The 72,089-nt window shown below is 37.0% G+C and overlaps 1 long non-coding RNA gene across 1 annotated transcript; it reads right to left on the bottom strand.

The window, feature by feature from the left end:
- Positions 1-2,715: 2,715 nt before the first annotated feature.
- LOC148132819 (uncharacterized) lies at positions 2,716-48,621 on the bottom strand. The gene is made up of 3 exons (XR_015749538.1): positions 48,493-48,621; positions 27,208-27,396; positions 2,716-2,758 (listed from the first exon to the last, which is right to left on the bottom strand). It is a non-coding gene; the product is annotated as an uncharacterized LOC148132819 (long non-coding RNA).
- Positions 48,622-72,089: the final 23,468 nt, after the last annotated feature.

Raw genomic sequence — 72,089 nt, forward strand, 5'->3', positions numbered from 1 at the left:
TCAAAGGTTTTTCTTCACAAATATCCGTATGCTAAAGCAAAGACTGGCCAGATCTGGCCCAGTAGCTGTTTTTTGTACATCCATTGAGCTACAAATGGATGGGCGGGAAGCAGGAGATTGACAGATCTGAGCTTCAGCCAAGCTTTCAGAATGAAAGATGTAGCCAAGGTGCTGTGTGATGATGATTGTCAACTCTGGGCAGCTCACAGCAGTCATAAAGTTACAAATTGCAAAACCATAAAATCACAAAACTAAAATTATTATAAACCCTATTTTGTGCATGAATGTAATTTGCAAGGAGTGAGAATTTGGAAGATGGCTCTGATTTGAGATTCAATTTCCTTAGAAAGAGATCATTGGTTGATATTAATTTATTTGCATATGCACATGCAGATGCCATATAGGGGGGAATGATGGGAAGTGCTGCCAGATGCTTTCTGGGAATGTGGATGTGTATCTTTTTCCATCAGGCAACTCTTAGGACATAGCTGGGGTGTCTCCAACCAGACCACACTCCTTTTACAGGGCGAGGTTCCCATTAGAAACCTACATCTTGAAATCAGAAGTCTTGAGCTTCTTCCATCATAAAGGGTGAATCAGGCCAATCTCAAATCTACAGTATGTACCATCAAATGACTATATTTTTTTCAGGCAAAGAAGGTAAAAAACTTCACAAATTAAATCTACCATTATTGAAAGCATAGGTGAAACATGGAGGAAGACTAATCATTGGGCCAATTCAAATTCTTAAATGTATAAAGCAGGGGTCCCCAACCTCTGGGCCACAGCTGTTCGCAACTGGGTCGCAGAAATGGCAGTTGAGTTGCACAAGCAGTAGGTGCAGGCAAACCATCTCTTCTCCCCACCAGTCTGCAAACTCTGAACTCTGGTATAAAGGCTGAGAGAGGGTGCTACATCATTTTATTATATGCTTTCTGACACTGCAAAGCCCTTGTTGCTATTTTCCAGTTATGCAGTACTAAACATTTGCAGACAAATGCCTAAAGAACTATATTCAGAGAATTTATAGATTGTCTTATCAGTGTATAGTAAATTTGGAAATATGCATGGTCTCAATCTGTATCTTAAAAATATTTCAGAGTAACTCTGGGTCTTTATAATTATCTGTTGATTGTATCTTAAGAAGTAAAAACATCTTAGGTTTATGGCTTTTATCTCCTTGTAATCAGTTTCTGGGAGTATTGAGTGGCACTGCTCTCTACTGATTGTTAACATTGATTACAGTTTAAAGGAGCTATGTTTGTCTTGTTTTTCAAGATTGGCAACGTGACCTACATAAATAACAACCAGAGCTATATCAGTATACCTGATGGAGTGTCAGATTAAGACTAAAGAAACCTGAATATAGACCTCTACTTGGCCATAACATTTCCTGAATTATTTTATATCAATCAATTGGCCATACCCAGTATACCCATTACAATAAATACAAGCTACAATAAATAATATTGAATTTTGTTTTGATATCACACAATATATAGAGCCAGTCATGATTTAAAGGCTAGTGTGTCAATTGAAACTATCCAGTTGTGGCTTACCCAACCAGCTATTGCTTATTGAAAAGTGTGAATCATATTACCATGTCTGTGTTTAACCTGTTTAGGATTACTATAGTACTATAGTTCCATAGATGACATGAGGTTAGCATGTAGGAACTATTGATAAATATTTTATGAATACTTAATTTACATTTTGTTCTTCTAAATTTAATTTGATTGTATACAGTAGAAAATTAAAGGATTGAATTGCAAAACAAACATGATGGTGGATGAATGGGAAAAACCAAGAAAGTTGTGGTTGGATAAGCTAATGAAATCTTCAAAAAAGGAGAGGTGAGAAGGTCAAAGATCAAAAGGGAATGTAGAAAGAAATGTATAGACACGAAAGAAGCAAATATAAATGAATATATGAAAGATATGTGAAAAAATAGAGCAAACTCTTTAACTGCTCTTCCCTTTTTTATTTCACACCTTTAATTTCTTCTAGTTACTTACTCCTTTTCTTTTTCCAATCTGTTCTCTTGTAGTTTTGGATTATTACTCCTTTTTGCATTTTACATTGATTACTATGAAAGAGAGTAGTGTGACAGATACGTGTCATGGAAAAAATTATACATAATGATGTTTTTGACTTTCAAGATTCTATTCTGCATACTCTTTACATTAACCCAGATTCTACCCTGACTCATTACTTTTGCTCCATTTTCCATTCTAGAAAATAAATAATTTGACCAAAATGATAAATGTAGGCTCATAAATGAAACATTTACAGCTACATATTGCATTTAGATTTGACACTTAGCCAGAGTTCTCTTCTAATTTATACTATCATCAACCTATTAACTTATTTGTACTCTTATCAACTTATTTCTGATTGAAAGCATTGCAATGTTGTATTTTTGTAGTTGGACTGTCTTCAATTATGAAGGGCAGGTTTATTTAATGGTGTTTTTTAGAAAGTACAACTGGCTGGATTCACACAAACTATTACATTGTAACCACAGAATATATAAATCATAAAGAAAGCATATGGCTTGATAAAGTAATTTTATTAATAGCATTAATAATAATAAAATAATATTGACAAAATCACCATCAGGGAATTTCAATTGGTAACTTTACTTGGAACAAGTAGTGATGTACATTTTAGTGATACAATGTCTGCCTATCCCAGGTTCTTGGGAAGGATTTGATAGGTAGATAAAAATGCCAAATCCAGTCTGAACATCTGGCTGACTCTGCAATGAAACATAATAATATTGTTATGTTAATCTCATTGTTAACTCATGAGTCTGTAAAAAAACAGCTTCAAGTGGATAGGTAGATAAAAATGCCAAATCCAATCTAAACACCTGACTGACTGCAATCAGTGAAAGCATTAGCTGCAGTTCAGCTAATCTTGTCAGGGAAGTTTAAGAGAATAGAAATCTTGTAAAGGCCACAGTAAGAAGGAAAATTATACAATCAACCAAAGAGTTTTAAAAGTCCTGGGAGTTGGAGTTAAGCAGGAGTTAAACTCGACAAGGCTCAGAAAGAAAAAAATGACAAAAATAAAATATTCGGTAGTATTGTTTTCCTTGAGATAAAAATTTTATCCTGAATAGTCACGATAAAGCAACAATACCTTAAACACAGTTATTTAAATAAGCTGCATACGTAGAGAAGGTACCATTATTACAGGGAAGTGGGTGACATATATAGATACATTTAATAAATTATTATTTGAGATTTAATCTTCAATTCGATTCACAGTCTGAAACTGGAAAAAAATTAGCAGTTCAAGTCCTAACCAAAGACCTAAGAGGTGTTAAGGTAACATAGGAGAATATAGGCAGTTCTGAGTAAGATGGTTTTTTGCAAAGTCAGAATATTCAGGTCCGATAAGTTCAAAATTTCCATGTATCTAGGCAGCCCTCTAGGTATTGCTCCAAGGGCTCCTATTACCATTGGTTTTTGACTCCACAATCACTCAATTTCAATTTGCAGATTGCGGTATTTCGTTATTTTTTCCTAGTTGTTTCTTTTTAATTTGTGTATCATCTGGTATTGCAATATCAACGAACCATTTTTCTTTTCCACAATAGCGATGCCAGGTGTGTTGTGGGCCAGATATCTGTCTGTCTGGATTAGAAAGTCCCACAAGATCTTGACCTGTTCATTTTCAAGAACTTGGTCATTTTGGTGTTCCCAGTAATTTTTGCTGCAATTCAAACCCAAACTTCTAGCAAAGCTTCCATATATGATTTTGGCAACTTGATCATGACATTGTAGATAATCAGTTTCTGAGATTTTGCTGCAGCCACTGGTAAGGTGATCCACTGTTTCATCTTTCTCGTTGCTGTTGTTACTGACATGTTGAATTTTTGCTTTCATGGAATTGGTCTATAGGGTTTGTTCTTGGGCAGCCAAAATTAAGCCTTCGGTTTCTTTCTTCAGCTGATCTCAACCATCTTTTTATCTACCATTCCTTCAATGTCCTTAAGGTACTGACTGTGCATATGCTTCTTTTTCCAGTTAGAAACTCGATGTTCAATTGTTTCCTTTTGTTACTCTGTTTTCAATCTCACTGCATCATCATCATCATCGTCGTCATCATTATTATTGATCATCGCACAGTCAGCCAGATGTTCATACTGGGTTTAGCAATTTTGTCTACCTATCGAGTCTTTACCAAAGACCTGGGATAGGCAGATATTATTGCAGGATGGAAACTGTTCCAAGTAAAGCTGCCTTCTGCAATTGACTGGTGGTGAATTTGTCAATGTCAATGATGTTCAAGTGGTGCTCCAGTTGTTCTGGGATTGTGCCCAAGGTGCTTATTACTATAGGTACTACTCTTGCTTGCCTTTACCACAGTCATTCTATTTCTATTTGTAGGTTTTTGTATTTTGTTATCTTCTCCAATTCTTTCTCTTCTCTTCTGCTGTCTCCAGACTCTGCCACATCCACTATCCAGACTTTTTTGTCATTATTATTGTTGTTGTTGTTGCTGTTGTTGTTGTTGTTGATGATGCAGAAATCTGGATAGCCACTCTTTGCTGTTATATTGCAGTTGTCTGAATTTTCGCAGATCAGATATGGTTATTCACAGGAGAAAGATAACCTATTTTTTTAAACTGAACTCAAGGACAGTCAGTTACATTTCATTTATTTATGATTATTTACACAAAATTATTTGCCTAAAGTGTGTGCAATTAACTTATTTGCAGTCTATGTTTGTGCAGAATTTCAGCCAGTGTAGATGTACAATATTTATTTCTGCCCCTTTTCCCACCCCAAGAAGATTAAAACAGATCCAGAATCAAATTAAGATCTATAGTTCTGAAATTTGACCACACAATCCTTTCAAAAATTGGCTTTTGTTCTCCTCCCTGGCCCATTTTGCTAAGAGGGATTGCCATTGATTGCATTTTCACCTTTTGTAAATGCATACAAAGATACATTTGTTTAATATTATAGCACAAGTGAGTCTTCCTAAAGTGTAAATCAAGGACACAGGTGCTCCTCCTGAAACATAATAGAAATATTACCACAGGTAGTTTGTGATGAATCATCATGGAAGGCAGATTTGAAATTTATTTACGAGAGTAAATCTTAACGATGACACAATGCAGAAGAATCTTTCTATGCCACTGGCACTATCCCTGTCACTGCCAGCATTCAGTCCGGTAAATAAGTTCCAAGCCTTCTGCCTCTCGTGATGATTTACAGCATGTTATCACTGTGAATCAGAAAGAATGATAACTCCCTTGATTTACTCTTCTAGAAACATATAGCTGATCACTTCTGCTGCTACTTCAGTTATGTTTCACTGCGTATAGAAGTATCAATGAGTGGGGAAATCTTTCTCTTCCATTAAGCCAGGGGTCTTCAAACTTGACAGCTTTAAGACTTGTGGACTTCAACTCAAAGAATTCCTCCTCCAGTCATATTAGCTCAGGAATTCTGGGAGTTGAAGTCCACAAGTCTTAAACTTGCCAAGTTTGAAGACCTTTGCATTAAGCCATCTCATCACAGGAGAAAGCACTAGCAATGCTTCCATCCTATGGTGAGAAGCAGCCAGCTACTGCTCTGATTGTCAGCTGTTCCCATAGCAGTTGGTACCAAGAATAGCTCACCAAGCAGACAACCTTGGTCAGAAAAAGGATCACAGAAATAGAATAGTCACTAGTGTCCAAAATTACAAAACAAGAAAAAAAGAAAAAAAAGCTTTACTTAGAAACATTAAGCAATGTTACAGCTCAACAAAGTGCTTGAAATTCGATTGAGATTGACAAAGTGAAGAAGAGAAAGTGAATTGTGCAGGTATCCTTGACTAACAATCAAAATTGAGCCCAGAATTTTAATCATACATTGTTGTGGTCACACCTCAAGTCATGTGACTGTCTTTATGAAGTGAACAACATGTTATAAGTACGAATCCAGTTTATCGAATGGATGTCTTTTTGCTGGAAAATGACAAAAAAAAATCACAATGCTGCAAGAATTGTAAATGCTGTGCAGGAGCTATCACAAATACACAGCAGCTTAAAACAAGGTTGACTGCATTTCAAAACCTCTGTTCTGCCTTAGCAATGAAAACAGGATACGGTTCTGCCTGCACTGAGATCCCAATGGAAGAAAGAGACAGGGTGGGGAAATAGTTCCTTTGGTGCCAGTTGCAGACAACCACAGATCTCCTGCACTCAGAAGACAGCACTCCTAAAGCCATGGAAAGGGGCTAATGTACCCAGTGAGGGCAGAAGGCATTTGAGACACATGTGCAGTGGTCTATCAGAAGCAGAATGGGACAACTCACCATGGCTGACTAGCCGTGGGACAATTCAACTATTTAATTTAATTATTTAAAATCATTTTAATTTTTGTTGTTCACATTTCATTTTCTCCCTTCGTTGACATCCTTTCTTTAATGATTCTATCCCACTGTTTCTTCAATATTAGTGTAACTCTTGTCCTGTGGCATGTTGGCCGTGGTGAGTTGTAGTAGACCAGGGTTCCCCAAACTTGGCAACTTTAAGACTTGAGGACTTCAACACCCAGAATTCTCCAGCCAGCTATGCTTGGAGATCTCTGTACTAGACCCTATCAGAAAACCACTGAACCTTCCCCCTTGGCTTTGGTGCTGCAATGCCTAAAATGCAGGAGGTTTAGGCAGCAGCTCCTTGAGACCTGGTAGCCAGCACCCCTGTGGTAGAGCTGTTTTGACCTTACAATGGAGGTGTGGGCTGTTCTACTACTTTTGCCTTTTTCTCTTCAACTACTCTATATGGGAAAATGGGTCTTCTGAATCCTAGAAATCTCCATCTTTCTTCCTTCTTTCCTCCTCTTCTGCTGTTATTGTCATTTGGCAAGGCCAAGGAATAGTGAATTTTCCTGTTGCCAAAATGTGAACATCCCTAACAATCCCTGATGATCAACCAGACCAGAGGGGTCAGCCCACAGTAGCTTAGTGTCATAGCAAGCCCTGTTTCTCAACTTACGTTAGGATGATTCACTGCTCCATACATCTGGTTCAATTGAAACTAAAAGCACCATTTCTGATGTAAAGCAAAAGATGAGTAGGAGCTGCCTCTGTGGTGAGCTGAGGGATCTGTGTGTGCATAGGTTCAACAAACGGTCAGTGAACATGCAGATGAATCTTGTTTGCAGTGTACAGTTAGTGATAGAGGTTGCTTATATGTCTATTGCTAAGGAGAGGCTTTCAACAGCTTCTTTCTGTTGCAAGCAAAGAAAAAACCGCATTGCACAAGCCACTTTGAGGAACTAGATTCTCAGTTTCAGCTGTGCAATCTTTTACTCATACCATAACCACTGATCTTATTATGGGAAGATAATGTGCATGCCTTCATTTTTAGCTATTGAAATATAAAATAGGCAATTATCATCTAGGAACCTCACAAGATGTAACATGGGTAGGCATATATTTCCTTTTATGTGTCTATTCTGTTCTCTTATAAGAAAGGATGGTGATGTAACTTCTGTAGGAACACAGAAGCAGAACAACTGCATTCTATGCTGTCCCTTCTCTCACTCAGTTATCCAAACACTTTTCTTTGTAGTCATCCTCGGGTATCAGAGCAAGACCTACACTGCCCATATCAGGGAAAGAGACATTAATTTATAAGAAAGATCAAGGGCCCTCTTCCAAATATTGATTTCATGCTACATTTATATCACACTTTTCTGCCAGCTCAATCTCCCCCCGCCCTCTGTTTTATTATTTTGTTAATATTTTTATTAATTATTTTATTCAATGTATATGGCTGCCCATCGTAACAAGATGACCCTGGACAACTAACAATTATTAAAAACAACAAATCAACATCAAAACAAACACAGAGCTGGCAGCCAAGATAAACAACCAGCAACTCTTAGTACAATGAGCTCTAGCTGAGATTCTGACCCTCATGTCTGGGAACATAGCCATGTTTCTAAGTCCTGATGAAAGTCCAACATGATTGGGAGCCAATCTAATCTCCAGGGCACAATATTCTACAGGGCAGGCACTATGAAAGAAAAGGCTCTTTTTCTGGGTACTGCCAGATAGGATATTTTAATCAAGGGTTGTCCAACCTTGGCAACTTTAAGACTTGTGGGTTTCAACTTCCAGATTTCCCCAGAACTGGAGAATTCTGGGCATTGAAGTCCACAGCTCATAAAGTAACAAAACTTGAACCACCCTGTTTTAATCAATGAGACCCACAGCATGTCTCTTTTGCTGGAGCTAATGGGCTGGTAGCAGTGATGGTATTCAGCAGGTTCTGACCAGTTCTGGAGAACCGGTAGCAGAAATTTTGAGTAGTTTGGAGAACCAGCAAATACTACCCCTGACTGGAGATTTTACAGTAACTTTCCCCTGCCACGCCCACCAAGCCACGCCCACAGAACCGGTAGTAAAAAAAAATTGAATCCCACTACTGGCTGGTAGCCACCATTAGGGAGACGTGGCCTTGCAAATAACTCCCCGCCCGACCCCATATTATGCAAGGTTATTATTATTTATAGTAATCATTAACGCCTTGAACCAGAAGCACCCTGGCAACCATTGCAACTTGCAGAACAGAGATATAACACACACTGATGGAGAAACACATGTAACTGAATCAGCTACAGCTTCTGGAAGAACTACAAGCTTGTGACCACATTGTATTCATCCACCATCAACCTGTAGTCTTGCTAGATATGTGAAATAGAAGAGACAACATTTTGCCCTTGGAAATAATAATTCTCCTTTGCAGAATTTGGGTTAAAAATGAGTTGATATTTCTGATACAATTAATAAAACTAAGACTTTACAAATACTGTACAGCTTCCTCCAATACAGGAAAGACTTTGCAAATACTGTACAGTTTCCTCCCCCAATACACTCCTCCAATACACTCCAATCAAATCTAAGAGGAGCCATGGACATTTGAACCAGGGCCAGCTAATGTCTTCATCATAAGCAAACAAAAAGGACTGAATAGGATGGGAGTCTCACTAGCATCCTCCTATCTTATGTTTATCCAGGCATGCACTTTTCAAAAGCATAAATTGGAATCCAGCAGAGAAGTTTCTATCCTTATTTCCTGCTGTGGCAAGCAATCTTCCTGGAAGTTTTGTGAATTACATTTGATAATTATTCATAGCCAGCAGTTTCCTGCCTGTCATTATCTCTTTCCAGTTTCCACATTGGAATACTTTCAGCTAAGTTTCACCCCCTTCCCCAAACTGAAGCATCGGGGCAAATGGAGTTTACCTCCAGAGCGAGGCTGCTAATTCCCATGCATGGTGCACTATCATTCCTGATGCAGCAGTTCATTCCTGTCATCGCTTAGCGCTGAAATGGAAAACAGAAAACTAAGCCAGTCACTTGTACAAATAAGGTCTTGGCTCCCAATCAGCAGCAGTTCCACAAAAGAAAAGAAACTGAACTGCCAGGGCATAGGATCGTTTGTGTAACTAAAGGAGGCAGTGACCTTGGGAAGGAAAACAAAGAACAAGACCAAGAAGGTAAGTGAACGCCCAAAAGTGCCAAAGAAAGTTACGCTTTTCAAAAAAAAAAAAAAAGCCATCCCAATGAAAAAAATGGCAGGGACCCCCATCCAGAGTTTGCCATACAAGCTGAGAAACAAACTCCCCGCCCTTCACTACTCAGAGCTTAACAACAGATAGTCCTCGATTTGCAACAGTTCATTTCGTGTTCGTTCAAAGTAACAATGGCGCTGGGGGAAAAAAGACTTATGACCATTGTTTTCACACTTATGACCGTTGCACCATCCTCATGGTCACATGACTTACATTCAGATGCTTGAGGAGTGGTTCGTATTTTTGATGGTTGCAATGTCCTGGGGTCATGCGATCAACTTTTGTGACCTTCGGACAAGCAAAGTCAATGGGAAAGTTGAATTCACTTAACAACCATTTTACTAATTTAACAACTGCAGTGACTCATTTGACAAAGATGACAAGTCATAAAATGGGGCAAAACTTACTTAACACTGTCAGCTTTGGAAGCCGTATTGAGATTCGATGCTCCCAAGCTGACACCGTTGGGTCTGTGAAAGTGGGAGGGAGGAATTCATGTGAGTATATCTAGTTAGACAAAATAAAAATTCTTTTGTTTGGTTCATATGGTCTAGCAATCCCTTTCCTCTTCAGTGGATCAAAATACCAACATCATTTATGAAAATCTGGGAATCAAATCAGAAAGAAATTCTGGCTGTTTGGACAGGGAACTTGGATACATTTTACTGACTTCAAAACACCCGTGAATGAGAACATTTGGCCCTATTTATCTATATATCACCCTTAAAGACAATCACAGATTTTTCCAGGCAGGAATTCTTGTGACAGTGGCTCAATCCAAAAAAATTCTTGAAGCAAGCACAGAAGTCAACTTCAATCGGTTTATTATATGTCTGCATACGGAGAGACCGAAGCACACACCACCTTTTCTGCAAGGAGCTTAACCTAGTGGATGTGACCTTACAAATCACCCTGTGAGGTGAGCTACATTATTTGACTTTGGGGTTCTACCCTAGTAGCTCAATATAACTTAGGACCTGTCAGTTTTTTATGGGCCAATGGATAAAACATTTGCTTCAGAGGGTTCCATGTTCACAAATTAATTATAGGGGAATATCAACAATCAGAATACACTCATTTATTAGAGCCTTTCATTTTCATCTTTTTCTCCCCTGATCTAATGGGTACTGTCATGCCCCTGTCGGAATCTGATTCTAAGGGGGAGGCCGAGCAGCTGACAGGGAGTGGGAGTGTGGCTCCGTTGGCTATGGAAGAAACTGGGGAAGGGCACAGTCCAGCTGGGCAGAAAAGGGGAGAGGTAGAGCAAGGCAGAGGAAATTCAGAGGATGATCCAGGCCCACCTCCTCTTCATCCTAGGGTATGCAGGGAGGAACAGAGAAGGGAGCAAGATGAGTTTCATGGCTTACGGGGAGGAAAGGGTCCTGATTCCCTTCATTAGCTGCAGCTGGAAACAGAGTGTTTAAAAAGGGAGTTTATGCACAGCAACTTGTTGGAAACAAATCATGTATTATCTTGTTTTGTTGAGGCTTATCTGGGTTCCTGGTGTCTTCCCAACTGTGTGTGTTTTCTTGGCCTTTGAAGTCTGCAATTCCTTATCCTGCCCTGTCCAGTTAATTGCTGCAGCATGGTTTGTGTGGATTTTTATTTACAGTTTATATGTACTTTGTTTTTGGACTGAATTTCCTCCACTTAAAGACTGTTCTTGGGAGAGTTTTTTTCTCCAGCTGAAGGTAACTGGACATTGGGGGCAAAGTTGAAGGTATTAAAGGAACTTTTCTTACTTATGTGACTGTGTTGCCTTTGTGTCACACCTGGGTCATCACAGGTACTTTCTCACAGGTAGCACTGGGTTGCAATGTTTATTTTCTCAGATTCTAGATGCCCACATAAACTGAGGCTGGAAGCTTACAATGTGCTTTGTAGCACATCAACCTCCAATAAAACTGTAAGAATTATTATTATTATTACATCAGGTCTGGGCAATCTTCAGACTACATGAAATTAGCTCTTCATTTTCTACTCTTGCTTTCCAAAGTATGGAATGCTGCTGGGGTTTATGAGTTATCAAGGTTGGGTGATACCACGGGGGGGGGGGGGGATATCCCATCTTTTAAAGGGCAGTTTTCCCACCTGTGGTCCCCCCTTGGCACTCAAGTCTCACCTGTGGCTCCTTGCGGCTACTTGCATGCAACAGTGGCCACAACCTCGCCAATGGCTTCATCAAGTCAGCTAAACCTGGTAAAGATAATCAATGGGGTTTTAATCCTTGGTGTGATAGGGAGTTGTCTACCCCACCATACAAAGACAGACTTCAGCAGATTGAGGAGATGAGATCCTTGGATCAGTGGTGGGATTCACATTTTTTTACTACCGGTTCTGTGGGTATGGCTTGGTGGGTGTGGCAGGGGAAGGATACTGTAAAATCTCCAGTCAGAGGTGGTATTTGCCGGTTCTCCGAACTACTCAAAATTTCCGCTACCTGTTCTCCAGAACTGGTCAGAACCTGCTGTTACCACCTCTGCCTTGGATGGTACAGTGGTTAAGAAGGCAGTCTCTGCAAGCACAAAAAGACATAGAAGATGTCTTGGTCATCCACTGTGCTTAGTCATATCTCTAGTCATCTTGACTATTTTCTACTAGAGGATCCAGATGGGCCATGGGAAGAAAAAGTGAAGCTGACAGTGTGCAAATCTCACTCAAGTCCAAGTCATGACAATAGTCTAGGCACTATCAGGTACTGTTGAGGTATTCCTTGACAATGATAGAGGAGCAATTAAATCATGTTGCCAAATGTCAGTAAGTCAATGATACAATTTAGTATTGCTTTGATGAAAGTAATATTTCTAAAAATAAATATAGATGGTTTCTTTAAGATTTAGCATACTCAAGAGAAACTTCAATCATCCCCTAAACATTTTTCTCACTTCAAATCCCAGTGCCCATTTACATGGTGTCTCTGTTTAATAAGTTACTATCCTATTAATTAGGTATCATCCTGTTGAAAGAATTATCCTTCTGGGTTCAATTCCAAGTGGGGAAAAAGACAGTGGAAACATGGAGGCTGCTTGGGAAGATGGTTTAATAGTGGACAGGGCCACATGGCTTGGAGCTCCAAAGCAATGATCACATGCTTCAAGATGAAGGAAAAGATCAAGAAGGCCTGATATGCTAAGAGTGCCTGGGTTTTATAACCTTTGTTGGGATTTGAATTGGAGCTTGTATTATGATTGGTTGTCAGACTCCCATGGGGCCATGCAGGGGCAACTCTGTAGGCTGTCCTGAGTTCCAGGCTTGGTTGAGCCTTGCTGGATGATGATGAACTGAAATGGCTCTTGGAGATCTTTGTTATGTAAAGTATTCTGGCCCAGGCCTTAATGGCCCACCCTTTAACAAAGGTGGAGGTGAGCTTCTGCTTCTGAGGTGTTTCTGCTCTTGAGTTTCTATTCTTTTTAGGGGAAATATTCTGCCTTTTTAATATTTCCTAGGATATTTCAATTTTCTAGGAGAGGGGCGGGTGCTAACTTCCTACAATCCTATCCATTGCAGTCATTTACTCCAAAATAATTTTGGTTGCTCATTCTTATAAATAGATGATATTGATAGATAGACTTCTTTTGGAGTAGCATAAGCTTTACAGATATACAGGTGAAACTTGAAAAATTAGAATATCATGCAAACGTTCATTTATTTCAGTAATGCAACTTAAAAGGTGAAACTAATATATGAGATAGACTCATTACATGCAAAGCAAGATAGTTCAAGCCATGATTTGTCATAATTGAGATTATGGCTTACAGATCATGAAAACCCCAAATTCACAATCTCAGAAAATTAGAATATTACATGCAATCAATACAACAAGGATTGTACATAGAACAATATCGGACCTCTGAAAAGTATAAGCATGCATATGTACTCAGTACTTGGTTTGAGCCCCTTTTGCAACAATTACTGCCTCAATGCGGCGTGGCATGGAAGCTATCAGCCTGTGGCACTGCTGAGTTGTTATGGAAGATCAGGATGCTTCAATAGCCACCTTCAGCTCTTCTGCATTGTTTGGTCTCATGTCTCTCATCTTTCTCTTGGCAATGCCCCCTAGATTCTCTATGGGGTTCAGGTCAGGCAAGTTTGCTGGCCAATCAAGCACAGTAATCCCATGGTCATTGAACCAGGTTTTGGTGCTTTTGGCAGTGTAGGCAGGTGCCAAGTCCTGCTGGAAAATGAAGTCAGCATCCCCATAAAGCTCGTCTGCGGAAGGAAGCATGAAGTGCTCCAAAATCTCCTGGTAGATGGCTGTGTTGACCCTGGACTTAATGAAGCACAGTGGACCAACACCAGCAGATGACATGGCTCCCCATATCAACAGACTGTGGAAACTACCCACTGGATTTCAAGCATCTTGCAGTGTGTGCCTCTCCATTCTTCTTCCAGACTCCGGGTCCTTGGTTGCCAAATGAGATGCAAAAGTTGCTCTCATCAGAAAAGAGGACTTTGGACCAACAGACCAGGTCTGTTTTTCTTTAGCCCAGGTAAGATGCTTCTGACGTTGTTTCTTGTTCAGGAGCAGCTTGACAAGAGGAATATGACATTTGAAGCCCATGTCCAGGATTCGTCTGTGAGTGGTGGCTCTTGATGTACTGACTCCAGCCTCAGTCCACTCCTTGTGAAAGTTCCCAACACTTTTGAATGGTTCCTGACAATCCTCTCCAGGCTGCAGTCATCCCTGCTGCTTGTGCACCTTTTTCTTCTACACTTTTTCCTTCCACATAATTTTTTATTAATGTGCTTTGATACAGCACTTTGGGAACATCCAATTTCTTTTGCAATTACCTTTTGAGGCTCTCCCTCCTTATGGAGGGTATCTGTTGTGGCTCCGGGCTTGGATTCAGCTCCTGTGGCTGATATGAGTTCAAGTGAGTATAAAAGGACACAGCTGGGCTGGTAAAATTTGCCAGGAACAAAGTGACTTATTGCATGAAGACTATAAGCAGAAGCTCTGAGGCTTGAGATTTTTTGCCAGGACTGGTTTGGCAGAGCAAAGATTGTTGCTGTGGATTGTAATTTATGACAGCCGTTATCTTGTGAGACTTCTTTCTGTTTGATTTACTTTTGAAACGGCTGCTTTCTGTTTTGCTCGCTTGAATTTTGAAGGGGAGTCATAACAGTATCAATGATGGTTTTCTGTACAACTGTCAGGTCAGCAGTCTTTCCCATGATTGTGATTCCTACTGAACCAGACTGAGAGACCATTTAAAGGCTCAGGAACCTTTTGCAGGTGTTATGGCTTAATTAGCTGATTAGAGTGGGACACTTTGAGCCTAGAATATTGAACCTTTTCACAATATTCTAATTTTCTGAGATTGTGGATTTGGGGTTTTCATGATCTGTAAGCCATAATCATCACAATTATGACACATCACGGCTTGAACTATCTTGCTTTGCATGTAATGAGTCTATCTCATATATTAGGTTCACCTTTTAAGTTGCATTACTGAACTAAATGAACTTTTGCACGATATTCTAATTTTTTGAGTTTCACCTGTATTTTGTCAAAACTGGTATATTTCTGGTAAATCAAAAACCAGCATTATATATTATAAGAAGAGAGTTAGATTAGAAGGTGGAAGAAAGGAAAACCCATATGTCTGATTTCAACATGAGGCCATATTAACCATAAATCAACATATGAATATTATAAAATTCATTGTATTTGAAATAAAATATAAATAAATGCAATAGCCTTACTTTGTAGTTTATTGCCATTTAGAACAACATATTAGACAGCTAAGTTTTTCTTTATTTGTATATGGCACATTTTGTTCTGTTACAAAATAAATATATTTTAAAGTTCTGGTCTTAAGTGCCAGTCTGACTTTATTTTGGCTCTGAAGTTCAGCAGTGATGGGGCCTGGTTAACAGGGAAGGGATGGGAGGCACCCAGGGAATTCAAGGACTGTAGATTAGACGAGAGATATAAACCACATCCCAGAGGAAGATGATGTCAAACTACTTCCCAACTGTTGTCAGATGACTGCATGGAGGAGTACATGTCATCATCAGACAATGAGGTGATACGACTTGAGGGCATTGTTATCTTATTTACAATGAATCAAATAAAACTAAAACATCTTCTAGACTCTAGAAGATAGAAAAAGCTGTTCTGCCAGCCCAATTATTATCACCAGCAGTAGAAATCCATTACCAATAATAATCATATTTGCTCTCTTCATAAACAGATTCTGGCCAGCGAGGACTGTTTTTACATTTGTGATCAACATGCAAATTGGTGGGAATTGTTTTATCATAAATCTAAAGATTTCTTTAATAATTAAAATAACCTATTAACCTTTTGAGAACTTCACCTTAAGACAGCAATCCAGGGAGCAGCTTTTGTTCTTTCTTCTCTTGATTACTGTACAATAATTGTTTGAAGATCTTTACATAATACATTTTATTTCTGAACCCTAGAGAGAAATCACTAAACATATCAAGGCTTGTGTGTCATTTCCCATAAATGGCTTTTCAAAGCAAGCCTCCAGGGTCAGTAAGTTTCCACTGAAAGATCACAGAGGAATTCCAGAATTTAACAGCCTTTTCTTATGCTAATAATTTGAGGCTGGTTCTTGCTGGCATGTACTTCTCCCTAAGGCACACATTAAATTGCACTTCTTCTACAGGGAGCCAGAACATTCATAAAAAGACTTTCTGCATGGAATAACTATTTCACTGAATAAATACTGTAAGGTAACAATAGATAAAATTGCCATCAATCATATATGTATTTCCTAAGACAAATTTCAGAAACCTATCCTGAGCATTGTGGGACACTGCGAAAACTACTTACTTCATGGATCTTAAGCAAATTCAGTAAATAAACCACTATTGCTATTTCTGATTGTCCCCATATAACTTTTAGTAACTGTAAGTCCATAGCAGCCTGTTTGGAGTATTTTAGATATCCACCAGTTAAACTGATAAAAAGCCAGCCATCAGAGGATATATGCAGATTCAATTCTGTTGGTGCACTGGAGCTTTTGTAAAGCTCTTGTAAAGCTCTGATAATTATCTCATAAAGTTATGTCAGTATGTGATGCTTTTTGCTTCTTGTTTGCTACAGGTTAGCCTGCATTACGGGCAGTATATTAATACTGTGTTCTGTTCCAGATGTAAGTTCATTTTATTATTTCCTGTTCTTATTCAAAGTAGGAAAACGTAGAAGCTGTTCTCCATTTAGTCATTCTGTTTACTTTTTGCTCAGAAAAGAACTAAGAGTCTTAGAAACTTATGCAAAACACCTAGGAAGATTTTAAAAGAGAACTCAGCCTCTGTTGACAGCAGAACTGATACAATCCTTATATTTAACAAGTATAACATTATAACTAAACTATTACAATCAAAGTATCGTTGTTGATAAGCAATGTTCTATAATAAGCAACATTTTATAGCAACAGTTAGACATAAAAGAGTATTATAAATCAAAGGATCAACTTTTGCAACGAAGCCCTACACCATCTCTTCATTTCCTCCAGCATCGATGTTTTTATCTTAAATCCAGAATTAAAAACCCAATAATGAAATCTTGGAATATTTTTCAAACAAATCATATGCTGTATTCTGCAGGCTTAAACCTTTCAAGATTAATGAGCTTATTATCATCAATATAATGGGATGAACCCTCTGCAATGGGTTCCTTTTCCTAACCTACACATTGCCAGTTATATACAACATCATTTTCCTGTAACATTTTGCAGCTGTTCAGAATACAAGTGAATGGTCACAAATGGAATGCTATAAACCAGAGCATGCAAAGCAGATATTTTCATCCTCTTGGACATTCTGTCTTCAACCTTGAGATCAAAGTAAGACGTAAAACAACAGCAGAATGAGAAATCAATTTAAAGGGCACACAGGAACATAAGCAGACTTATTATTTATTGGTATTCAGAGGCATGTGGCCTCTAAATGTGGGGGTAATATGCACTATCCATCACAATTTGTAATTGTTGTTAGAAATATGCTTTATGAATTTGTCCAATTCCCTTCTAAATCTGCTTAAATTAATTATCATGCATATTATGGTAAATTCCACACTTTAACTATCTGTAAGGGAAAGACTTTCTTTTATGCCTTGAATCTGAATCTTCCATCATTTAACTTTATGGGATGAATTTAGATTCTAATATGGAAAGAGGAGGATGGAAACATCTATCTCTCAGTCCTCCTGTTATTGTTTTTTCCTCTAAACCAGATAGCCAAAAATATGGTAACTTTATTTTTAGAAGTCTTTGGGCACCATGATAATTTTGGTTCCCATTTCTTCCTTGATCTCCTTGATGTGGAAAAAACCCTGATTTATACATGCCATTCAGAAGTTAATCAATCCACGGATGTGTATGGAGGTGTTATAATATTGATCATATTTATCACCTTTCCAGAAATCCTTGAATTAGATTTTTGTGGTGGTCACACATTGTGGAATATTTCTTTCTGGTAATTTACCACTCTCTGTCAAAATAAACACTACCAGTACAAGTTGAGCGAAGTTAAATTTGCTGCAACTTTAGATCAGCATATATTTAAGACAATTATATAAATTGCATTTAAAGAAACTGTAGACTTTAAAAGTTGTGTTAGATGCATATAACAGAGAAAGTGATATAAAAATATGTGCGTAAGGATAGCTAAACAAAAATGTATGTAAATTGAGCAATAACAATCCTGGTTTCTTTGGTCTTAGGAGGAAAGTAATAGTATACAAGTAATATTTTTTCTCAATTAAAATGTTGACATTATCTAGTTTGTAGAGGTATAAACATATATTAATTTTGTCTGTTTTAAAATCTACTTGTGTTTAGTTTAAACACAAGAGTAGTGGCATGAGGGACAGTTCAACTCCCCTTGTTCAGCAATTTTTCCTCACTAAATGGCTCCTATCTACTTCCCCTTTTCATTGTGAAACAGCTCAGTTCTTTTTTTCTCCTCTTTCTTTAATTAGAATAACACTATTTTTTAAAAAAATCTTTCTGATGATATGTAATATGTAGTTTGACCCATAACCTCATGTTATATGTAAAGTCTCTACTTGTAACTCGGTGACCTCTACTGGGTTATTGAGTAATTGCAAGACTTTTTAGACAATTTCCCCCAATCAAGATGCAACATGAGGAGCAAGACTCTTTTAATTTTGATGTATAAGATTCAGATACTGTATAGCTTAGGTTTTAAGCTGGAAAACTCTGCCTTTTCCTAAGAGCCCAGTGAAGAGTAGTTGGATGCAGTTTCACAAGGCCTACTGTCTAAGCCTGTGCAAAACATTCAAATGTTTTTGAATATATATTCTGCCGAAACATTGCTACAACTTTAAAAGCACAACTACAATGATGTGGGAAAATACCCGAACAAAGCTGAATGCCATACATGTAAGTACCCGTGAAAACTTAAGAAAACAAATATATGTATGTATGTATGTATGTATGTATGTATGTATGTATGTATGTATATATGTATATGAATGATATTCAGCTTTTTTTGGGTATTTTCCCACGTCATTATAGTTGTGCTTTTAAATAATGACGTGGGAAAATACCCGAACAAAGCTGAATACCATACATGTAAGTACCCACGAAAACTTAACTAAACATACATACATACATACATACATATATACATATATACATATATACATATATATACATATATATACATATATATACATATATGTATATATATATGCTGAAATGCTCTTTGAAACCCTAATGCATCCATGTCCTTAGAAGGTTGTGTGTATGAGTCAAATAAATAAGAAGATGGTAATCTTCTTACTATCATCTCTAATTATGGTTTTGTGGCAGGTAAAAAATGACAATGATTACTATTATACACGTTCAATTTGTATTTTGTGGACTGATCCCAAAAAACCCCTGTGCTTGCAGGAAAATATTAGGAAGGGGTGGGGGGAATTGCATTTTGTCTAAGATAGCATCTTAGTGAGTAAGATACTAATAACATACAATACAATAAACATAATCAAAAACTGATTAATTCCCTCAAAAGGGGCCTAGCAACAAAAAAAGTACTGACTCTTCTTTTGAAATAAAAACTAATGAGGATGGACAACAGCTAAGGCACATAATTTGGGAACAACACAAGAGTAGGACTTTATGCGTGATTCATAATCAACCTAAGTGATATCAAGGCCTTCCGTATGGGACATGCAGTCAACCTGTCATTGCGCTGGCAATAATAGCCCTTTATCACATACATTTGTACTGATTCTTTTGGGGGAGGATTTACATTTTTTAAAAAAATTATGGCTGCCACTCCATTGTTATCTCAACATATCTCCCTCAGGAAACAATATTATCCAGAGAAATTTTTTTTAAAAAAATGTTTGTATCATCTATTACTATTTTTTTTATTAAAGTAATATCTATAAAATATTATACAATTTACTTTGACAGGATAAGCTGAAATTGTAATATAATAGAGTATCTTTCTTTTCATATTTAATTTTATACACCTATAATTTCTTCTCTTGTTCAGTTTTAAAGAATCAATTACATTTGTGTTTGCTTCAGTCCCTTGGGCATTTTAATTGCTTGTTTCTGAACACGTTCTAACTCTACAGTAGTCGCCAAAATTGTGGAAACCTTTGGTTAAAGTGTCTCCTTATGTATTTTATGCTACCACTACCTGTACAGGGAGATTGTACACTATTCTTCCTGAGATGCAGCAATACTAAATGTATATATCACTTATTTATAAAAAGTTAGTGCAATATTGATGGATTTATGTTCATTTTTTTCTATTAAGAAAAAAATATGAACTTTATCAATATGAAATTTACTGCTATCAACATTTGCGTATTAAGATTATCCACTATTCGGTGATCCTCTTCATTCTTTAACATTGTTCAGTTGTTCAGACTCCATTAATCTATACAGGAAATTATAACTCTTCTCTTCAGTGTATATCACTTATATTTCCTTGTATTGTATTGAATTTGACCTTCTCATGCTAAGTTTGAAAATATGTTTTTGCTGTGCCTTGCTATGGGAATGTACTAAAGGTAGGCAAGCATAGGTAGCAATTGTATGCACAAAAAGGCAATCATTCCACTTTTTGCTTATGAAAACGTTATATCTGAATTCAAAACATAATTATGTGCTCTTTCATTGCAATCTTTTAAAAATGTTGAACTATCCATTTAAAAAATGCATCTGACCTCCTTTATTTAAAAGGTAAGATCTTTCTCTGTAATATGCTGAATTAGCCTCTATGTATCTATCTATATATGTATATATCTATCTGCAGAAGTATATTTTTTTTGAAGAACACAAGACATGGAAGCTTCAGACTGCTAGTGGAAGTAGAGAAAGAGTTTGGTGAGAGGATTTCGACAGACACTAAAAATATCTCCTTGAGGGTATTATTCTGTGGGAATAATATGGGTAATTGGTCCAATCTGTCTTATAACAACAACAAAAAAATACATTTTCACTTGGAAAGTTACTTGTGTTTTTATAAGTCGTAGTTTGTTACTAGGTCATTTTTTTCATAATTTGTGATCTTTAGTTAATAGTTTTTATTGAATAAATTCAAGAAGAACATCCTGTGCTCACATGAATGGAGTTTGTGTTTCTTTTTATATGTTTTAACTACGTTGAAAAATAACCACATATGTGTAAAATACATTGGATAATATAATAAGCCTTTTGTTACATATTCTTCCTGTCTGCATATGATTTTTAGTTTGAACACTTTAATGGCTGTCATAACTATTTATTACGCTCCACCCAATAGTCAAAGTCCTCCAGTTAGATTGCAAAATTACTTCAAAATGTTACACAGAAGATCTATAAAACAATAAAAACAGAAAAGTAAATTAATAAATAGCACTAGAAGATATTATAAAACTATCTAAAGACTTTATCGAATGATAAACTCTTTAAAATTAAAATCTAATTTAAAAAAACCTGTCTGAGAGATAAGAAATGTCTCAGCCTAGAAGGAAAAAAAATAGTGAAGATGCCATGTGGGTCCCTTGGGGAAAGATGTTTCATAAAAATCAGTCCCTGAAAGTTTAGATCAGGCTTGTCCAACCCGCGGCCCACGGGCCGCATGCGGCCCAGGTCGCCTCATAATGCGGCCCAGTGCCCACCCCAACCTTCTGGCAAGAGCCAGTGAGGAGGAGGAGGAGAGACAGGTGCGAGGCGGGGCAAGGCGAGCGCCACGCCAAACAGCAACAGAAAAGGCGGGCGCCGCCTTTGCTGCTTCTGCCCCTGCCCCGCCGCCGCTTCTGCCCCCACCGCCGCCCACCCCACCCCGCCGCCGCCGCTTCTGCCCCTGCCGCCGGCGCCGCTTCTGCCCCCACTGCCGCCGCCACCGCTGCTGCCTTCTGCCCCGCCGCCGCCCGCTTCTGCCCCCGCCGCGCCGCCGCTGCCCTGCTGCCGCTGCCACCGCTGCCGCCGCTTCTGCCGCTGCCACTGCCGCTCTCGCCGCCGCCACCGCTTCTGCCCCCGCCGCCACCCACCGCCGCCGCTGCCCCCCACCCGCAAAATTTGGCGGAAAATTAATAAAAAATAAATAATTTTTAATAAATAATTAATAATAAATAATAAAAATAATTTATAATTTATTATATAATTTTATAATATAATTATTTTATAATAATTTATTATATGTGCGGCCCAAACGAAATTTTCATCTTCTAATGTGGCCCAGGGAAGGTGAAAGGTTGGACACCCCTGGTTTAGATAATGTTTTTTTTAACTCTGAAAAGATTTTTTTAGCAGAAGTTATATTGCTTTTTCTTATATATGTGAAATTTTTCATCAATTTACTTAAAACAGAATTTAATGTCCCCATTTTTTTTTAATGGTGCTTACATTAACTAGTTTCCAATTTTAATGTTTAGTAATGTCATGGCTGAATTTTAAGAGAAGTCTTATTCTTGGTCACACTCTTCAATTCAACTGGTGCTTTAGTTGCTTTTCTGCTTCTGATCTATTTTTTATTATATGTCTTAATAATTGATGTGCATCTCAAAGCATTTTTTTAGTATTCAATGCTATTATTTTTGCATTTCTCTTACATACTTTTATGTTTGTATTTGTCTTCTTTGTACAATGCTTCTTAATTCCACTGTATCTAAAGGAAGCTTTCATTTCCATCATGGCTGCATTGCCACAGTTTGTTAACTACACTCTTTGTCTTTGTTAAATCATTTCTGATCTGCAGCATATAATCTAGATTCTAGATGAAGGCATGTTATTGTGGTTTTGAGTTGACATCAAGCATTCTTGGGATATTTCATCTCCTTTACATTCCCTTTCAAATTTCCTTTTACCAGTCCATTTGTATTTTAAAAGTTTTTTTTTCCCAAAGCCCAGTTATCCTTGAAAATTTACTTAATTTACAGTAAATTAAATTTGATAGCATTCAGTTGGATGTTTCCTGTTATTCAACAGCACTTCCATCTAACATAGGTTTCCGCTAGTTCAATAAAACCAGAAGCTCAATCAAGCAAAGAACTATAATTTCCTCAAAAAAGAAATGTGTACACACACACACACAGAATATGTATGTGTGTATGTATGTATGTATGTATGTATGTATGTATGTATGTATGTAGCAGAATTTTATTAGCTTCTGTAGATCTGCAGCCTGACTTTAGCATTTTTAGTGCACTTTTTAAACCTGGAAAGTGAATATATGTATAAGGAGATAGTTGAAGTGATCCTGCCCTGTTGTTAAATGTGCATGAATTTGCTTACTATTTTACTATCAAAGAGATTTGGGACTGAGATACTTTATCAGAAATTTCCATATGAGAAGACAATTATTTTAAAAATACACATACATAACTGAGCAGGACATATTGGTTCTATATACAGTATTTCATATAACACAAAACTAATCCCAAATAATGCACCTATTATTCAGTGTGGTTTCATCCATGCTGAGAGCATCACCCTTCCTTGGGTGAAAATATGCATCCATATATCAGCATCTTTGAAATATTTCCTTCTTACATATTGGAAAAATAAACATTGATTTTCTTGGATCTACTTTTGCTGACAGCAAGTCCTACGGAATACACCAGGGTGGGCAACTATGGCAACATTATGACCTGTGGACTTCAATTCCTAGAATTCCTGTACCAGCCATGGCATATATTCTCCCATGCAAACCTAATTGTGAAAAAAGCTTTTTCTTTTCTGTCTTCTCTCTTTGCTTTCAAATTGTATATATGCAAGTATTAGCTGTCATATTTGCTTGAGAGAGGTATTTCATTCTGAAGTCTAAAAATACAGCCAGTAATAAATAATGAATTTCTACAGCCATTAGTGCTACTTTCAATCTAATGTATTTTCAGTCACATCTAAGGTGCTAACAAGGAGGTATTGTAGTGATTTTTTAATGAAAACCTCGCATAGAAATGAATAATATCCTCTAGCTAAGCAAGGCAATTAGGTGCCTATTATTCTGTTATACTTACTGATTTGTTAGACATAAAATTATTCTGTACCTCTGAAAGTCTTTTTAAAACAGCCCAATTATAAACCTTTTAACGGAAGGCAACAAATAACTCAATGTAAGAGTGATTCAACTTTTCCAAATCCTCCCTCACATCCTAGGCTGGTAATTTGCAGAGGTATGTTCTACTTTGAGAAGGGCTGATTCAAGAGATTATCAATCAAAAACATTTTTTTTTCTAGGAAAGTATTTTCAATTTGGCACCAACTCATTATGGGAATAATAAATTGTGTGCATGTTCCACTAGAAGATATCTGCCTGTACCACTAGATTGGATAGAATGGGCATGTTTCAGGTCCCTTCTCTAAAATATTGTCATTGGGTGAGACCTAGGCAATGTGCCTTCTTCACAGATGCTCCCACCCTCACCATCAAATCCAACAACTGTTTCATTTTTAACCTTCCAGAAGGTCCTGGAGGCCTTCGTCCCCACAAAATCCTAGACTAGGGTGAGGCTCTAAGCTACTAAATACAAATACTGAACAGAGGAGTAGTTTGATGTTGCTTTTATTGTTCTTTTTGCACTCCGCCCACAGTTATGTACTTATTATAGATAGTCATATAAGTCTTTCCAGAGGAGGATGGAAGAAGAGAGGCAAAACCCATCTGTAAAGCAGGAAGAGAAAGAACCACAACCATAGCAACAGTCAGGAAGGAAACATCTGAGCCCACGAACGGAATGGGGGCATGTTAAGATTTAGCACAAAAAATATTAAATGTTTGAAAAGGTTTGTTTTTTTTTCAATTTCCCCCCCAAATTTTTAGAAGCTGCAGATGAATAAAGCCCTACATGGCATAGGACCAGGCCATTTGTGGGAATGCCTGTCCCCCATTTCTTCTACTCATTTGACTAGACCTAGTAAAGAAGGCATGCTCTGAATCATACATCAAACAATATCATCTTGTTGGACCCTGGAGTTATGCCTTCTACATAAAGAGAAGAAGAATATTAAAAGAAAATAAGCCACGTGAAATGGAAGGCTTTTGTGGATTCTGCTTACTTGTGAACTCTCTCTCTCTCTTTCCCTCCCCTCCCCTCACACACACAAAGACACATATGCACCTACACACAACAACTGCCCAACCTGTTAATGACCATTTGTTTGGAAAGTTACATGGATCACTCCTCCAATCTCCAATAAAGATTTGATTGCTTTTTCCCCTTATCCTGGACCTTTATGGTTTTTTTCCCAGCCAAAAGCTGAACTCTACTAGATCAGCAAGATAGAGTTCTGTAACTGAAAATCCAATTTCTACCTTCTAGAGTTGTTATTATTATCAGTCCAATCTAAATTACAAATCTTAGTATTTCCTAGTGGTCTCCCATCCAAATCTATGAGAACCAATCCTCTTGAGATCAACCAACGCTGACTATGTCCTCTTATCCATGCAGTATAATGTTCTACATTCAACAAAACCTGTGTGGGATGAATCATAAACCACCCAACTAGGGCATGGAAATCTCTGTTCACGTTACCACAAAATTAAAATCAATGATTTTGGGACAATTACTCTCTTGCAGATGAACATATTTCCCAGAGCTGTTTGGTTTAGAAAAGTGTCATATCATCCCAAACCTTTCTTTGATTATAAGTGCATTATAAATATACCTAATAATTATTCACCCCTTTTTATTTGCAGTGCAGCAAGAAAAGAAACTACATAAAAATATAACATATACGAACCTTTGCTAAGTCATTTTACTAATGCAACTATATTTACTTTTGTGCATTTCTGCAGTTTTGTGCATTTCTTCATAAGAAAATGCCACTGAATTCTTAGTAAGCATATTTAGGGTGATAATCTTCACATAGAAAATGAAATTAGGAGTATTTAGTGAGGCCAGAAAAAATCCGGATACAACACATTCAATACAGGAAACCAGCTAGTCATGTCTTTTTGCAAAATATGCCATTTTCTTCTTTCCTCCAAATTTCTGTCCCTTCCCCCATCAGCCAATCCTTCAAGTCCAATGAGCAAGTTTTGCCATTATTCAAATAGTTTATGTGGCTCCTCATTCTTAAGAGGCCTTTTTCTGTAAGTGTCAGGACTTTCCTAAATATGTTTGCTCTTTCTATTGGACTGCAAAAATAGCACTATTTTTAATACCAAAGCATCTTCGAATACCATAAGTTTACAATTCTTATTTGATTTGGACTCATAATGCTTAATTGAGCATTATGAATAAACTGAATAAGGTGCATGAAATAAACTTGCAATTAACCTAAGTGTTTGAGATGTTTCTAATTTTATTAGTGCTAAACTTAGAGAAGAATAATTATTTTAAAATGTACAATTGTTGCATTTAGGTAGACAAAACATTTTCTTCAAATGAGAACTTGTGAAGGGGCTGGGATTATCTCATATCTGCTGATAAGAATAAGCAGTGCAAATGACTATAGATATTTGGGCAACAAAGCCTGGATCTTTTGACATGAAGGCATGGAAGAAGTTCATTGTCTGATGAATTTTTGTAAGATCTAAGCAGGACTTTCTCTTTTCTTTTTTTCCTCTAATTATCTTTTCCCTTTGCCTCATCTCCATCCAGTTTTTCACACACTCGTTTGCTTTTCTTTCTCAGGGAGTGACCCCCATCTCCATTAGAAGGAGAGTTGTGTTGGGTCTGTCATATATTCCTTTTGAAGGAGACATAGTTAGTGTATACGAAAGAAAATGTCTGGTATATGGAGATGTAATTTTATAAGTAATTGATTCATTGCAATTATTGTATGTATGTGGGTATCTATCATTTATCTCACATTTAGTGGATTGGGTTCTAGAAGTGGTTTTAACTTGAGTTGGCAACCCAAGATTGACAAGATGGGGAACTGAGCATGGCACAGGAGTTTCATATGTGGTTTTAATTATCTGTCTACCAGGTGAGGGTCATTTAACTTTCCTGAATATAAAAGCTAGGGTACAACGAGGTAACTGGCTGATATACACATTCATCAATAAAAGCTTAGCAATTCACAACACACTTGGCCTGCAAACCTGCTCTGTTCTTGTCAGTTCTAAACATTCATTTATTTCAGACAGTGTTAATGCTTGCAAAGCTTATCTTACATTGCAGAATCCAATCTTACACATGTTTATGCTGAAGTGAAAACAGTCCTATTACCATTCTCAGGCATTGTCCGAATGCCAGATGCTCTCCATGTAAATTCCCAGAAAACTGCATTACTTCAATATTCTTGCAATGACGTATATTTCTAACAATATGCATTTAGAAAAAGATAGGACAATATTCATATAGATTTGTCAACAGCTGGTGGCCATGTTAGTTAACCCATGGTCATAGGCAGGACATCTGAAAGAAACAAAGAAAGTGGGGGGAAAAAAAGGCCAATGTAAGCATGCATAGTGAGAGGTGAAGACAGGATGGAGTCCTGGTCCTTAGCTTTCAGACACTGATGAGCCATGAACAAGTGCAAAGCAGTGATAGAAAAACTCTTCCTTCCTTCCTTCGACTTGATATGGACAAGGTTGTGAAGCAAAGGGCTCACCCATCCCTCTCAACAATGGACTTAGGAAAGTATTTGCATATACTAATGTATATCTAGAGTTATAAAGTTAAAAAAATAACATAAAGAGAATGGGGGTGATGACAGCAACAATACATACTCATGGGGTCTCCGATTTCAAGAATCCTTTTTTTTGCCAAATACCAGTCTCTGCTGCCAATTTATACAAATTCCCCAATAATCAGTGAAACTGTCTAATCAGAAAATTATTGCTAAGAAAAACTGGGCCTGTTTATGACAAGGACTCTAGGGACAAGTCTCACCCTTTAGAAACTATCTTTTTTATTATTGTTTTGCTAGTCATTTGCACCAATTTCACATTCCTTTTTGATGATACAACTGCAATTCATCAGCAAAAAACAGCAGAATCAACTAATCCATTGGGGAAAAACATTTTTCCCATTTTCATATTAGTAAGTAATAATTACAGGATTTCTTATGCTACAGAAGTAGCCTCAGGTGTTCTCTTGGGCAGTGAGGCCCAAAGCAAAGGACAGAAGAAAAGAAACCCAGTACATTATTGGGCAGCTAAGCCTAAAGGCAGGTCTGGAACTCAACCAAAGTCACAGGCAGGAATGTGGATCCAAAGTCTGTCCTAGACTCAAACTAGTAGAAGTCTAATACTGTAATGCAGGAAGGTCTCAGTTTACAGAATAGGTACCAAACACAAAACAATAACTCTTATTTCAGCACTAGGTTATTGCAAAGTGAAAGATTATATTCCAGTTTGCAATGTCCAATGCAGACTCAACTCAGCTAATTAGACAGTTCATTTATAAATAAACAATTGCTCTCAAGCAAATCCATTAGTCTTCTCTTTGGATAAGCATATCTCCATTGAGCAGCTCCCGGGCTTTGTCTTCATACGCTTCTATACACTCAGGAGCTTGTATAGCTAATCATTTATTTGGTCTACATCAGAGTCTGAGACCAGATGCTTAGGCTTCTGAGAAGAGGCTTCTATTAGCCAGCCTTGGGCAGATTCTATCCTCAGATATTCCTGTATCTGAGCTTCATCCATTGGGGATTAATCCACCGTGGATTTTCCCAAAGGTGCTTTTTCAAAAAGCAACTGAACTTTCACATGTTTTCCCCTTGAAGACGTTTTGCTTTTTATCCAAGAATCTTCTGATGGCCGTTCTGGACAGAGAGGACTGCTGATTTGAAAGAGGGGGTCAAAGAGGCCATCTATGTTAAAATTGAACAGCCCTCTCTCAAAAGTGAGGGAAGGATACGACACCACCCATCTCCTGTTTACAACACAAAGTTATTTCAGCAGTTCTAAGAAGGTTCTGCACCCATTTGCACTATTCAGGTGATCCCAGGGCACAGATAACCCTCCAGGTGGCTTCAATGACTCTGAGAGTGCTAACAACCAGATTGACTGCAAGGAATATAAATCTTCCATTCTCCACCATTCAATCAGAACTGAAGAAGCTTCCTGGATGAGAAGTGAAACTTATAGGGAAACAAACAAGAAAGTCCAGTTGCCTTTTGAAAAATAACTTTTGGGAAAACCATGGATGACTGAGAATCTCCATGGACATTTGTGACAGGGATTTGTGTCTTGAGGTTAATGGCTAATTGGGAACATCTTGGGGGAGAGGGTTAAAAAAAAGTCAAACTGTCAACTGCAACTACAGGATCAAAGCTCTGTCACCTCCTAACATGCAGTGTGATACTTTTGACCCCCTCCCTCCCCACCTCTACCATAGATGCCCATTTGGCTAACTAAAAGGTTGGCACTTGTTGACTTTGGCCTCTGCCCTGGTAAGTCCTTATAAAACCCTTTGCTGTTCTTTATAATAATTCAGCTCTCTTTACAAAGCTTTGAAGACAAGTGAAAAAAAAATAAAGATAGGTAGGATGACAGTTGGTGAAGCTGTACTTATAACTGCACTTCTCAGTTCAAGCTTTGTCTCCTCAGCCCACTCCGAATGGCACACAGATACTAGCTGTCCTTACTAAAGTCTATAAACAGCCACAGTTCCGCCCGTTTCTACCAATCCTCATTCTTTTTCTTCCACAGCAAGCATGCATTTGGTATGGAGGAAGCTGGATAAGTGTTAGTACAGTTCCATTACAAATTACAACTTTTTCCTACACTCAAGCAATCGGGCACGTGTTGTATGTGAAGGTAGACAGCTTAAGAACAAAATGGTTCACAGTCTATCAGCAAGTTTGCTTCCCTCGAGGATTCAATTGCCTGACTATTATTTCCTGATATTGTGCTTACGTTTCTGGTTCTAGAAATGGGTTTTTTTTTCTTTTTTCTCTCACTTCCTTTATTGAAAGAAGGACAGGCACTTGGGGAAGCAGTTTGCTGATTTTCTCTCATCTGCAAGAGAACATTTAGCTAAAGGGATTTTCATTTATGGCTCTTTTTCTGAGACCAGCCTTATCTTTTCCTAAACCTTCTAAGCAAAATTCCTCCTAGAAAGCACTTTCAGCTTTTCTGTGGCATTAAGAAAGTCCAGTTGAAATGAATATCTAAAACAAGTCTCATACAGACCCAGATTACTAAAGTTTCTAAATTCATACTAAGTGCAACATCAGATTCTCCAGCATTCTTATCCGCTGTATGCATACAACACAATCCTATGATATACATCGTTTCTCAACCTTGGGAACTTTAAGATGTCTGAACTTCACTCCCAGAATTCCCCACCATAGACTGGCTAGGGAATAGTGGGAATTGAAATGCACACATCTTAAAGTTCCCAAGGTTGAGAAATACTAGACATACAAAGATTTTTTTTTTCCACAACCTGTTGCCTTCTCTGAGAATTTTTGAAAGCATGGCTCCTGCTAATATATCTGGAGAATACTAGTGTGAGAAAGACTACTATTAACTAATCACATGAAGCTGTATTTATAACTGCACTTCTCAATTCAAAGCTTGTCCCATCAGACCCTGTGAAAGACACACACATACTGTCATGAACCTAAATTATCTCTTCAGCGAGGAATGACTTCAACATCTGGGGCTGAGGCTGTCTGTCTTAAAAAGAACTGGATAATGGAGGACCTACCAGGAGATACATGTATGTCAAAGAAAGCAATATGGAGCACAGAGTGTTTTAATCAACAGTCCTTTTATACAAATGCTGATATTGCATGCATGTTGAAAAGGGTGGAACTTACATCAAAATACTATACTCCCTTCACCATCTCGTCAATTTTGTCTTTCTCTTCCCATTGATGCAACTGGACCTGACAATTGTTAATACAGGAACTGACCATTGTTAATACACTCATGTATTGAAGAGAGAGATTGAAGAGAGCTTAACAGATAACAGATAATCAGAGTTGGAAGGGACCTTGTAAGTCATCTAGTCCAACCCCCTGCCCAAACGGGAGACCCTACACCATTTCTGACAAATGGCAGTCCAATCTCTTCTTGAAAGTCTCAAGTGATGGCGCTCCCACAACTTCCAAGGGCAAGATTGGTTAATTGTTCTCACTGTCAGAAAGTTTCTCCTTATTTCCAGGTTAAATCTCTCCTTGTTCAGTTTCCATCCATTATTCCTTGTCTGGCCTACAGGTGCTTTGGAAAATAGCTTGACCCCTTCCTCCCTGTGGCAGCCCCTCAAATATTGGAAGACTGTTATCATGTCTCCCCCGGTCCTTCTCTTTACTAGACTAGCCAAGCCCAGTTCCTGCAACCGTTCATTGTATGTTTTAGCCTCCAGTCCCCTAATCATCCTGGGTGCTCTTCTCTGTACTTTTTCTAGAGTCTCAACCTCTTTTTTATAATGTGGTGAGCAAAACTGGATGCAGTACTCTAGGTGTGGTCTTACTAAGGCTTTATAGAGTGGTATTAGTACCTCACTTGATCTTGATTGTATCCCTCGGTTAATACAATTTAGGATTGCATTAGCTTTTTTAGCTGCTGCTGCACACTGCTGGCTGGTTGTCCACTAAGATCCCTCTCACAGTTACTGCTATTGAGCCTGGTTTCACCCAGTCTATATGTGTACTTTTGGTTTTTCTTGCCTAAGTGTAGGACTTTACTTTTCTCTACATTGAATTGCATTTTGTTAGATATGGCCCAGTGTTCTAGTCTGTCAAGAGCCATCTGGATCTTGAGCCTATCTTCTTGGGTGTTAGCTATTCCTGCCAGCTTAGTATCAACTGCAAATTTGGTAAGTTCCCCTTCTATTCCCTCATCTAAGTTGTTAATGAAGATATTGAAGAGTACTGGGCCTAAGACTGAATCTTGTGGCACCCCACTGCTTACTTCCCTCCATGTAAACTTAGACCCATTAAGGACTACTCGTTGAGTATGGTTTGCCAGCCAGTTGTGAGTCCATCTATTCCACAAAAAGGACATCTATTTTTTCGGCTTGATTGGGTGGCCTATAATATACACCTATGGCCATGTCATTCTTTTTTTCTTTTATATTGACCCATATGCATTCTAGGAGGTTTTCATCTTTGGTTTCATGCATTTCTGTAGCAATTTTGTGGTCCTTTACATACAGTGCAACTCCACCTCCTCTTTTATGGGGTCTGTTTTTTTTTAAATAGTTTGTATCCTTCTACCAGTATGTTCCAGTCATGGGTTTCATCCCACCAAGTTTCTGTTATTCCAACTATATCATATTTACCTTCATGTATTCTTAGTTTGAGTTCACCCTGTTTGTTCCCCAGACTTTGTGCATTTGTATATAGCACTTGAGATCTTTATGTCTGACACAGTGTTTACTGTCTCCATAACCTGTGTTGTGCATGCCTGCCCCTACTTTCTTGCTACCTGTTTGATTAATGCACTTGGTATGGCACTCACTATTAAATACTTGGTTTTGGTTGGCATCAAGGTTGATAATCTTACCTGCACAAACATCTATTTTGCGTGCACTGGTATCCTTATTAGTTTTAGGTTGCTGGGGACAGAAATGTTCTGAATCCATTAATTCTCTTTTTTCGTACGTTTCTTGTACTATTAGAATTTTGAGCTTATCCCTTAAACCTAAATGTGGGAAGATTTGGGAGCAATAAAAGGAAACACATATTTGTACAATATGCAATTAAGCTCTGAAATATGCTGCGAACAGCCAAAGTTAAACTAATTCAGATAGTTTAAAATGTACAAATAAACAGATAATTATCAGTTGCATCTAATCCTCATGACAGTATATTATTTCTAAATTCAAAGGCAGAAGTATCTTTCAGTAGCAACTCTCAAGGAGCAAGAATAGAGGATTATTGATCTTGTGTTTCACTTATGAGTTCCCTGGATATACATGGTATGACATTGAATGTTGAATTAGATGAATCTTTGGTTTAATCCTTCAGGGTATTTCTGTACCTGCTAGCAAGTCTATCAAATACTCATGGCCTGGCTATACTCATTCACAATTGCATATAGATCACTACAATGTAATTAAATATGCCAAATGTTGTCATCTCTGTAAACATTGGTGTAGTTTGGGTTCCAGGTGACTCTGGACTGTATATAATATGAATAATAAATAAATTGGTTGGCAGATACTTAGCTTTGGTGACTTGTAATGATAGCCTCAATCCTATGATATACATTGGTTCTCAATCTTGGGAACTTTAAGATGTCTGAACTTCACTCCCAGAATTCCCCACCATAGAATGGCTATGGAATAGTGGGAGTTGAAATACACACATCCTAAAGTTTCCAAGGTTGAGAAGCACTAGACATACAAATAACTTTTCCCCACAACCTGCTGCCTTTTCTGAGAATTTTTGAAAACATGGCTTACTTTTCTACTAATATATCTGGACAATACTAGTGTGAAAAGTACTCATGGACTTGCTATACTCATTCATAATTGCATATATATGTTGTCATCTCTGTAGTTTGGGTTTCAGGTGATTCTGGACTATATATAACAGGGGTCCCCAACCTTGGCAACTTTAAGACTTGTGGACTTCAACACCCAGAATTTTGGGAGTTGAAGTCCACAAGTCTTAAAGTGCCAAGGTTGGAGAGCCTTGGTATATAATATGAATGTTAAATAAATTAGTTGGCAGATACTTAGCTTTAATGAGTTGCAATGATAACCTCAAGGTTAGTTTTTTGTAATGTGTTCTTTTTTAAAAAAAAAACAATTTTATTGGTTTTTAAAGACAAACAAAAACAAACAAAACATAAAAACATCAAGCTTTCTTTCATAAATGTACAAGCAGTGTGTCGGTTGGTTTACAAATTTTTTGTGCATCCATTTCATAGTCTCAATTACTGTTACATTGCATACTAACTCATATTATCAATCAAAAATTGAATACCCTAGTATCACCATTAATCAATCATTTGACTATAATTTTGTTCATTCATACTTTGTGAGATAACTATTATTTACTTAGTTTATTTTATAACAATTCATATAACCCTCCCAAATCTATTCTAAAAACATTTTATAGATATGATAACAAAAAAAGAAATACATCTTTATATGTTCATTATTTTCTAAAATTCTAAGTACTCTATTATTGTATTTTATTATCTAACCATTGATAGAAAAGATCCCAAATTTTATAAAATTGTTTATCTTCTTGTTCTCTAATTTCAAATGTCAATCTACTCATTTCAGCACATTCCAATATTTCCTTAATAATTTCCTCCTGTGATGGCATTTTCTCATTTTTCCAATTTTTAGCAAATACAATCCTAGCCGCTGTTAATACATTTACAATCAAATATTTTAAATCTTTACTGTATGTATCAGGTAAAATTCCCAATAAAAATATCTCTGGTTTCAAGTCTATATGTTTCTTTGTCATTTTTTCCAACCACATGCGGATTTTAGTCCAGTATTTTCTAGCGTGTAATGTGTTCTTGAAGACCACCTGGAAACTGCAGCTAACCCAGGTGGTAAGCAACACTCCTTTGAGAATCACTTAACTCTGTGTTGAAAGTTCTTCTCTGATTGCTAATTGCTTTTTGAGCACAGTACAAGACACACCTTACATGACTGCCAAGTTATATCTACTGAAGTCTGCCTTGCACTGTTAAATCATCAGAAAGACAACTGTAGTGGTTTCTTCTGTGATTATGATTATGTTGACATCAGTGATTAATTCTGTTTTGCCCATGTTTATTGAACAAATCAGCTCACTGAAATAATTTGATAGTGATAAAAACATACTTTCCCCCCAAACCTTTTGAAGTTTTCATGTGTTAATCTTCAGTTTTAGGGTGTCTTGTTCCTAATTAGGTTTTTAAATGACATTTCTTCATGGCACCTGAAGGGACTGGTGGATGTGATTATGGAGAGAACATGTAGAATGTTTCTGATCATAAATAACAAATGTAGAATTATCTTCTTTTGAGGCCATTGCAATCATCATATGGTTAAGGATTTTCTAACATGATGACCTACAGGTGTCACAAAATCATAGAATGTAAGGGTTGGATGGGATCTTCGAGATGGTAGGATCCAATCCACTGCCAAGTGCAGAAATCAGCTACTATAGTGTCCTTGTCAGATGGCCTTTCAGCTTCTTTGTTGGATTGCAATTCCCATTGAACTCAATGGGACTCCAGTGAGAGACAAGGGCCTCCTTTAAATATGACATGAGTGCAGTCTGCAATAAAGTATCTATAAACTATAATTTAAAATCCATCTACTCCTGCTATCAGTGAAATGACAAATTAAATGTATTACTGCTTCCATGCCTACTTAATCCACTGGGTCAAGATTTTCCTGCCTTGTGGAAAAGATGGCCCAACCCTAGAAGAATCTGATATCAAGGTAAACCGTAGAAACAAATTACTTGAGTCAGAAGATCATGCTGTCTTTCAAGACATCATTTCTCGTACATCTCACTCAGAACTCATATTATCATATTATTATTATTGTGTGTATAACAATCCAACTCATAAATAAATATTTCATTTGGCCATTCTGATTACTACAGTTCAGCATCCTCAAAAGCTGTCTTGAGCCATTACTTCCTGTAGACACGAATAAGATTTGCTGTGTGTGAAGCCCTGGACATCCATTTTCTTATTTGATACTTCTTCTAATATAATGCAGCTATGACCCATGACATCCAAATATTATAGGCCTTAATTTGAGTGAATTGGAGTTCAATTCATGTTCTGCATTTAAATAAGTTTCTAGATTGTATAATATCTCAAGACTTAAAAGGGACACTTAACATCAAAAATATAATAAAAAAAATACAACAAAGAATGTTCTTCCTGCACCAACTCAAAAAGCTCAAACTGCCCAAGGAACTGATGATACAGTTCTACAAAGGAATTATTAAATTTGCACCTCTATAACTGTCTGGTTTGGTACTGCAACTAAACCAAACAGATACAGACTTCAATAGATGGTTAGAACTGCAGAAAAAACAATTGCTACCAGCCTGTAGACCTGTATACCGCATGAGCCAAAGAGAGAGCTGGAAAAATATCTACAGATCCCTCACATCCTGGACTTAAACTGTTTCAACTTCTCCCCTCATGATGATGCTATACAGCATTATACACCAAAACAACTAGACACAAGGACAGTCCCCCCCCCGCCCCCCCATGTCATCACTCTGTTAAACAACTAATTTCCACCACACTATCTAGTATGGCTTCTTATGACTATAGCTTAGTTGCTTATATCATATAATTTATATTGTTTTGTTTAGTGTGCTAGTATGATTTATGTTGGTTGCTTATTTAGTATTCTATGACTTTCACTGAGTGTTGTATCTTATGATTTATGATGAATGTAATTTATGATTATGATCATGATTTATCACTTGTTGCTTGTATGTACAGTGAGAGCTTATACACCGGAGACAAATTCCTTGTGTGTTCAATCACACTTGGCCAATTTATTGGCCAATAAAGAATTCTATTTTGGTCCCTGTTTATGTGCATCTTACTAAACAAATATGTCCTACATCAAGAATATATTAGTTTCCATAATTAAAGATGCCCCTGAAAGATGCTGTACCATTTGAATGAATAACTACTTGAAAGTGTTTCATGTATTACCAAAGTTAAGGCAATGTAGTGGATCTAATCTGAATTTGTGATTTGTGGCTCTCACCGTTTGCCCTTTTCAATGTCCTGGCTGTTCCTGGGGCAGACATTTCAAAAGAACATCTACAGTTTATAAAGCTGAACTTTAGGACAGGACGGGAAGCAAAATATCACCAGAATCTCAGCAACAGTAAACATTCCATGGCCTGTTTTCCACTGGGGATAACTGTGCCATAAGGGTGGGATGCCTTCTGTTTGTTCCACAGTGCCTGCTTCTTTGAAGAAACTGTCAGTGTCTGTAGTGTTTATGGTAAGGCTAAAATATGGACAGTTCAGAAAGCCTTGATGACATAACTCTAAAGGAATGCATGGAAAATCGTTTAAATATTGCCTGTACATTTGAACTGCTTAGGCTTAGAGGCAATGTAACTCTCTTTCTCTGTATGTTTAGGTTAAGATCAATGGATGACTGGGAGATAATGACCTTCGCAATGTCTTTATTTTGAGACTGCCCATGTTTGTCATCCAGATGCTAACAGAAAAGAAGTCCTGACACTGCATCAATTTGAATCTTCTTTCCTTAGTTTCTCTTAAGACTCAGCAATTAAAAAAACTAATATGTATACGACAAGATTCTCTAATGCACAAAAGTGTAATGAATTAAAATTGATGGTAAATTATTCCAATTCTGTATGTATTGGAGCAATCAAAGCAATTTGTTCTAACTCCATCTGCAGCTTGAAATCATGAGTTTTTAAAGATAAATACACATACATACCCTCCACTTAGAGTCAAACAACCTACTCTCCCAAAAACAATTTGGTTTCAGGAAAAAATTGTCCTGCAACCTACAACTCCTACACCGCAAAAACATATGGACTACTCTACCCGACCAGGGTAAAGCAATAGACGCAATTTACATAGACTTCTGCAAAGCCTTTGATTCAGTGGTACATGACAAACTACTGTTAAAACTAAACTCTTATGGCATTTCCAGATCCCTTCATAAGTGGATTACTGCCTTCCTGTCAAACAGGCAACAAATAGTTAAAATAGGAAATGCCCTATCAAATCCTGTTAACAGCGGTGTCCCCCAAGGGAGCGTTGTAGGACCCACACTCTTTATACTCTATATAAATGACCTTTGTGATCACCTTTTTAGCAACTGCGTCCTCTTTGCGGATGATGTAAAACTATTCAACACCACCGACAATGCTACTGTTCTTCAAAGTGACCTTGATTATGTGTCTGAATGGTCAAACATTTGGCAACTCCAAATCTCGACCAACAAATGCTCTGTCCTACACATTGGTAAAAAAAAAATCAGTTCACCAAATACAAGCTAGGCAGATATGATCTTGTTGATGACCCTCACTCTGCAAGGACCTCGAGTACTCATATCTATTGAGTCTGGAATACTCTACCTGACTCTGTGGTTTCTTCTCCAAACCCCAAAAACTTTAACCTTAGACTGTCTACTATTGACCTCACACCTTTCCTAAGAGATCTGTAGGGGGCATACATAAGCGTACCAATGTGCCTACCGTCTCTGTCCTATTGTTTCTTTTTATTTTTCTTATATGTATCCATTTCATGTATTCATAACTATGTTTATACTTATACCTGTTATCTTATAATCACTTGACAAAATAAATAAAATAAAAATAAAAATAAATAAAATTATCTAAGCACTAGAGCTCACTGTAACAGTATTGCCAAAACGGCATTAAGAGTTGTAAATCTAATCTTACGAAGATTCTCCTCTGGAAATATTGAATTGCTAACTAGGGCATTCAGAACTTTTGCTAGACCAATACTCGAATACAGCTCATCTGTCTGGAATCTGCACTGTATGCTGGACACTAATACAATTGAGTGAGTCCAGAAGTATTTCACGAGAAGAGTACTACACTGCTCTGCTCGCAACAGAATACCCTATACCACCAGGCTTGAAATTTTGGGCTTGGACAATCTTGAACTTATGCCGCCTACGATTGGACTTAAGCGTAGTACACAAAATTATCTGCTACAATGTCCTACCAGTCAATGACTACTTCAGCTTCAACCGCAACAATACAGGAGCACACAACAGATACAAACTCAATGTTAACCGCTCCAAACTTGATTGCAGAAAATACGACTTCAGCAACAGAGTGGTCAATGCCTGGAATGCACTACCTGACTCTGTTGTTACATCCTCAAACCCCCACTCCTTTAACCTCAAACTATCCACTATTGACCTCACCCCATTCCTAAGAGGTCTGTAAGGGGTGTGCATAAGTGCACCATGGTGCCTCTCGTCCCTGTCCTATTGTCCACATTTATTTGCTACAATGTACCTATTTCCTGTATTCTTACTCATGTTTATACTTATACGTATTATCTTGTAAGCGATTGACAAATAAAATAAAATAAATAAAATAAAATAAATAAAAGTGAAAGTATAGATCAAATTATGAATGAAGGGGCTAGGTGTATGTCATAAAATATGAATTGGTGTTATTCATATTTATTCTAAGTTGCATACCAGATGGCCAAGTCTCTTGCAAGATTATCTGGGATTCCTTTGAGCAGTGAGCTGAAATAAACAGGATGGAAATTAACAAGGAGAAATTTATGAAAAATGAAAAGCATAAGTATAGAATGGTAAAGATCTGATCTAACAGTAACACAGTACTGAATTTGGTGTCTCTATCAAGCACAAGTTAAACCTGAGCCAGAAGTGCAGTGCGGCTACTATCTTGGAATCCATTAAGAGAGCAGGTCATAAGAAATAATAACTTCTAATGTACTATACTTTTCACTATACTTAGGTCACACTATACTTAGAATATTGGGTCCACTTCTGGATACTGTAGGTAAAAATAGATGAAATAAAATGAGTTCAGAGGACGATTTCCAAGATAAGAAAGCAAGCCCTATGATGAATGGTTAAAGGATCTGACTATGTTTATGCTACAGGAAATAAGAATAGAGATGAATATTTGAAGGGCTATCTCACTAAAAAGGGAATGGACTTACTCTTTTACTGGAACCAATGGGTTAAAAAGTAGAGATAGATGTCAAGAGGAACCTCTTGTCCTAAAAAGCAATCAGTCAATGGAACACACTACTACACTAGATAAGCAGAAGGAAGAATGACATAATAATCAGATTCATACATTTTTAAAAAAATGTCTGATCAGATAACAAACTTGAAATTTGGAAAAATGAGCTTAATGCATTTGCACCATATTTCCAGGCAACCTGGTGCCCATAATATAGCCCTGTGGAGGACATACATCCTTTTATTAGAAAATAACAAATCTTCCTAGGATCAAATATATGGGAACCTTTCTAAAGAATTAATACACAGATATAAATGCAGAGCATGACAAAGGATATTCTCCTTGGCTTGATGACAATAAATAGAAATGCTTAAAATGTATGGCTTTTTAGGCCTATTTTGGTTTAATATGTTTTAAAAAACGATCATAGGTATCCTATGCACCCATTGAGTAGAATGCCTATGATATAACTTTAGTAAAACCTTATCATACTTAAGTTCCCTTAAGAACCATTTGCTTCCAATAGGCTTCTGGATCTAATAGTATATAATAATATAATAGCAAAGCTGGCTGGGGAATTCTGGGAGTTGAAGTCCTCCAGGCTTAAAGTTACCAAGGTTGGAGACCCTTGGTATATAAAGCCCTACATAGCTTGGCTTCCAGATATCTTCCAGACTGCCTCTTTCAAATAGAACAGCTCATTCCAGAAAGAGGTTCGCTCATTTCCATCCACAAACCTCAGAAAATAGAGGTCCTTCCAACTTCAAGGAGACTCCACCACCACCACCCAGAAAATCCTGACTTTGTCCAGCTCTATGTGACATAGAGGATAACTTTGCATCATTGCCAATTGGACACTATCCTCCAAAGCTGATGTGTGATTCTTGGCCATGAAAGGATTGCCAAGAATTAATTGGATTAATTCTTACAGCACAGGTATCCCTGAATATGAAAAATTAACATCTGAACAGGAGATAGTTTAGCTCCCATTTTGCAGGCATCCATTGTTGAGGAGGGGAATGCTGTAACTGCCACAAGTGTCCTCCTCTAGTGACAGGTCTTGGGGGAAAAAAATAATAATATCGAGCTGAAAGAGAAAGCAAATAATTAATCAGCTCCACCAAAGTGTTCTTCCTTGATGCTACTTTGCAGCCTGCCCAAAAGGCTTCGGATGAAAATAAAACTTCCAAAGATAAAAAAAAAATCACAGATTGCCACATGATATGTAGTTTGAACTTCAGACATAACATCGCATAGCAATCCATTTTAAAAGTTCAGCTCCTGATCAGCTAATTGAGTGCCAACACGTCATCTTCAAGGTTACACAGGCTCTGCATTGCTTTCCGTTTATTTTTCTTGTGAAAGTTCAGTTGGTACAGCGATCACTCTTTGCTCCTTGGCCTTGTCCTGGAAAAGTTTCCATGATTGAGCTGAAAGATAACACCAAACAGGCAGGCATGTTCTAAACAGCTTTCCAAAACCCACTTTTGGAGATGGATGAAAAAAGGGAGATTGTACAGAAGCTTCCTATAAGTCTCCATATAGCCTTAAATGTTTAAAAGTCTGGTATAGAGAGAGAAAGTGCAGGGAGGGAGGGAGAAGGGTATGTGTGTGTGTAAGAGGGACAAATAAGTATGATGCAAGATATCCAAAGGCCTCTTATACAAAAAACAGAAAGTATGTTCCACTGTTCCATGATTTCAAAAGCATGTTCAAGATCAGCCCCACCTTCCCTTTAACTATAATTTTTCTTCCACTGCAGACTTAATGAATTAAGAACAGAATCCTGCAAATACTTGAATAATGCAGAATGTGATTTGGTTATCACCAGTCTGATTATCACTTTCAATGGGACAGTTTGTTAAATAATACCTTGGATAAGATGCCTTCCCCAATGTCCTGCAGAAATCTTATTTTCAGAAATAGGAGGAAAGACACATGAGTGATGAACCTGTGCATCATTCAGCACAATGAGATTTACACAGGAAAATTAAAAACCAATCTGCAAAGTTATGAATATTGTAAGATCAAGTATTCTACAAACCCAATATCTGAAGTAAAATAACAAAGATCAATGTAATTAACTCTCCACTGTTTGCACACTATAGGACAATCCCTAGGCCAAGGGTCTTCAAACTTCACAACTTTAAGACTTGTGGACTTCAACTCCCAGAATTTCCGAGCCAACCTGACTGGAGGAGGGATTCTGGGAGTTGAAGTCCACAAGTCTTAAAGCTGCCAAGTTTGAAGATCCCTGCCCTAGGCTATATTGCCTCAGCAGGTAGTTAATCTTGGTTATTCTCAGAAGCTAAGTAAGATTGGTCCTGGATAGCATTTGAATGGAAAGCTACCAAGGAATTTCAAAGATGTGTGTCAGATCGGGAAGAAGTTCTGGAGGAAGATACAGGTAATTCTTGCTGAACAATTCAGTAATCATTCAAAGTTATGACTGTGTTGAACGAGGAGACTTATGACTGGTCTTCATAGTTTTGGCTATTGCAGCATCCCCACTGTAAATGTGATTGTCATTTACAACCTTCACTGCCAGCTTCCAACAAGCCAAGTCAATGGGGAACTGGAAGGAGGTTGGAAATGGTGATCACATGACATTGTGCTTAAGGACAGCAGCTAGAATAATTGTAAATACCATTGTTAGTAGGTGCAGTCATATGAGGTTGTGCTTTTTGACTGCCTCACTAATCAATGAAGCTACCAGCACCAATTACTATTGTTCAGCAAGGACTTTCTATAATGGCAAGCCACTTTCCAAGAAAGAGCATGGATGTGGTCTTCAGGACTTGAGTTTGACACGTATGTTTTATATTTTTATCCATTGCATAATTACATGTGCATTTCAATTGTGTCTTTTTAATCATGTAGAGTTGCATCAGCCTGGCACTGAGAAGAAAAATGTCAGGAAATGTGGTTGCTGCAGCTACCATCTTGATTATCCCAGAACAGCTCTGAATATAGTGTATTCCATGGGAACCCACAACTACTGGGAGTAAACAAATTTTTTGGGGAAAAAAGCAACAAACCAAAAGGAAAGTATCCAAAATAATGGTGAACAATTTATCCTACTGTGCTGGAATGAGATAGTGAAATTCTAGCACTGATCACTTCAAAATTTCTCAGTGAATAATCTGGTTAACCCTTTGCTAACTAGCTATTACCTGGGACATTTTAACCTGCAAAAAAGTAACTATTCAATTCTTCTTTATCCTTGAAGATTTTCCATGGATGTCAAAATAATAAAAATGCACAGGACCTTGTTTAGACTAGGCAAAAGAATACTAGCTCCTTAAGCCTGTGGAGCCTGCAATCTTAGCTGCTGTTGACACCAGGAAACAACAATAGCTAATAATTCATTTAAGGCAGGGGTTCTGTAGAATATCACAGAGTACAAATTGGAGTAGAATGACTGTGGTAAAAGAAACCAAAGATATTACCAATAGTAATAGGCACCTTGAGTGCAATTCCAAAACCACTTGAACATCATTGGCAATGACAAAATAATCATTGGTGAATTACAAAAGGCAGCTTTACTTGGTACAGCTTACATCCTGTGACATCTTTAACACCATCAAACAACACGCCTATATGTCCCTGCAAATCAATAGGTGGATAAAAATATCAATTCTAGTCTAAATATCTGGCTGACTGTGCAACTAATCATAGTAACAATAACAATAACCAGGATAAGCAAAGATTGACCAATACCAACAGCTCACCCACTGCATTACATTAGTTTTTGGTCCAGGTTTTTGAAAAATATGAAGTCTTTTGAGGGCTTTTTCACAAAATCTGTCAGAGAAACTTCAAAGCAGATGTTAACTCATTTAATTCATTTATTTTTCATATTTATATTTTGCTGACCTAACAGATCTTGAATAATTCTATATTTCTATGCTTCATATTTTCAAGAACTGTTTAAAGAGTAGCATCCTAGGCATTTCTAATCAAGGAACTGAGACCAAACATTACTGTAAAATTATGCTATGCATTTCCAGATGTACCACTCTCATAAAAACACACAAAAGCAAGTTTGCAGTCCTTATTTCATAGATTTGGCCCTTTATTTGATTATTTATGGTGTCTTTGTTTGTAATGGAATAAGTGACCAAGTCAATAGCTTGCATTCTATTTCCTTTTAAACAAAACACAGCTGGCAAATTGACAAAGTTTCCATCCTTTGTTTATACAGACAATTTTTTTCCTTACAAGATTATTTATTTAATAGCTTGGAACATTTCATAAGACATATCACAGTTTATTCAAACTAAAGCCTGTGACACAAGTTATTATTTAAATATTGTATCAAATACATTTAAAGAGCTGGTCCCGAATAATTTTGCCATCTCGTAATCTTGTTATATGATGATATCATGGGAGCAGAACATTGCCTGGATTCTTTACAAGCTAAGAGCAGACCCATTTCAATCAGAGGTCTTCAAACTTGGCAACTTTAAGACTTGTGGACTTCAATTCCCAGAATTCTTCAGCCAGCATAGCTGGCTGAGGAATTCTGGGAGCTGAAGTCCACAAGTCTTAAAGTTGCCAAGTTTGGGTACCCCTGCATTTCAATAGTTAACTATTCCTGAAGTGAGAAGCAACTATTCCACTGTGGTGTTCCCCCTCTCTTGCTGAGTTTCTCATTCCACATTTCCATATTGTACCATGAAAGTTACTGCATATTGATACACTGAATGTATGAATTTTGAGGGCATATTGCAGCCTTCCAAACCTGGAGAAGGCTACAGTTACTTGAATTTGGATAGATGTAAATTATCAGATTCAAATTATCTTACTTCAGATACATAATACAAAGATCTAACTCTCTAGAGAAGTCTATAATGTTGTGAAAAATGGAAAAAGAAAATGATGACAACCAGCAGCAAAGTGGATGGAGTCAGAGAGGCAATGAATGCACAGTTGCTCCTGGAGAATATCTATCCCTGTGGTCCCTAATAATTAATGCCATTTTGATGCCACATAATCAAGTCCAGCATGCATAGATTAGATGAGCATAGGCTGAGGAAGGATTATTTATTGCTTTATGTGATCAAATGATTACAGCTAGTCCTCAACTTATGACCGGTCGCTTAGCAACTGTTCAAAGTTATGCTGCCCCCCCCCCCCCTCGCCCCAAAGGTACTTATGATCTCATTCTGAAATTCCAGTGGCTGCCCTCCACTGCAGTCACATGACACATTTCAGTCACTAGGCAACCAACCCATATTTGCAGCCATTTGGAACTTCCCATGGTCACATGACTGCGATTTACAACATTTTTGCTGAAAACAGGTATGTACATCCTATTTTCAGCACAAACATCCTGTAGTGAATCATGGGTTCATTTAATGATTGATTCACTTAATAATCATAACAATTTGCTTAATTACCACCTCAAAAAAAAAAAGATCATGAAATAGGGTCAGTCATGTGCTGACCTGCTTTATGACTGACTTACAATCATAATAGAAAGGCTCTCTCACGGTTGTAAGAGTAAAACATACAGAGTAGAAGAGGTAAAAGCCTGCCTCAGAGTGATTACAATCTAAATCTTACCAGATGGGTAATAAGTATGGTAACAAAGAACACTACAGAAAACCAAGGGGAAATAATTCCGGGAAAGCACACATTAAAATGCTGCTATGGAAATTGCTCAATCTTTCTGCCATTGCTATTCAGAGTAACAGCTGGTAGCATTCAACCCAATTCCTAGATTGTTATTTCTTTCATGGAAAGTTCCATTTTCATTTTTAGATATATTGGAAGCAGAAAATGCATGCTGTTACATGAGGTAGGAAAAAAATTATGGTGACTAAATGAATTAAGTTTCATTGAGATCAAAAGTCAGAATCAGTATAAACAAGATCAAATTCAACCCATGGTTTTATGCTTGGTAAGCATGCCTTAGTTAGCTTTAAAATGTGGGTATGACTGCTGATGAAGAAAGGTAATCTAGTTGGTCTCTAGAGAATTGATTGACAAGGAACTGTGGCCATTGTAATCCCAACATATTTAAAGGATGCCAGGCTTGAAAAGTTTGTTGTAAAGCCAAGGATAACAGAATTGCAGGGTAGGAGTGAGTGGAGAGAGAATAGCAGATAGTGCATTTTTTGAAATATATATAATCCAGGTATTGTTTGCAAGTAAGATCAATGCATACAAGTCTATCAGTTTCCATTTAAACAAATAATTGAATTCAAACAAATCATTCAATTCAAACTCTAATTGGTAAGTTTTGTTTGAGTATTTCTTGCATATTGTTCTCTGATAAATCCTCTTATACATCTATCCTGGAAGAAACTGGTATAATATATCAATGTAATAATAATAATACACATATAATTGTTGTAATCCAGTCACTGGTTATGTACTCAGCTATGTATCAAACCATCAAATGATTGGACTTGGTCAGCTGCAGGCAAAATAGTGGATTGGAAAATTGCTACCCAGCTAAGGTCTTCTAGATGATGAGTAGATTCATTTTCCAGAGGGGGGAATTAAGCTTCTATATATCTAACTACCTACTTACCCCCCCCACCCCACCCCCCTCTCTCTCTCTCTCTCTCTCTCTCCCTCCCTCCCTCCCCCTCTCTCTCTCTCTCTCTCTCTCTCTGTCCATGTTCGAAGTGCCGGCCCTGAAGGCACATTGGGAAAGTAGAGCAAAGCCAGTCTGGGAGGGAGGGAGGGAGAGAGAGAGAGAGAGAGAGAGAGAGAGAGAGAGAGACCTGATGCATCAAATTGAAATGAGGCCTAGTTTTCCACATTTTCCACATTGAAACATCTTTGACTTCTATTAAAGTTTTTGTGGATGAAATATGGTCAAGACAAAACATGGTCAGAAAGCTCTCACATTTTGTTGAGGCTTTAAACAGGATCCGTTGTACCAGATCTCCACCCTAAAAATTTACTTTTCCCCAATGTATTACAGTGCCAATTCTAAAGAAGACAAAACCAAAATATACTGGTAAATTACAAGGAGAACACACACAAACACACTCCCTTCTAACCCTGATGGAGCAGGTGATTGGACTAGAATAGATATCTCATTATCTTTCTCCTCCCTCCCTCCCTCCCCCCTTTATTTCTTTTTCTTTCTGTCCCTTCCTTCCATCCCCCCTCTTTCTTTGTCCCTCTTTCTTTCTTTCTTTCTTTCTTTCTTTCTTTCTTTCTTTCTTTCTTTCTTTCTTTCTTTCTTTCTTTCTTTCTTTCTTTCTTTCCCTTTTCTCTTTCCTTTCTTCCTTCTCTCTCTCTCTCTCTTTTCTCTCTCTCTCTTTCCCTCTCTCAGGCTCACCCCATTGACTTGGTGCACTGCTTCGCTCGGACTTGCTTGGGCATGTCCCTCCGGTGCAGCGGGCTCAATGGGGTGGACCTGCGGGGCTGGCACCTAAAATGCGGCAATGGCGGCACGTTTGAAAAGTCGAGCAAACCCAGAGGTCAGTAATTTTTTCTGCAAAGAATCACAAAAGCTTCTGGGTTGTGCACAAGAAGGGACACACATGTCAATGCAATTCAGCAACATAAAATAAAGAAATACAAATAAAACAAATCAACAAGAATCGGCAAAGCATCTCTAGATTTTATTCTAGTGCAATGACCTGCTCCAGCAGGGTTAGAAGGGAGTGTGTGTGTGTATGTGTGTGCATGGCTGTCAAAACTCCCAAAAACAGGTCAAGTAGCTCTGGGGAGGCCAGTCATAAATTAGAACACTTGCTAAACAACCTGGCCATTAAGTGAGGACCACTTGTATTTGTTTACCAGTCACCTGGCCACGCCCACCCAGTCACATGACCAGAAAGCCACGCCTACCCAGTCACATGATCAGCAAGCCATGCCCTCAAATTAGGCCACGCCCACAGAAATTTGAATTCCACCCCTGGGTGGGGGGCACCGAGGATGAGTTTGTAGCAAGGGGGCGGTGGACTGAAAAAGTTTGGGAACCACTGGATTAGACAGACAGACAGACACATAGATGAGAATGTCAAGGTTATATTAGAATCATAATAGTGTAATACAATAAAATTGTCTGTTGATTCTTTTTTGTCTATAAATTTCAACAAAGATGCTTACATGTATTCTCCAAATTGTCCAACTACCTTGAGACATTCCCTTCAGATTCCCACACAATTGGACTTCCCAGAAACATCAGCTGTCAAACTCTTCATCTGAAGAGTTTAACATCTTAATTGTAGGAGCCAAATGTTTCCAGCTGTTGTCTTCCATTTTTTTCCCACAGCATCTTGGCTGAGATCTGTTCGTGATTGCTATTCTGCAATAGGCTGAGATATTAGCATAATCATTGTTTATGCTGCATGGAGAAATATTCTTCAAGCCTTACTTCATTAACTTTTTTCTTCTTTTAAAGAAAAGCTTGCTAACCTGTTTATCTTCAAAGAATGGAAACTTTTTCCATGTGAAACAGTTTGGGCAGAATGGTTTTTTTTTTTTTTTTTAAAAAAAGACAGTCTTGATACTTAGAGCAAACCAAATACCAGAAGTCAATCTGAGTTGTAAACTGGGAAATGTCATTCAGACTTCAGTTGCTTTGCATAACTAAGAAACTGTTTATAAAGAAACAGTTAATCTTTAGATTGTTTGATTTAAAGCTTTTGCTTTCAGCTTTCTAATTTATATTACCTAAATATTTAATTTTCCAGTAATTAAAGAGAGTTATGAGGAGCACTGTGACATAACAGCTTCCCATACAGAAAGACAAATGAATCTGAAGCATCCATAAATGCATAAGAATGAGCACTTGTGATGCAACTGTGCTCTGGTACGTCCTTTTTTTTTTAAAGACATTTTTTATGATATTAGTATTAGTAAATACTTTAAACTTTTAATCAGTATTGCACTCCTAATACCTGGATGAATGTGGCTTCCTTTTCATTAGCTGTTTTTCCAAGGATGCTCTATTTTGGCTTCCTGCACTGAGCAGAGGGATAGACTCAAGGTCCTTAATGTCCTCTTTGATCTCTACTATCCTCCAATCTAAAGTACCTGGCAATTAAAAAGAAAAATGCAAACAATTAAAATCCAATAAAAACAGTTGAAAAGACCTGGATGAAAAAGCATGTTTTTCTAGAATGCAGAAATAGTGGGGTTTAAGTAGACCTCCTTCAGGTGTGAATGTCACAGCCTGGGAATGAGATAGGAAAAGCCTTACCTGGATCTTAGGAGTGAGACATATCTAAAGAGCACCCCCTAAAAATATGAATACTGAGGCATGTATTTACTTAGATTGCCAAAATAGAACACTACAGGTAGTCTTTGATTTATAACAGTTCATTTAGTGACCATTCAAAATTATAATGGTACTGAAAAAAATGACTTACAACCATCTTGGTAGCCTCTCCATGATCATTCAGATGCTTGGTAACTGGTTCATACTTATGACCATTGCTGTCACGTGATCACCTTTTGCAACCTTTTGACAAGGAAAAATCAATGAGGAAGCCAGATGCACTTAACAACCATGTTACTAACTTATCAACTGCAGCGATTCACTTAACAACTATGGCAAGAAAGATCGTAAGATGGGGCAAGTCTCACTTAACAAATGTCTCACTTTAGCAATAGAATTTTTGGGCTCAATTGTGGTCATAAGTCAAGGATTACTTGTATTTTGTTTCTCTTTAGCCTTCTTTGGTTAGCTTTGTAGGTGCTTCTGATATGAAGACAGTACCCAAATGGAACCATATTATACCACCAAGTATTTTTAATTACCATATTCTTAGACTTATTGGTTACATTTTATGAACCACCTGTTTAACCCTCACTGGAACAAGCTTAGGCAAATTGTTGTGTCAGCCTAAATTCACAGGACTGTTATGAGAATATGGTAAGGAAATACAGAAATGCACAACTCAAATGCACAACTAATTTGGTGATCGCATTCTTGGCCAAAGACCATCCAATATCTAGTGAAATACCTCTAGCGAAGGAATGTCCCAACATCAAGCAATGCAATCTGTTCTACAAGCAGGTCCCACAATTGGGAAGATGTTTTTCCTAATGTTCTGTTAAAAACTGTTTTGCTTTTCTGCCAAAAAGAAAGCCCTTCTGATATTTAATGACTATTCTCATGGCTCCCCTTAATATTTTCTTCCCCAGACTAAACAACTAACTCTTTCCCACATTCTTCATACATTTCAGTTACCAGTTCTCACATTGTATTTGCTGCCCTGGCTCCTTTCCACTTTGTCAATATCCTTCTGAAAAGTGCTGTGCAGAGGAAGATTCAGTATTGGCAAAAATGGCCTGACCTGTGCAGAACTTAATGGTAGCCACAACTATGTTTCCTCTAGCAGGAAAGTAAAAAGTCAATTTATTTATTTATCCATTCACCCATATAAATTGTGTAAATAAGAGTGACTCTGAGTGGTGTACAAAAGTTAAAAACGATTTAACAATAATACAACTCAATTCATTGAATACCTGGAGAGAAGCTGTTCTATAGGGACCTCTCTGTCACAAAAAAGGGATGACAATTTTTAATGGAAGGGATCTGGAGCATGCTTTCTGTGTTAAATCTGGTGAGGTAGGTAGAGATAATGGGACATAGGTAATCTCGCAAATAGCCTGGCCCTATGCTAGGTGGACTTTCTAGGTGACAACTAGCACCTTGATTCATATCGAAAACCTTACAGGGATCCAGAACAACTTTTGGGGCAATTATGTTATATGGACATAATAACAAAACAAAAAAAAAACAGTGCCTGTGTCACTGCATTCTGAATCAATCACAACTTCTGAATGCTTTCCAAGGTCAGCTCCATTGATAGCCAATAGTCGAAATGGGAGACAGCTAAATATAACTTACCGTCAGCAAGAATTCCTAGCCCAAGAAAAAACGTGATGCATGAATAAACTGGTACAATGCTTCTCTTATCTAGGAATGGCACCTGCACTTTGAGGAGAAGTTATGAATCTAGTGGCATCCTCAAATTATAGACCAACTCTGACTGGGGACCAAGGTTCCAAATTATGGCAGCTGCTTTGGAAACTACTATTGGATGTTGCTGCATGCAGGAAATACACTTTAATAAGTTTTGCAGCATTTTGTATAAGTTTTATCTCTATGTTCTGTGTTAAAGGATAAAAGCTAAAACTCTAATTGGGACATCATAACTTTAACTTGGGATTGAACAGTTTTTTCTAGAATTGGGAGTTTCAGTTCACTCTCTTGATCATCCGAGAGACTGCTCTGATTTGGGGAAATGCAGTGTCCAAAATGGTCTACTTTTGGCAACAATTCCCAGAGCCCCCCCTCTTCATGTTCTTCTAAAAAAACAAATTGATCTACCTAATCCTCAGCAATATGTCTTGAGGATGCCATGGCTCCATGACTGAACGCAACAATTACATTCCTTTCTCCAGAAATTATTTCTTAAATATACTACTGTATCCTTTTACATTAGGCAAATTAACTATCAGATTTAATTAAATGTAAATTAGAAGAAATGTTAAATAAATCTATTATTAAATCCTGTCCCTCAAAATAAACAGAAGTAGTGGGAGTTTGGACAGAATATTTACTGTCTTTTAAATATTGGTGTGTGTGTGCACGCGCGCTTTTCAATCAGATTAGAAGATGCAAGAGGATACCCAGTTAACACTGGATGTGACTCAATACATTTGATTAAATTACTTTAAATCAAACTAGTGTGAGATATAGGGAAAAGCACCATGGAGAATTAGCAATAGCTACAGAAACACAATGCAGTGCCGAAACACAGAAAAGTCTGTTATCTCTTTCTTACTTGTCAACAAATAGTATCAAGTGCATTTCAAGAAAACGACAGCTTCCCTCTGCCCCACATCAAATCATTTTGACCCCGCTATTATATTTGATTAGCTGAAAGGAAAGAGAAAAAAATTACACACCCACACATTTTCCCCGCTGAATTCTAATTGAGAATATGGATATTTGGAGCATCATTACTTCTATTCTAATTAGAAAAATCACTGGGCAGATTTATGAAGCAGGAGTACAAACTAGCTTGAGTCAGCTGCACCATTCTGAAATGATCTCTAGAAACAGAGAGGTCTTCAACTTCTTATGAAATAATATTTTTAAAATGAATTAAATTAATTTAAAAAAACGACATGCCTTCACAGACATCTTTAAAATGTTAGAATGTGCTTATGTTTTGAAATATACAATCTTTCAATTCTTCCTCCAAATCATTATGAAAATGTTAGATAATATTTGATTGAAAACAAAAATCACGAAAATCAAATTCTGATATCAGGGATGATATCACAATCATTAACTAGTATTCTTTGCTTATGGATTTCTAATTATACTTATTTTGATTATAATTTTTGCACCAAATAGGAATAATAAACATATACCATGAATTACTTAGTAGAATTTGTCTTAGTTATATATTTTGGAAAGGAAACTTTAAGAAAATTGTGATTTATATTATAAAAAGTGAAGGCTACATCAATGTGGGATAGGAATTGCCTTATCTGTCAGCAGCAGTCACCGCCCCTTGTTATGTTTTGAACTCATAAAACAGATTTAGGTATGCAGGGGGGAAAGTTATGGGTGAGAGGTAATCCAATTTACCAGCAATATCCATTCTAATGCTCAACTCATTCAGTTAGATAGAACCCTGAGCATGAATTGATTTCCAAAGGCAGAGGTCTCCAAACTTGGCAACTTTAAGAGTTGTGGACTTCAACTTGCAGAATTCTCCATCCAGCTGGCTAGAGAATTCTGCAAGTTGAAGTCCACAAGTCTTAAAGTTGCCAAGTTTGGAGACCCATGTTCTAAGGGATAAAAATAAAAATAGGTCAATGTTGAAAAACCAAATTACTTCTCTCATAAACTCTCTGCTTATTATTTTCTAGCCAAACTTTGTCATAGACATAAGACCCTATCATTCCTTTTACATTCACTCACACTTTTCTTTTAGCAGAGTAGCGTTTTGAATAGTCACAAGTTTTTCCAAAAGAAAGTATGATTGTTATTACAGGGCCCTCGGATGATCATAATTACAGCTCAGTAGAAAAGAAATGAAATCTTAAGTTTTAGTGCATGAACACTCAATTAGATGCTCATATCCCAATATCAAAACAAAATGGTTCTATTTCTTAAGTGCTTAAGACATATGTTAACATGTTAAGAGTTGTTAGAGTAACCTTAATCTGCAAAGCGAAGGCAGAGAGCAGAGGCACTTTAAACCAAAGGCAGTGCACGGTTTATGAATTCTGCTGGACTGCCTGATTATTCATGCTGCAGAAGGAAAATGCTCTTCTAACATATCAACATCTGGGCTTCCCATTTGCCATCAAATATGCAGAATTGGAATATTTAACACCATTGTCAGTTGGTTTCAGTACTGACAGATGGACAAGTGGTAAGAGGGGAAATGAGGAAGATATGTGATGCTTTGTGTAAACAGGTGATAAGTAAGGCTTTATCCTTTTGTGGAATTGTGCATATATCCTCCTGACCGTTTTGCCATCTCTCCATTCATGTGGGTGGCTTGTGTAATTGAGTTACAGCAATTGCTTTCTCCTGAATATACAATATATACATTTAATTGCTTTACATAGGGTTTTTTTAATGTTCTTGTTAAGACTTTTCGCCAGATGCTCTATAATAATCAAATATATTTAAATCTAAGTAGACTCTCAGCTCAATGTGAGAATCTATGCTTTGAAGGGAAGAAAAAACACTCCACTTCAGTTTTCAGCATTTATCAGATATATACAATAAATAACCTTTTCTGAAACCCCAGGGAGCAATCAGAAAAGATATGTATGATTGAGAAGGTTAAACAATGGTGAAGTGGAAAATTCTGAAGGTAGAAGGTGGTGGGTAAACAATTGTCCTAGCATCTTATGCCACAGCAATACAAAGGTTGGCACACGGTACAACATCAAAGTCATCATTATCTGTGATTCAGAGGTGGTATTCAGCAGGTTCTGACCAGTTCTGGAGAACTGGTAGCGGAAATTTTGAATAGTTCAGAGAACTGGCAAATACCACCTCTGATTGGCCCCACCCCGTCTATTCTCTGCCTTCCAAGTCCCAGCTGATCGGCTGGGTCTTCTTATGTTGCTCTGCACAGGAGAACAGAGCTGGAAAGCAGGTTAGTGGGCTGGGGAGGGAATGGGATTTTGCAGTAACCTTCCCCCAGGAGTGGGGAAGGAATGGAGATTTTACAGTATTCTTCCCCTGCCACGCCCACCAAGCCACGCCCACCAAGCCACACCATGCCCAGCAAGCCACACCATGCCCAGCAAGCCACGCCCACAGAACCGGTAGTAAAAAAATTTGAATTCCACCACTGCTGTGATTATGATGTCATTGGTCAACAGTGAGCAGAGGGTCCTAAAACTCTTTAATCAAATGGTATAAAACTGAGTTGGGTTCAGCACTAGTTAAAATCCAAGTTGTTCTTAAATGACACATATTCAGATGTTTACCTCTCTTCTATTTTTTTTAAATATATGCCCTGTGGCAATGCTCTTCAATAGAGCACATCTGGTTCTGATGTGTAAAAAAAGAAAGAGGCGTTTTTGGAAGAATACGGAATGAAATAAAAATGTCCAAATCACTAACATAAGTGTTCATAATTAAATCTAAGATAGCATCACAATAAATCGTTCAAAGTACATTAAAAGGTTATAAAAATACAAATTGAAAATATTGCCACCTTCTGTCAAATATTGAAAGAGAAATACCACTGAGACTATGGGGCAAACTTCAAGTTTTCACACAAATCAAAAAGAAATGAAAATCTAATATGCTCTATTGTAAATTATGAAAAATAGATTGTCTCCAAGAAAGATTGTTTAATAAGAAAGAAGTTAGATGAGTGACATGGGAAAAAGTATAAACCAAAAAGATGAGTCAAAGTAAATATAAAGTTTTTCATTTTGCTTTGTTTTGTTTGTAAAAGGAGGGAAGCAAATGATTGAAAAGTCCAGTGCAAATGTTAAAGGGATGGGAAGAAAAAAATGAAATTATGTCAGGAACAAATATCCTGTGGGATCTTGTGGACCTCGAAAATAGAAGTCATGTTTTCCTTGGGGGAATAAAATGAGCTGAGACTGGAAGCCCCTGGACATGAATTAGTCACTTATCATATTTTTACATTCTTGGACATTATTTTGGATCATATTATCTCATGCTATTTATTTACTGACATATGAAATCAATAATTTTCGGAAAGATAATGGATATTTGAAAAGAGGAGAATGTTTTCTTTTTTCTAATTTTTATTTAAAGTTCTTACATAGTTAAAAGATACAGAACTATAGAAAGGAAGAAGAGGAAAAGGGGGAAGAAAAAATGCAGTAAAAATCCCTCCATTTTTATAGCAGTTACAAACTCATTATCCCTCCTCCCTCCTTAACATTGCAATAATCTTCCCTGCCCCTTATTTAATTTTTTTCAATTGTCAAATCCAGAAATCACCATTTAACATTTTTTTTCATTTTCAGGAAAAATATCAGTAAAAGGGTGGGCACCCCAGAATATTCTTCCTCTGTTAGACCATGTAGGGACAATAGATCCCATCTGGAGATTATGCTCCTGCATGTAACAATGGTCATATAAAGCTGAATAGGCAATCAACTAGCACCTTGAATAGGGCTAGAAGCTTACTGTTATGGTCTCCTATGATTCATTTGAGTCACATCAGGTAGACTGTCAGCCTGAGGCCATTGACACAGGAAGCAATCCCAGGGTTCAATGAACCTGATCAAGGTTCTGGAAGAATGTCTCAACAATTACCACACTCCTTGAGAGGAAAGGAAGCAACAAAACAAGCCAAGCCAGCAGCTGCGACTATATAAGAGCACCACCAGGCCCTTTCCGTTCTGCTGAAAAGTACTCCCTGGCTCCATTGCTCCCTTTCCTGCATTCAGACCTTAGGATTGAATTTGGACTGGCTAATGGGATTTCTGGCACGAGCATCCAGGACTCTTGTGTCTCTGTCTTTGCTCTCTCCTGTGATCCTGGCAGATCACAAAAGGGTGAAGTAACAGATTCAATGAACTTTCCAAGTCTTAAGTGTTCTCTGGCAAGTTACCTAATTTCTGCCTCTATCAGGAAGTTTATGACCAGGCAATAAGGATGTTCAACCTTGTAATTGTTGTTGTGTTTATCGCAACTGGCACAAGGAACTTACTGACAACCGATGCAGTTTCAACAAAATTGGTGTTGTTTTGATGACTGATGGGTTGCAATGGCATGGTCAGTAAATCTGTGCCAGTTGCAGCCTCAAAGTAATCTTCAAGAGCAGCCCAAGTAAATTTAATTACAGTAGTCTGAAGATGACAAGGGCATGAATCTTCTTTTGTTCCAAGAAAGACTGCTATTCTGAAGCTGCCGAAAGGATTTTCTGACTATCGCTTCCACCTGGTGCTCCATCAGGAACTGTAAATCCAGAATCCTCAGACTGCATACTAGATCCTTTGGGGAAACTGCTGCACCTCAAGAGCTATAGGTGGAACAGGCTTCTGTATTTTGCCAGCATTCAGCCATAGACCATTTTGCCCATCATAGTACATAGCACAGCCTGTAGCCATAACACTTCCATCATAATGATGACATTTAATCCCAAATTAATGAAGGCAATCTCCTTATTGTAGATGGTAAATGTGGCTAAAAAAACAGAATCCATCTGTTATGGCACGCCTAGTCCTAGTAAAAGCTATTAAAACTCTCCCTATTTTATGCCACATTATTTTTAACTTCCTCAGTACATTGAGTGCAATGCTACAGAAGTTTAGCCGCATAGTTGAAGAGTCTGGAATTTAATCATTAAAGCTTATTCTGTCATGCCAGCTCTTAGAAGAGCTAAGAGAGAAGTAGACCTGATTACAATGCTATTATCAAGGAATTATATCTTATGCTTGAACATACTGTAGTCACAAAGCATACTGCAAACCTGTTGGCTATATTCTACAAGATTTGTTGGAGAAAATCAGAAGTAGTATTAGTACAGAAGACACTTCCTGAATCTGGCTTAAAGTGCCTATTCAATTAAGTCATACAGTTGCAACCCAAGAGAGCAAGAGATTTACATAAATAAGGAAAGGCAAGGTGCAAAAGTAAGTCAAGTGCAGCAGTGCTATAAAGAAAACTTTGTAGCTGCTACAACATCCTACCACTGCCACCTTGTGGGCAACCTTAACACAAAATACCTTTACTTTTGAATGACCAAGTCCTGAACTTATTAGATAACCAAAAATACCTGAGGGAGTTTTTATATTCATGTACCCTGTTTCTCCAACAATATGGCCTCCCCCAATAGGAAGTCCCAGCATGTTTTATAGGCATGAAATGAAATTAAGCCCCTCCCCCCAAATTAAGGCCTATATTAAAACATGCAAAATGGGGGGAATGGTGGGGGGCTTGCCGTTAGGAAGTACTTTTGTTGCACACCCGGATATGGTGCTGCCTGCGTTGACCCCGATACGAAGTGCCCCACCAACGCCGAGGTCAACATCCAAGCCATTGCCGCCCGCCCGCCCGAAGATGCAAGGGGGGGGAATTAAGTCACCCCCCCGAAAAGACGGCCTAGCCATTTTTTCGGGGCTCAAAAAAAAAAATAAGACCCGGCCTTATTATATGAGAAACACGGTATTACTGAAACTTCAAAATATAAATATCTCTAAGGGTAAAAAAAATAGAGCTTGATTCAGCCTCCATTGAAATTCTTCTCATCTCTGCTACACGCCATACTGAATAGACTTTCCTATTGGAGAAGCTCTAAGGCAGGGGTCACCAACTATGGCAACTTTAAGCCTGGCGGACTTCAACTCCCAGAATTCCCCAGCCAGCAAAGCTGGCTGGGGAATTCTGGGAGTTGAAGTCCTCCAGGCTTAAAGTTGCCATGGTTGGAGACCCCTGCTCTAAGGCACTTGGATTGAAAGACACACGTCACAATGGAATACAGGTAGTCACTGACTTACAATTCATTTAGTGACTGAAGTTACAACAGCACTGAAAAAAGTGACTTATGGCTGTTTTTTGCACTTACAACCGTTGCAGCATCCCATGGTCACATAATAAAAATTCAGGCACTTGGTAAATGACTCATATTTATGATGGTCATATTTATGATGCAGGGTCATTGTGATTCCCCCTTTGCAGCCTTCTGACAAGCAAAATCTGCAGTAATATTCACTTAACAAATGTGACCAGAAAAGTCATAAAATGGGACAAAACTCACATAACAAAACTCACTCAGCAACAGAAATTTGGGGCTCAATTGTGGTTGTATGTCTAGGACTACCTGTATAACATCTCCCGCCTCCCCTTCTCTGTGTTGAGGGTGGGAGCGTCATGTCCCTGGTGGAGACTGACTCTGAGGGAGAGGAGGAACAGCTGACAGGGAGTTGAAGTGTCCCTCCGGAGGTTGTGGAGGAGGCTGGGGAAGGGCAGAGGCCAGCTGAGCAGTCAGATGGGACCTAGGCCCATCCCCTATCCATCCTAGGGCACACAGGGAGGAGAGGATAAGGGAGAGACGTGGTCTCCTCGGGAGGAGAGGGCCTTGATCCTCTTCATGGGATGCAGGTTGACAACTGAATAAGAGTTTGGACCTGCGTACTGGCAAACGCTGGAAACAAAGCGTGTTTTATTTTGGTCTGAAGTTATCTTGGTTGGCGTCCTTCCAACAGACTGTGCCTTGTTATCTCCTTGAATTTGGTAAATACTTCTCTTGTTCTGTTGTGGAAATTTCATCATTGTAGTTTTTTCGGTTTTTTTATTTCACCTCTCTCTGCTCATTAAATTTGGACTGCATTGCTTTCTTTTGAAGACTATTTTTGAGTATTATTGAACAGTGGGGCCAAATTGGAGGCATTAAAGGACATTTATTTACGTTTTGGATTTTGTTACATTTATGTTACACTCTGGGTCATCACGGGGGGGGGGGGTGTCTGCCACTAGCTTCCTTTCCTCATTGGTTTCTTTCAACATTCACAGGACAACTGCATGGCCCAGGAAAAATAAGGCAACCTATTTGTTTTGCAGAATTATTTCAAGATATTTGAAAAGGGGGGAAGAGAAACCCCCCCCCAAAAAAATTTAAACTTTTATATATCAAAACATTAACTATAACAATGAATAACAAACCACATTCTTGGGACATAAACTGACAGCTTTTTAGAATTATCCTACTAATTTGGTCCTCTCAAATAATATAACGCCTGGAAAACTGCTATTATTTTCCTGTCAATAAGATAAAGCTAAAAATTGGGCAGCAGTGGAATAATGAGTGCATCTCCATTGTATTTCATTGTCCTTGGTATTAATTTAATATTAAGCCTCAGTTGCACAGTCAATTTGTTTTGCTGAAATCCAAATGCAGTACTTATATTTCAAAGTCACCTCCTGTGCAGAAACAGAATGCATTCAGCTTTCAAAAACTTCATTAGAACTAGCATTTAAACTCTTATATACAAATTTTCTTAAAAGATTGCAGAATGCACTGAATGTATTAAAATTGAAGGGAGAGAAAGAGAGTCTTTAAAATCCCTTCAAAAAACAATATTGCTTGATTAAACATGCCAAACGTTAAGATATCCTTGAAAAAGAGGCTTTATTGTTCAAGTAATATCACTTTCTTCTATGGCGAAACTTACCATCAAACAACAAAGTCAAATTAGACCAGATTTATGGTCTATTAATTCAGATGCTAAATATTAATATCCAACCGTTTATGTGGTATATAGAACCAAGATTATATATTGAAATCGGTACTTTATATTTTATGTTCTAACAACAAAAATGTAAGTGGATGTTTAATATTGTGCAAAATGCTTTGGAGTCATACTAGTGCTTGCTCCCTTCCTATTTTTTTGTCCAAAAAAAAGTGCAAATGGAACCAGGCTCACTTCTTAATAAGCAACAGCACTGAATACTATCTGTCTTCTCTCCCACATATACCTATGGCTTTTCAGATAACAGATAATCAGAGTTGGAAGGGACCTTGTAGGTCATCTAGTCCAACTCCCCACCCAAGCGGGAGACCCTACACCATTTATGACAAATGGTAGTCCAATCTCTTGTTGAAAGTCTCAAGTGATGGCGCTCCCACAACTTCCGAGGGCAAGTTGTTCCATTGGTTAATTGTTCTCACTATCAGAAAGTTTCTCCTTATTTCCAGGTTAATTCTCTCCTTGTTCAGTTTCCATCCATTATTCCTTGTCTGGCCTACAGACACTTTAGAAAATAGCATGACCTCCTCCTCTCTGTGGCAGCCCCTCAAATATTGGAAGACTGCTATCATGTCTCCCCTGGTCCTTCTCTTCACTAGACTAGCCAATCCTAGTTCCTGTAACCGTTCTTCATATGCCTCAGTTTCCAGTCCCCTAATCATACTAGTTGCTCTTCCCTGTACTTTTTCTAGAGTCTCAACCTCTTTTTTATAATGTGGTGACCAAAACTGGATGTAGTACTCTAGGTGTGGTCTTACTAATGCTTTATAGAGTGGTATTAGTACCTCACTTGAACTTGATTGTATCCCTCTGTTAATGCAATTTAGGATTGCATTAGCTTTTTTGGCTGCTGCTGCACACTGCTGGCTCATATTTAGGTGGTTGTCCATTAAGACTCCAAGATCCCTCTCACAGTTACTGCTATTAAGCCTTGTTTCACCCAGTTTATATATTTATATCTATATTTTCAGTTTTTTAACTACTCCATTTCACTCTTTCCCATCTGGTTTTTAATTCTTCAGCCCTCCCTCACCACCCAAAGGCTGAATCAAGTGTCTATGCCTTTGAAGACACACAATCCCCCAGTAACAATCTCAATGCTGTTGTGGATATGAAATTCATGATGTGACTTCCCCTCTCCCATGTTGATGATTTCTGCAAACTTTGCAAAATTTTGCCAACTTTGAGGGTAAGGGTCTCAAATTAAAACCATCGAGGGCTGCATGAGATCTGATTCAAGGGCTGTGGTTCTGAAACCTTTTCAGAAATCAATGAAAAAATCTGAGTTAAAAATGAAGAACACGATAGTACATCATGAACATAAGCTTATTAAATAAAAAATAATTACGCTGATAGATTGTTCATCATTTCATTTTGGCCACTTAGATGTCAGTATTTTTTTTTTCATTTACCAGAACGCAATATTTGGTGTCACATCCTGAGATAAGCCTCAAGGTTTCCTCCAAATTTTCAACAGTTAGACTTGCCATCAGTAGAATTTTTAAAATGATCATAGATGCACGAAGCTCTTCACACCTGTAGTTCCACTGAAGACAAAGGTACTATGGATTTGCACAGATACATGTGTCAATATGAAATGGTCTAAAGGGAAAGGCCATGCACCACAGTCTCATCCAGGAGGTTCCTGCACCCCCGATGGCGTTAACTGCAATTGGGCATAGGTGACAAGATGAACAATAGCTGCAGAGACTGGCAGGGGCACCCTTTCCCCCTGGGCTCATCCTTCATCCTTCAATTGTCTGGCCATGACACTTGGAGAATCTGCCAGGTGAACAGGAAGCAATAATGCAACGAACTGCTCACCTATCCAGTATGCACCAGAGGGTCTGTGACTCAGCCAAGGGATCATGTGCAGGACCCTATTTCTAAACAAACGAATGTTTGTCTCATATTGACTGCTGAGCAGTTGTCTGACCTGAGTGGGCTTCCCAAGCTAAAGTTCTGTGAATGTGCTAATGCACATAGACAAATGCCCACTTGCACTGTTCAGCTCAGCTGTGGCCATATGTGCCCTAACCATCTCCCAGGTCCCTGCACCAACTCTTGGGCGTAGCTCAGGTGCTTTGACAGGAATATCTTGAATCGTGATGTGACCCTGGAAGGGCAGGAGGTCTTGCAATGGGAAGGCAGATCTCTGCAGCTAACCAAGCAACCATGCACAAAGCAGGAGATGACGAGCAAGGCATCTGCATGGGTTAGGGATTCCCCATTTGACTATATTTCTGAGCAGAAACAAGTGGGAAGGGTCAAAAGGAACACTTTACAGCCCTCTGTGCAATAGTTTATTAATGATTTGTTGTATATTAGATCTGCAGATGATGGTAAGATTGGATGGGATGAAGAAAAATTAAAAAAGAACTTGAGAGGTTTGGGAAATTGGCTGAAAGTAATGGAATGAAATTTTATATGGGCAATAATATTAGTTGCTTCATTTTTCATCTGCCTATAAACAGGCAAAGTACAAAATAATATCAATAAATTCATACAATAGTTCTCTACAATCGAATTCAAGGTTACAACTAAAATCTAAAGCCTTAGTAACCGGAATGGCTCAAAACACATAAAACAATTCACTGTACTTTAAGAAGGATTCAGAGAAATTGCAGTAGGCCCAGAGAAAAGCAACAAGGTTAGCTTGATGGAACTGGATGTTTAAAAATTTCACATAAAAGATGAAGGCATGCTCTTTTTAGTGACATGTGTAGAACAGTGGATAAATGATTACAAGAAGGCATATTCCTATTGATTAAAAAAAAAACTTACAGGAGAAAGTATATTTCAACAGTGGAATCATTTTTGATGGGCTACATATAAGTAAAAAACCACAGAGACATTAATCTGAGATGTTTTAATCGGGACTCGTTGATTAAGCAGTGAACTGGGGTTGATGGCCCAATTGCCCCTTCCAACTCTTACATAATATAACTATGCAATATGAATGGAATGGTTCAATACTTAATAAGGTGCAAGTGCAGAATGTCAGGTTTTCTTGGAATAGTGCAGGAAAACTAGAATTAATCTATTTGATAACCTGTTGTATCTTTGTATCTCTAAAAATGGTGATGCTAAGTATTAGCTTAATTTGTTTTGCTAGTCTTGAATTCAGATCCTCCTTATGATAAATGGTCTATCAGGGTCAAATCATAACATGTTAATATTCATTTGATAAAATTGTCTTTATGAAAAACATAAATCATTACAGACCTTCTGAATGGAGGAAGAGGAATCTCTCTTTTTAAAACTGGGGAGGATAAAACTCAAAGTAAATTATAAAAGAATTATTTTACAATAAAATAGATTTCTTCTAGTGCAATGTTCATAATTCATTTTAAGAATGTATAGTTCTTTGTGTTTGGAGCCAAAGTGGAACACAAAAAGAAATTTTCCAATGCCCAAACCCAAAGACAGAATGAAAACCCACTTTCCAGAGTTTTCCAATTTTCTGAAAATCAATTCAAATTTTAACATAATTGTTTGCAGATTGCAAATGTGAGATATTTACTCCCCTACAAACATTAATATTCAACATATAATTATGCAATGGTTCAAAATAATCTCTGCAAAAATCTCCAGACTTCAAGCCAGTTCAATTTCTAGTTTCAGAATTATGCCTCAGATTTCCAACAGGAATGAGTGAGTAGCCAAATGTTTTGTTATGAAATGCTACTGAAGAGAAACATGTATTTTTGAACAAGTTTTAACTTTTAAAGTCTGTACAAATTGTCCTAGTCCCTTGGTAGTAATGTGCTCTCCTCAATATATTGGAATCTGATATGAAAGGATAAATGTTTTTTCCATAACAACTGTTCAGTAAAGAGCCAATACAGGCCATCTTTCCATATGTCCAACTTTTCTAAGAAATCAGAATAACTTTTTGGTTGCTGTAAAGCACTGTTTCTTAGAACAAACATAAATCTAAAATGGCAAGTGTACCTTAACTTAAAGAAAAGGCAAACTCAGCTTCTTGCTTGCCAAGTATAATTGAGATGCTCACCTCTGCCACCAAAGAGCAATAGTTATTTATAGTAGTCAAGATGGGAAGCCTGGGGCTTTGCTCTCCTCATTCTTTCTTTCTCTTGGACATTCTCTTTTTCCCCATGCCATAAACCTGCAATAAGAAGAGGCTGGATGTGAATCGTATATAGCAGAATTGGGCCAGAAGTCTATTACAATAGAAATACTGTCTTCAGAGCCCATGTCCTACAAAGGCTCCAGCTTTGCTAACATTAATTGTCGTTATGGTATTTTTTGTTTTCTTCCAGACCATAACACTGCATATATTGTCTAGAATAAAATACAGATCTGAAATACAGTTGGATTTATGAATAAGAACAGGCCAAGGATGGGTGGATGTGAGGGGACCCTTTTCTGCTTTATTCCAGAATGCAAGGTGTAATATGTTATCCACATCTCAAGCAGTCAATACACAACTGAAACTTTAAAACAGACTTTAAACCACAAATCGTATAGTTTAATATATTAACTTTTCTACTTCTCTGATTTTTGAACTCTCATCTCATGAAGCAATTTGGAAAACTCAGATTTTGCACTTTGGTGATAACATTTAGGTTGTTCTCAATGAAAACACAGAATACTGACACATTTTAGAATTATTATTATTATTTATTACCTTGCCATAATATTTCATAGGACTGGGTTGTTTGAAGTAAACTTACCAAATCAACAGAATCATCTGGGGATTTTTTTTATTTGTTTATTGGTAGCAGAAGTGGGTGCAGGAAAGGGTTTACTATTCCAAAATCTGTCAGACCTATATGACTAATAGGCCTATTAGGAACCTGAAGAAATATCATACCATGTAACTATCTCATTTACTTCACTTAAATCTCTACGCAAGCAGCATCGTAAACTATGCTTTTAGGTGCAAAGGGATCATTGTAATAGTAGTAAAATATTTACTTACATTCTTGAACGATTATTCAATACACCATTTCATTCAAAAGGATGGAAAATGTTTTTTGAGTTTATAGCACTTTGCAGCACTTTGCTTTCTGAAATGAGTCAGAGTACAAATATGTTTGTGGAATGTCATTCTTTAAAGAAATAATAGTTCAATAATTTTCTTCCTCTTAGTTTTGTCAGATTTAAAAGAATAATATCAGATGTTCACTCCTAGCAATAGTAGTAAAACGCACAGATGTGTAATACTTTCATTACACAATATTTTCTCAAAAATGTAACAACTCTTTTATGCTAAAACAATTTCTTTAAATTGCTGGTATTTCTGTTTTTTTATAGTACAGAATTGAACATACAACTTTTTTATAACATATACGTTTTTTCTAAAGGTAGATTTCATTCCTTCAGCTCCTCTGAATTCAGAATTGAGAAAGCCAAATGAAGTTCTATTTATTTATTTATTTGTATCCTGCCTTTATTATTTTTGCAAATAACTCAAGGTTGAAACACATCCAACACACCTTTCTCTTCCTACGTTCCTCACAACAATTCTGTGAAATAAGTTGGATTGAGGGAGAATGATTGCCCCAAATTGTTTTATTAGCACCATTTAAGAATTCAAAATATAGTGATATATATGTCTCAGAGGAAAGAGTTAAAATATTAAATGGATCAATCCGTCCTGAAGAAAACAAATGAAATTTCCTCACATCATTAATATTATTCCATAACCAATTGATATCCAAAATTGGGTAGAACAGCTAACATATGTTATCCTCAGAGCTTCAAAATAGCAGCACTTAAATGGTTTTGTCTTTGATGGGCTAAAAGCTCACCAAAGCAGTACACAAAAGTAAATAAATTGCTTCCTTGTGAAATCGGCTTGTGGAGAATAATGTCAGCTGAACCTAACTTAGAGGTTTGCTCAAACTACTCCAACAGATTAAAAAGCCAGAGAATAATGCAAACATGACTGTATGACTGTAACTTTGTCGCTTGTATCCTTACGATCTATATTGACTGTTTCTTAGTATGATTTGATTGCTTATTGTATTCTATGACTATTATTAAATGTTGTACCTTATGATTTTTGACTCTTGATGATGTATCTTTTCTTTTATTACCACCATTTAAGAATTCAAAATATAGTGATATATATATGTCTCAGAGGAAAGAGTTAAAATATTAAATGGATCAATCCGTCCTGAAGAAAACAAATGAAATTTGTTAAAAATTAAATAAATTGCTTCCTTGTGAAATCGGCTTGTGGAGAATAATGTCAGCTGAACCTAACTTAGAGGTTTGCTCAAACTACTCCAACAGATTAAAAAGCCAGAGAATAATGCAAACATGACTGTATGACTGTAACTTTGTCGCTTGTATCCTTACGATCTATATTGACTGTTTCTTAGTATGATTTGATTGCTTATTGTATCCTATGACTATTATTAAATGTTGTACCTTATGATTTTTGACTCTTGATGATGTATCTTTTCTTTTATGTATACTGAGAACACTTGCACCAAGACAAATTCCTTGTGTGTCCAATCACACTTGGCCAATAAAGATTTCTATTCTATTCTATTCTATTCTATTCTATTCTATTCTATTCTATTCTATTCTATTCTATTCTATTCTATTCCATTCCATTCCATTCCATTCCATTCCTTCCCTTCCATTCCATTCCATTCTATGAACTTCAAAAATTTCTGGTGCTTCCAATCTCCCTAGTACTGAAATAAAATAATTAAAAAAGAATGTGACTCATTCTTTTTTTTTTTTTAATTGGTTTTTAAAAACAAACATAAACAAACAAAACATAAAAACATCAAGCTATCTTCCATAGGTGTACATACAGTGTGCCGGTTGGTTTACAAATTGTTTTGTGCTTCCATTTTGTAGTCTTCAATTACAATTACATTGCATATAATCTCATATTCTCAATCAAAAATTAAATACCTTAGTATCATTATTAATCAATCATTTGACTATACTTTTATTCATTCATGTTTTAAAAGATAATCATAAATTACTTAGTTTATTTTATAACAGTTCATATTATCATCCCAAATCTATCCTAAAACCATTTTGTAGATATAATAAGAAAGAAGTACATCTTTATATATTTATTATTTTCTAAAAGTCTACATATTTCATTACTGTATTTTATTGTCTAACCATTGATAGAAAAGATCCCAAATTTTATAAAATTGTTTATCCTCTTGTTCTCTAATTTCAAATGTCAATCTACTCATTTCAGCACATTCCAATATTTTCTTAATGATTTCCTCCTGTGATGGTATTTTCTCATTTTTCCCGTTTTTAGTAAATACAATCCTAGCCTTAATACATTTACAATCAGGTATTTCAAGTCTTTACTATATATTTCAGGTAAAATTCCCAATAAAAATATCTCTGGTTTCAAGTCTATATGTTTTTTTGTCATTTTTTCCAACCACGTGGATTTTAGTCCAGTATTTTTTAGCATCCGCACAAGTCCACCACATATGGTAATATGAGCCAGGTGTCTGATGACATTTCCAACATTTTTCGGATTTATTCTTGAACATTCTTGCTATTCTTGTTGGGGGAAAATGCCACCTGTAAAACATCTTATACAAATTTTCTTTATATGCTGTTGACATTGTCATTTTATAATTTTGAGACCACAATTTTTGCCATTTCTCTAAATCGATCCCATATCCAAAATTTTCCCCCCAAGCAATCATAGTTTCTTTAACTTGTTCTTCTTCTAGTTTACTTTCTAATAAATATCCATACAATTTTTTAATCACCTTTTCATCAGTACCTGTCAAAATCTTATCTAAATCAGACAGTTTATCATAGAAACCTTCTGTTTTAGAATCTTTATCATACCTTGAGTGTATTTGCGCATATGAAAACCAATTCATCTTTATACCTTGTTCCTCTAGTTTTTGCATAGTTTTAAGTTCACCCTTTTCATTCAATATTTCACCATATCTAACTGTTTGTTCCTTTTTGTATATTATAGGATAAGAAAAAGCTTCAATAGTCGATAGCCAGACTGGAATTTTCAAATAACATTGTCTTTTAATCTTCTCCCAGTTTAACCACAGAGACTTCTGTATATAATGTCTTCTAAAATACCGCTGTGTTTTAGTTCCTTTGTACCATAAAAAAGCATGCCACCCCAACAACAAATCATGTCCTTCTAATGTCAACAACTCTTTTAATGTACTACATCTTCCTGTCAAATATATCCCCAAGTACTTAATCTTATTCGTGACCTGAATTTTCAATAGGTCTGCCAGTTCTTCCTTTTGTCTTAATAGCATATTCTTTGTCAAAATCTTTGTCTTATCTTTATTTATTTACAAACCAGCCACCTTTCCATACGTCTCTATCTTTTCTATCAATTTTGATGCTGTTTCCAAAGGGTCTTCTAAGATAAAAACCAGATCATCCGCAAATGCTTGCAGCTTAAATTCTTCCTTTTTGATTTTCATTCCTTTTATATTCTTTTCATCTCTAATATTTCTGTTTAGCACTTCCAAAGTTAACACAAACAACAAAGGTGATAGTGGGCACCCTTGTCTTATTCCTTTTCTTATATTGATAGAGTCTGTCTTATATTGATAGAGTTTTATGCTCATCCTCTAGGGCCTTAGAGGCTAGTCTTTTCATAGTATTCCTTTTCCTTGTATAGTCTATTATCAAGCCTCTAACATATGCCTTCATTGTATCCCATACATTCTGAATTGATATATCTTCTTTTTTGTTTTCTCTAAAGAAAAAAGGCAATTCTTTCTCCATCCACTGTGTGAAGTCTTTTTCCTTTAAAATAGTATTATTTAACGTCCATCTAGATCTTCTTTTTTGTCCTTTCCATTTAATTGTCATTGGATTGTGATCTGCCCAAGTACTTGTTTCAATATTTATTTCTTGAATGTTAGTTATTAATTCTGTTGACATTCATATCATATCTATTCTGGACCATGATAAGTGTCTATTTGAATAGAAGGTGTATTGTTTAGTTTTAGCATTTCTTTCTCTCCATGTATCTTTTAAATTTATTTCATCTACCATTTTAAAAAAAGATTTAGGGAGAGTCTTTCTGTTTTGCTTTATTGTTTTCTGTGCTGTATTGTCCAATTTATTGTCTACAATTCCATTAAAATCTCCCATCATAACTATATTAGCATAGTCCAGTTCGATTATTTTCATATGTAATTTTTTGTAGAATTCTTCTTGTTTGTCATTCGAAGCATAAATTGCAATCAGGAGTGTTTTCATATTATTGTCCATTATTTCCACCATTAGTATTCTTCCATCATCATCAGTATAGATCAATTTTGCTGGGGTGGTCTCTTTAATATATAAAACCACTCCTCTTTTCTTACATTGTGTCAAGGAAGTAAATATTTTCCCTAATTTTGGCTGTACCAATAATTGTTCATAGTTTTTTTTAATATGTACTTCTTGTAGACAAATTATATCAAATTTTAATTTCTCTAATTTATGAAAGGTTTTCCTTCTTTTAACGGCTGAGTTAAGTCCATTTATATTAATTGTAATCAATTTTTTCTCTTCCATGGTTATATTTTATAGTTAGGTTTAGCAGCTCTCGTAGATCTTAGTTCACGTTGTTCTTTGGCTTCCACCTTTCCACCTACTGCACCTTCTTCTTTTTCAGTTGCCATTTGGCAGTCCTCTTGGAATTCAATTAGTGAGATCTCTTTTTCTGCCTCTTCCTCTTTCCTTCCAAAAAATTCTGTATAAAATAATTCTGCTTTCTCAATTGAGTCAATTCTATGTCTCTGTTCTTGCCATGTGAACATTAAACCTTCTGGAATCAGCCATCTATAATTCACCTCTTTTTTAAGTAGCATTTTAGTCAGGAATCGGTATTCTCTTCTCATCTCTCTCACTCTTCTGGGTATTTATTTCAAGACCACAATCTCCTTGTCTTTGTATTTCAATGTTTTCTCTTTTGCCACTTGCAATATTTGTGTTTTAATGGCTTTCTTTGTAAATCTAATGTGAACTTCTCTTGGTAAGCTATTTCTCATCGCATATCTTGTGAAAACTCGATAAACCTCATCTATTCCATCCATCATCTTCTCTTGAGTTATTTCAAAAGCTTCAGCCAGTATTTCTATCATTATCTCAGCTAGGTTTTGTCCTTTTTCTTCCTCTACGTTTTGGAATCTAAGATAGAATTCTGATCTATCCATCTCCCATCTCAACATACCACTTTTATCTTGTTCAACCACCGTTAATCTATTATCAATATCTCCAATCTTCTTATCTCTTTGTTTATCTTCTTCTTCAATTTTTTGGAATCTCTCATCATACTTCAACATCATTTGTTGGATGTTCTCCACTTTTTCATCCATTTTCCCTGTTCTTTGTTCAATGTTCTCTGTTCTTTGTTCAATGTTCTCTGTTCTTTGTTCAATGTTCTCTATTCTCTTTTCAATATTCTCTGATCTTGCTTGAATATTTTGAATTCCTTGCATAATCATCTGCAGAGTCACTTTTTCTTGTTCTTTTTCTTGCTTTAACATTGTCTGTATTGAACGTTGTCCTCCAGATGATGGAGAGGAAGAAGTAGAAGTTGAAGAACCAGGAGCTGTAAATTTCCTACTCATTTTAAGCAATTCAAAATCTTCAGGTTCTTCTAAATCTTAATCCAATTATGAAGTAACCAATTATAGTTCAAAATAAAAATAGTAGAAAAAAGAAGCCCAATAATAATAATAAAAAAAAGAAAAAAAGGGAGGACAAAATTTCTTCAGGTTGTGTACCTTTCTTCAGGTTGTATACCTTAATCCAATCAATAGTTCGATGAAGAAAAAGACTTAAGGGGAAAAAAAGAAAAAAAAGGAAAAGAAAAAATTATTCAGGTTCTTCAACACCTTAATCCAATTGAAAGGTCTCAAATAGAAAAAAGTGCATAAGAATAAACCAGAAAGGTAGATGAAAAAACAAAAATACCAGGAAAGGGGGAAAAAAAAAGGCTTTAAGGCTTTCCCTTTAAAATAAAAAGCAAACGTAGAGATTGGACTTCCAAAGAAAAAAAGAAAAACAAAGACAAGCTCCAACAAAGCCAAAAACCCACGTAGTTATTACAAAAAAAAAAAAAAAAAGATAAAAAGAAATACAATAAAGCTGATGAGGAGGGATAGCACAACTTAGAAAAAGTAAAAAGGGCACACTGCACTTTGTTTAATTATCCAAGGCTCTTATTATAACTCTCTTCTCCAAAAACTTATCAACTTTCCTCCCCTACATTTCAACACCAGACTCCAGCTGTTGATAGAAACCCAGAAGACCACCTGCAATAATACTCTCCCATGCTCTTCCCTCTATCTTATCAAATAGCAATGTCCTTGAAAAAGAGTCTCAGTTCTTTCTTTCTCAGCTTTGTCTGGTCACAGGGAAATAGAATATTTTCAAGCCTCTAGTTGGAAGTGTTACAAAGTTTCTTTGCTCTCACTTTCCCCTCCTTTTCCGAGCAGGATATAATAAGAATTAATAAAAAAAGAAAAAGATATTTTAAAAAAATGAAATAACTAAAGGGAGCCTCTAGCCTAAAATATTACAAAATCAAAAAGGAGAAGAAAAAAATAGATATAAACGAAAAAAACAGTCCAGTTTCAAAATACAAGATCATATATAGAAAATCCAGCAATGAGGGGGAAAAAAACATTACTTTGACATTCCTGTTTAAAATAGCCACTTAATCACTTCTGTCAAAACTTTTACAGATTCTTTCTTTTCCTTAGGGTGTCCTTTCAGATCTTAGAATTAAAAAAAAGTTCTCACCAAACCGGCACACTCTCTCTTTCTGTTCTCTTCCGTTTCGGAGCTGTCCCAACTTCAGCAGCTTTAATGGCTGCCTCTTTGCCGCTGGCAAGAAGAGCTTCTCCTGGATCTACCAGGAACTTTGTGGTATCCCTGGGATCGACAGGATGCGCTCTTCACTTTCACCGTCTCTTCAGGACGGTTTAAATCTGATAGGACCGTCCAGGAGCAAAAATATCGGCAGTGATCTCAGACCTCCAAGATCGCATGTTGTATCGTCGCGACGCCAGCTCCACCCCAAGGATGTGACTCATTCTTAACCAAACATTAAAAAATGGGTTGAAAACATTAATAAAGAGGAAACAAGTAAAATATAGAACATGCCTTATAATAAAGGAAATAATATTGCTTCTACAAATAAGTCTTGTATCCAGAAACCCATGGACTTTTTTTTAAAGTGATCACAATCACATATTTATTTATTTATTTTATTTATTTATTTGATTTGCCAATTGTTTACAAGATAATAAGTATAAGTGTATACATAGTTGTGAATACATGAAATGGGTACATATAAGAAAAATAAAAGAAGAATAAGAGAAACAATAGGACAGGGACGGTAGGCACGTTGGTGCGCTTATGCACGCCCCCTACATAGAACAAGAGTGACCCAAAGGATATAATATTTGCATTTTGAAAAGGCTTGGACTGGATCAGAGAAGCTCATGGAGGATTAAACTACTAATAGATACTAATATTAAGGACTATTTGCTATCGCCAATCTTATAGGCAGCATGTCTTAAATATTGGCCGTTGAAAGTAACTGAAAGAGAGCTACTGATCTCCTGTTCAATTTTGGGGGGCTTCCCAAATTCATCCAATTGATCACTATGTGGCATAAAATGTTGATCTATATACATTAAGGCTTTTATTATTTTACCTTTTATAGAGAAAGACAACTTCTAGAATAGAAGAGCATTGTCAGTTTCCAAATTGTCTGCTAACTTCTCAACCAATGGCAAGATACCAACTTTTATAA

The sequence above is a fragment of the Notechis scutatus genome, chromosome 1 (genome assembly GCF_049901735.1).
Source record: "Notechis scutatus isolate UNSWTSFEM ecotype Mainland chromosome 1, rNotScu1.2, whole genome shotgun sequence".
Taxonomy (NCBI): Eukaryota; Metazoa; Chordata; class Lepidosauria; order Squamata; family Elapidae; genus Notechis; species Notechis scutatus.